Genomic DNA, 69,694 nt, shown 5'->3' on the forward strand with positions numbered 1-69,694 from the left:
CTTCTTGGTCGTCGTCGTCATTCATCCCCGTTGTGTATGTACCGAGCTTCTGGTTAAAGTTGTGTTTTATTACAGGACAACCAATGTTAACGAAGATCGCTGCTTTGCTAGATGAATGCTGTTCAAGCACTCAATTCAGTGGATCCGGTATCGCACGTGCGAATTCATTGAACTATTAGGCGCCGGGATTTTAACTTGTTCTCGACGGATTCAGAAGGTGCATTGAGTATCGTATAGTTTCTGTCCACCTTCCGCCCTTTCGATTTGAAAGCCCTCAAGTAAAAGGACTTCGACACCTTTTGTACTAGCCAACTGTTCAATCACCGATGGCTCTTCCTACCAAAGGCCGCGTCATTCTTGAGACATCTGTTGGAGAGATAGAGGCGAGTAGAGAGGGGAGTTACAGATACAGAAGTGGTCAGTTGATACAGCTTTTCTTTGGACAGATCGAATTATGGTCAAAGGTCTGTTCATCAAGTTCTGGTGCGCGCCGCACTGAAACTTTGGGCAATGTATCAGGAGACTCCTAAGGCGTGCAGGAACTTTGTTGCATTAGCTATGGAAGGCATGAATGACGATTTGCTGCATGATGTTTATTCATGTCTCATGTCGCCTGCCGCTACATCTTCAAGGTTACTATGATGGCGTTATCTTCCACAGAATAGTCCCTGGCTTCCTTGTCCAGACTGGAGACAGGACAGGTACGGGAGGCGGAGGAGAATCATTCTATGGCCATTGGTTCGAGGACGAAATACATCCTAGATTGCGATTTGGCCACCGTGGACTACTCGGTATGGCCAACAACGGCCAGAAGAATTCAAATGATAGCCAGTTCTTCATTACCTTAGGTGGGGATGTCCAAAGACAAAGAAGACCGTGCTAATATTCTGACTTTGGCTTAGATCGTGCGGATGAACTCCAGGGGAAACACACATTATTCGGAAGAGTTGTCGGAAACACGGTATTCAGTATGTGGAAGGTGTTTCCTTCGAACCAGCACTGCTGAAAATTATCTCGTCAAGACGTTCTCAAAATTGGGGAGTGTGGTGAGTGTTCACATTCACGATGGATCTCACAACCTTCTAACCCGGCATTTGGGCAAGCAAAGAGCTTGACAAGAACGAACGACCAATATATCCACCCAAGATAAAATCCATTCGGATCGTTGATAATCCATTTGATGACATCGTGCCCCGCATAACGGCAGCGGAGAAGCGAGTGCAGCGGCTAGCCAGAGAGGAGGCGCAAAAGGAGCGGGAGGAGGCTGCGAGGCGAAAGAGCGCAAAAAGGCGAGCTGATCTATTCTGCACTTCAAATGAGTTCATTTGATCATCATTGTGTCTTGTAATATAGAAACGTAAAGCTGCTTTCATTCGGAGACGCAGCTGAAGATGAGGAATCCACGCCAATAAAGGTGAAGTCCATTAGCCGCCCGGATCGTGCGTCATTAGCATCTCGGATCCACACGCGTTCCCACTCTTATATTTTTGTTTACCGTACAGTAATTGACGACCCAGCGCTTAGAGCAACAACTGCTCAACCAACGGTACCTGAAGTTCCACACCGGAAGAGGGATCAAGGTCTAGGCCCTCAAGTTATCGAAACATCGTCATCTGATGAGAAGTCATCCAACAAGCGCAAAGGAGCCAGATCAGATATCGATATATCTTCTATTCGAGAGAAGCGCGCCACAGAACAAACCTCCGAAAGGTGATGCGTCATTTTCGTTAACATGCTTACCCTTTTTTTTAAAACCTCCTTACAGTGCAGCCCGAAAAGCTGAAATTGCCAAAATAGAAGTCGATATCCGAAATTTATCCCGTAGAAGGAGAGAACATGGGAGTGACTCCGAGGATGATGAACCCAATTCAAAAAGGACCAAATCGGGGCCTTCTCTTCTTCAACAAGAACTGGCAAAATACTCAAGGGGAAAACGGGCTGCTGGAGGAAAAGGAAAAGCAAAGGATGAAAGCGCCCTCCTTGCCGCTCTTGACCGGTTCAAAGCCAGGCTGAAGGATGCGCGTGTCGAGGGACCTTCTTCGAGCAACCGCGTGGGTGAAGACGATACAAAGCCCGAAGAAACGGGTGAGGATGGCGAGGAGGTTGCACTTGAAGTTGATAATGACGCTGGTTGGATGAGCCATCGACTGGAGTTCCCTAAGGATGACGGGGCCGAGACGCGTCGTGCTGAACATGATTATGAGGTCATCGATCCTCGAGCCAAGGCGCGAGAAATACGCGAGGAGGAACAGGAACGAAAGAGGTCACGACGGTCCGAAGTTGGGCGAGCATTTCGGAAAGGGAGATAACTTATATACTTATCGTCTCACGTTTTACGGTGCCTGTAACACAATTTGTCATTCGTCATCTCATTCACTCCATTCCACAAACAAACATCACAAAGACGAAGCCAAATCACCATGACATGGTGAGACCAAGGAATTGGCAATCGACGAGTCAAAAAATCAAAGAGATAAAGCCGCACGATGAGGTGGAATGGAGGGAAAAGTGAAATGCAAGAATGGAAAATGCGAAAGAAATTTACAACGCGGAAACGTGATGGATACCCAATGAACCTATTCGGATTTGGAAAAAAGCCGCACGGACAAGTGCTCTTGGAACACGCGACGAATTGATGGACGGAAGCATATTAGGAATCTAAGCCGAGGAGGGCGGGGGGATGCTGGCGTTGGGATAACACAGAGACATAACAGAGGGTGCCAGTGTCCAGATTAAACATTAGGATGTGACGGGTACATCATCCATGTCACCTCCATTCCCTGTACCCATATCATGTAGATAATCCTGGGACCCCACACCGAAGTATTCACCCAATACCGGTAAGGTCCGTATAATCAGCGAGGCGAGATCGAGAGATGGAAGGATGCGAGAAAGTGGTCAATGGGGGGTGCCGGTATTGAAGGCTTTTGTCCGTCCACATCCTTGAAGGCACGATGGCCGTGCTCGCTTTACTTTGTGCTTCCAGAGGGATGGAAGGCTTAAAAATCACCCAGGGTGAGTAGGAATGGTTGGCTAAACGAAAGCGACGATGACGCACCACTAGTCCGTCTTTCTCCTTCCTTTTGTCCTTCGACGCACCCGATGAAGCCTCCGAAGTCCCTCGAGACAGCGTCATTATCTTCTACCCAATAGCAAGAGTTGACCTCTACCAATCGTCTCGCCAACCCTTGAAGAGCTTGGCAGTTCGGGTCATTAGATAGCATTGGGTCCTGTAGAGTGGATGGTGGTACGATTGGGGCAGCACCGGTGGATGGCTTTGTTGGGCTGGGAGGTATTTTGCTGGTTGATTTTGTGTGAGCGATGCGTTGGCGGTCACTCCTGGAGTCGGGGCAGACAAGTTTTGTTCTGCGGGATTCGTCGAGGGAGGGAATAATTGGCCTTGATCCAATCCTCCCGTGCTCATCGACATGTTGGGTCGACGCCAGATAAGCAGCCCCAGTAGTAGGCTGGGATCCTGCCTACCCCAGTAGGGCTGCTCACGCGGTCCGGAGAGGGGATGGTTCTGGCGTTGACGGTTGAAACCGGGTGGAGACGCATCCTGATTGCAACCTGGAGGATGTTGACTCAACAATTGTCTCCGAGCTCGAGAGATGTCCCAGAACATTACCTACCATCTGAAAAAAGCGCAGATTAGGTGAATGCGCACATCTCGAACAATAGGGGAGCAGCCTCCTCGTCAATTGTGTAGATACGAATGCAATCTATAGGATTGTCGTGAACCGAAAAAAGACAATGGAATTCCTGATGAGCCGAAGCTGGTACGGGCACGAGAACGTATTCTCTATCACCGTCCCCAGTTGAGATGAGTGGGAAGGAGCTGTGGTAACTCCAAAGGCAGCATCTCGGACATGGCAGTGTGCGAGCTCGACCCGGTAGTCGTTGTGGTGGCAGAAGCAGAATGGCGAGGATTGAAGCTGAACCATGTTATATGAAGGAGCAATATATGGTCGGAGTCGAAGGAAAGGTTGTCGGTGATATAAAAGATATCTCGAAGTGCGATCAAGGCGACGCTATTTAGAACAACTAGGAGATGATCGTTGGCACGGTGCGGAACTCCCAGTACAGCCTAGAGCGACCGTCGTTCTGTAAATAATATGAAAGATATGCCAGATGCCGACAGGACTGCTTAACGGCGATGATCTTCCAATTGTTGTTTGCCACAAAAGGACTTCTGGTATGGCCAATAACAGCCGGAGCAATAGCCAATTCCACATTTCCTTAGAGGCGAGGATAAGAAAAGCCACTCTGACTTCGTTTGCCCTTTATCCCGGATCGTGGAGTTTCCAGTAAACTCCAGGCATTATTCGGAAGAGTTATCGGAAACACAATTTCCAGTATGCGGAGGGCGGTTTCTTCAAAGCAGCACAATAGCTGAAAAATTTTCTCAATAAGACGTTCTCAAATATGCTGGGCTTCCATGTGCCTCCAACCTGCCAATCTAGCGTGTGAAGAGTTTGACAAGAGCACGAGCGACCAATATATCTACCTAGGATAAATCCCTGATAATCCATTTGATGGCATGGTTCCCTGCATGATGACAGCCCAAAAGCAAGCGTAGCAGCTGACCAGCGAGGAGCAGGAAGAGGCTGCAAGGCAAAAAGGCCAATTGATCCATTCTGTGCTTCGAACGAAATCCATCATTCTTCCAACTATGCCTCGTAATGTAGGGAAGTGACGCTGCTCTCATTCGGGGTCGCAGCCGAAGAGGAAGAATCCACGCTAATATCCGTCAGCCCCCCCGGATCGTGAGTCCTTAATCTCTCGGATCTACGCACCTTCCCACTCCTAGTATTTCCGTTTACCATATACATGGTGATTGATGACCGAGAGCTTGGAACGGCAACCACCCAGCCAACAATACCTGAAGTTCCACACCGGAAGAAAGATCAAGGTTCAGGCTTGCAAGACATCAAAGCGTCCTCATTTCATGAGAAATCTCCCAAGAAAAAATGCAAAAGAGACCAAGGTAACTGATCGGACATAGATATATCTTCTATTCGAGAGAAGCATGCAACCAGAGAACAAACTTCCGAAAGGTAACGTGTTTTTTTCAAATCCTCATTGACGCGGTTGCCAAAATTTCCAAACTAGAAATCGATATCCGAGATTGACCCCGTAGAAAGGAGAGGACACGGAAGTGGGCTCCGAGGATGGGCCCCAAAAACTGAAAAATGGACGTCCGAATCCTCCCTCCCCAAGAAGCACGACTTTTCTCAAGCAACCCTATGGGCGAAGAAGATGCAAAGCCCCGAAGAAACGAGTCAGTCTGAGGGCGGCGGGGAGACTGCACTTGGCGTTGGGAGTGGCGCTGGTTGAGTGGGCTATTGACTAGAGATGACGAGGCTGAGAGAAAGAAGTGGAAGGGAAGGGGTCAAAACGGTCCGAAGTTGGGCGAGCATTTCGGAAGGGAAAAAAAAATTATCGACTGTTCATGTTCTTACGGTGCCCTGCAACTGCGAATTGTCACACGTCGCCTCATTAAATCCTTCCCACAAAACAAGCATCAAAGACTTAACGATATGCGGAGCCAAATCACGCGCGGTACGATGCGACCAAGAAAATTCAGCAAATCAACAAATCAAAGAGACAAAAGCAACTATTGTATGATAATAAGGTGAAAATAGAGGGCAAGAGTAAAAAAGCGAAAACAGCAAACGCGAAAAAAGACTCACAATGTGTAAAGGTGATAGAGATACAAGAAAACGGATTGGAGTTTAAAAACACAAAAAGCCACACGAACAGTTACTCCTTTCCTCAAACATGCGACGAATTGATGTATAACAGATGGACTAGGGGATATCTGGGAAGGAAAAACCGGGGGATGTCGGGAGGCGCTGGCGCTGGGATAATACAAAGAGACATAAGAGACGGTGCCAGTGTCCAGACCAAAAACATTAGGATGTAACAGGTACATCATCCATGTCACCTCCACTTCCTGCACTCATATCAAGATAATCCTGGAACGGCACATCGAAGAATTCGCTCATACCGGCGAGGTCCGAATAGTCAGTGAAGTAAGTCGACATCGTAAGGTCATCCGTATACGACAAGGGTACCGATCCAGATGGTTGAGAAATGGGGCCAGAATAAGACAATCGTTCTGTGATCGAACCACCCGGCTGGTTGGTGTCGATGGCAGTGTTGATCGTCGCACCGGGTGTATTTGACGTGGCTGCTGTCACGGGCGAGATGGAAGGATGCGAGAAAGTGGTCGATGAAGGTGCGGGCGTTGAGGGCTTTTGTCCGTCCGGGTTCTTAATCATGGGTGAAAGTGCAATAGCTGTGTTTGTCCCATTTTGTGCTTCCGGAGGCATCGAGGGCTGAAAAAAAAAACCATTCAAAGTGAGTCAAAACGGTCAAGTAAACGAGAGCGATGATAACGTACCATTGGTTCATCTTTATCCTTCCCTTTCTCTTTCGACGCACCTGGTGGTGCCGGCGCCGAAGTCCCCGAAGTTTGAGGAGGTGGCATCATGGTCTTCTGCCCAATAGCAGAAGGCGGGATCGATGGCGAAGAGAAACCTCTACCAGCGCTTAACGCACCGATTGAGCCCATCACCCCGCCCATCCTCGGCTTCCCATTTGGTGGGCGATTCAGTGTTGCAACTTGCGACTGGGCATCAGTGCTAAGCGCTTGAGGTGCCTGACGATTCGAATCATTGGCTAGCATGGGATTCCCTGGAGTGGATGATTGTATGGCCGATTGTTGCTGCTGGGGGGCTTGCAGCGGTCCTTGCGGGTGACCCTGCTGGGGTTGTGAAGGATTTTGTTGATTCGGAGATTGGTTTTGTGAGGGTCCCGTAGGCCTCATGAAAGAAGTATTGGCACCAGCTCCTGGATTCGGAGCAGACGGGATTCGTTGCGCCATCGGATGTTGGAGGAATTGGCCTTGACCCGGTCCTCCGTTATTCATCGGCATGTTGTGTCGAGGTTGAGTGTATGCAATGGGTGCCCGAGGTTGAGTGCTGTAGGCTCCAGTGAAAGTAGAATACCCTGGTGCCTGGGGATTGCTAGGACCTTGGCCTGGATTAATCTGAGTGGTTCCAGTGGAGTTGCCTACGCGATCCGAGGAGAGGGAGTTCCGTCGTTGACGTTTCAGGTCAGGTGTATGAGCGTCCTGATTACTATCTTGACCATATTGGCCTGACGGAGACCCAGGTCTTTTCACACCCGCCTGCACATGCCCTGGCGGGATACTAGCACTGGGAGGCTGGGGCGGATGAGGCCCCGAGGAATTCGTTGACCCCCCAGTGGTCGGAGCCACAAACGAAGAAGGGGCACTGGTCACCGGTCGCCCCAAAGGGCGAGTGGGAGGTGTGACCTTCTGCGTCCCAGGCTGACTTTGAACATCCTATTAGTTGAAAATATCGGCGAGTCGGGCCGATAAGTCAATGCTATTGTTGAAACGATTTGCAATCCACTTACGATCTCGGATCCACCTTCACTGAGATCTTTTTTAATAGCTAGACCTAGCATACCCATTGCCGTCTCCCTAGACGTCCCTGCACCTTGTAGCCCTAACCCAGGTGGCGCAAACACGCCACCCGGGCCCGAACCATACTGCCCGAACGTAGGATATGCCGCAGGTTGCGCGCTTTGCGGCTGTGAGTGAGGACGGGAGTGAGGGCGTGACAAGATGGCATCGCGGCTCGGACTGGGTTGGCCCTGCGCCATAGCGATGTTTGGTTGATTAGGTGCGGGCGTAGTTGATGCGGAATGGGGATAAGCCGGGTTCGTCTGGGCCGTCGAGACCTGCTGAGGTGGTCGAGGTGTTGGTGCTTGTGCTTGAGTCGCTCCATATTGTTGAGGGTGTTGCTGGAGTGGCTGCTGGGGCTGCGGTAGTTGGCCAGGTTGACGGACGAGACTTGTCTGGAGGGAAGCAGGTGTCGACGCCGCGTTCACGTTCGACTCGGAGTAGGACCGAGGGTTGGGCTGAGGTGCTTGCTGAGGGTGTTGAGAGGAGTTGGAATTAGGGTTACTTTGCGGTGGAGATTGGTTCGCTGCAGGGATCTGCTGTGAAGATCCAGGGAAGATCCCCCGATTAACAGCTGATTGCTGATAGCTGTGAGTTGGTTGAGGCTGGCCTCCTGATTGCTGGGACTGTTGCTGAGATTGGGAAGCAGGAGGGTGAATCGTGAGACCATTTTGGGCGAATTTGTGGGCATTCGCAATGCTCATTTGAGTGATTTGTGACGGTTGCCCAGGCTGAGGGGCACCAGAATTTTGAGCTGCCGACGACCCCACCCCTGCGATGAGATGAGAAGAGTTTACCTGTACTGGTTGTGCGACGTATGATCTGCCGGGTTGCGGCATCTGTGTATTTCCATTCACAACGCCGCGAGGGGCGAAGTGCATAGATACGGGGAGATTCATTCCTTGCATCTGAGTGGCACCCGGGAAACCAGGTCTACCGGCACCCAGCTGGGGTACTTGAGGTGCCCACTGCGGAGGTGCTTGTTGCTGAGCGTTAATACGCATCTGCACCTCCTGCTGCTGCTGTTGTTGTTGCTCCCCTTTTTTGGCTTGGTGGAACAAGTAGGCATGCGCAGCGTCGGACCCAACGGGTATGGCCGAGGTCGACTGTCTCCGAGCTCGGGAGATGTCCCAGAACACTACCCACCATCTGTAGAAAGCACATATCAGCCAGGATTCAGGTGAATGCACAAATCCCAAACTAACTCGAACAATAATCCCTGAGGTGCATTAATAGGAGGAGTAGCCTCCTCAGGAGGGATTTTCGTGTCATTGTACAACGCCTGCACTGACTCCCTGAAGCCGCGCTTACGACAATAATCAATCATGTAGATGTGCAACCTACGGCATCCAGTACCAGAGGTAATGGTAGTGAACCGAAAAAGGGCCGTGAAGTAAGCTTCCAATGAGCCGGAACGGATACGAGCGCAGAAACGTACTCTCTATCACCTTCCCAGTTGAGCCAGGTGGGAGGGAACTGTGGCGACTCCAAAGCAGGCGTTTGGGACACGGCAGTGCGCGAGCTTGAACTGACGGTTGTCGTTGTGGTGGCAGAGGTGGAGGGTGAGGATTGAGGCTGAGCCATGGTGGAGGAGGAAACAATGGATGGTCAGAGTCGAGCCAAAGGGACCTCGATGGCGTTGATAATGTAAAAGATATCTAGGAGTATGGTCAAGGGGACAATATACGAGGCCAGGAAAGCTTTTTAGAACGACTGGGAGATGGTCGTCGGTGCGGCGTGGACCTCCCAGTGCGGTCTAGGGTGGCAGCACACTTGTTGTCCGCTGGCGACCGGCGGTCTGCAAGTCACAAAAAGATGATAGACCGATCTAAGAAGGATGTGCCAGACGCCGACGGGACTGTTTCAACGGCGATGGCCTAATCGTCGTTGCCACAAGGGAACCACGCTGCTGAGCGAAGTGGATATTCGCAGGGAAGAAGACGAAGCAAGGTCACGGATGCGAATTCAGTCCTCACAGTCAGGACTGCTTATTCAGTCTCTGCAGCCCCACACACACCCTACGGCACCCAATAAGCGTCCACTGAGCACTACAAGGTAGTTTGGGTATCGTACAGGAATAAATGACAAGTGTAGTATATACAGGAATCTAAATGATGTCCAATAGGAATGGCCTCTTTCACACCCACCTCCGCGCTTTTGCGCACCTTGTCAGCAAGCAGAGGGTAGCTCCATGGATGAGAATGATCTAGAAGAATGCGCAAATAAACCCCCAATAACAGTCGAGTATATCACTTGTTCGACATTGCATAACCAGATGTATCCAGAATCTGGAGGTTGACGACTAGTGACTCCTTTCATCTCTGATCGATATGAACTACATACCTTCTTTCCACATATCGCGCACGCACCACGCTTGAACGCGCAACCATGGCCTTCAAGCCCCGTGAGTCAGCCCGTAGATTAAGGGAGCGCTCACGTAATGAGATGAGCTCACAATATTTTGCCTGATTTTGCGTCGTGTTCGACTTGCAGTCCTTACACTTACTTCCATACGGAGTGAAACGTTTCGTACTCGTGCCCGGCCGGCCCTTAACTGCCAGTTTATTCTCCCCTACCGTCCGAGTCGAACTCGAGGGTTGAAAAGGATCCGGTGCCGCAAGCTTCGACAGTTTCTAACAAACATTCCCTTCCGAATTAGCCATCCCCCGGCCTACTACTTACAAGTAAAGGAAGACCCTCGCCTTTTCACATTTGGTGCAAACCATTGCGTTCGATGAGAAGCGTTGTTCGGGCGCGTCGGAATCACCACGGAAGGGTTGCCACGAGTTAGGGCACGTGGACAAAATAATCCCTCGAATCCATTAATGAAGACGATGGCTCGCGGGCGCAAGCGCTACCAGCGGGATGAGGCATGCGCTGCTACCGACCGAACATACCATGTACGCCAAACCCATACACTGGGGAATATGTCCTAATGGGAATATTATCAGAAGTGCGTGCATTCAAAACGTTGCAACCAATCATGAGTACTTGATGAGTACGCAAATTTGTTGCTAGGGCAAAGTAGTATATGTATGTGAAGCGAGGTCCTAAGCGCTGAAGAATGATGGAGGGAGACCCAGTACCCGTAGTCATCGCGAGTGTGAAAAACAGATTCGCAACATGTTGATTGGCAGCTTATGTAACACGGCGTGTGCTGCCGTAAACATTTCAAGTTGTTCCTCCGATCGCGTCATGATCCAGATCCCAGAATGACGCAAAGGGCGCACTCCCGTGGGGACTGAAGCGTCGATCCCATCTCAAAAACATTTGGACAACACGATCATGCGTTTTTTTCGCTTGTTCACATTTCTCCGGTGTGATTTCGACGCGCCAGCTATTCGGTGCCGAGAGAGCAAATTTTTAGTCTAAAGATGAGGGATGGAATTCGCGAACTTGGAAGGGATGTATCGACTCGCGCGAGAGCTTCGCGAACCTCGGTTGATGCCTCTCGAAGCAAAGGACATTATACGGAATTTACATCTGATAACTGTGGGGAAAGCTGCGGCTGCAGGCCTCTCAAAGACGCTGGACTATACTACAGGGTCCGCTCCATGCATATTGCGTGAAGTACTTTGGCACATTCAAACTTCCGCATCTATCTTGGGTAAAAATCCCGGACTTCCCAAACAATTCCACTGCGTCGCCAACGCCCATCTGCTATCCCAAGTCGTGGCGCTTGAACACGCACAAGCTAAACGCAACCTTTCGTGTCTCTTGCCTGCACCATGGGGCTGAGGCTAGGAGCGGGATTTATTTCCAGGAAGCGGGTGTTCGACTTATAAAAAAAACTTAGAATTTGATTCCTCCTGGATTGGCCCAAGTAAAATGGATTTTTTGCAAGGCTGAAGACGAATGGGTAGAGCAGGTAATGTTGTGTTGGCGCTGGTCGCCGCTCCCGGAGGGAGGTGGGATTTCTTCCAATAGGACCTCTAACTCTGTCCTTTCAATGGGCTCAGTGGAGCGGTGTAACTGTACATACTCCGGACAGCTTCGCGAGCAAGATGATCGATTTGAAGAGAATTAAATGTACCATGAATAAAACGAGTGGCCCAACGAGTGGCAGGCTGAACAAAGCAAGAACAAAGGCTGAAGGACGAAACTTTCTTCTTTGTCCGTCATGAAAGATAAGTTTAAAATAAGTTATGATGTAGCCATCACCATTGCGACTGCTGCCTTGCGCCGTTCGTTCACTTGAGGCATGAACTTATGTATGCAATACAAATATTTTTATGCATCCGACCTTCTAAATATGAATACTGAGACGCCGCGGCTTCGACGCCTTTCTCAATTGCGCAGGCGCCTAGTGATAGCCGCACTTTCTGGATCATTCGGTGATCTGAAGTGCAAGCGCTGTATACTTCACTCCTCCTTTCTTCCGCCATCGTGAGCGTCGACTCGCCCCTCGCGGACATTCGCTTCTCTCATTCACCCCGAACAACTGTCCATACATCAATACTGATCAGATGCCTGCACCAACTCCGGACCCCAATCGACCATGCCTCGAAATGGTTCGACTTGGCGTATGCCGTTTTGGAACCAGATGCGCATTTGTTGAGTCGCATTCCTGGGATCGTGCAAAGCTACGGAAAGCAAGCGCATGCCACGCGTTTCGGAATCGCAGAGAATGCCCAAGAGGAAAGGAGTGCAAATTTTTGCACCTTGAACGTGTGTTGATTACTAGACACATCTGATTCAGTGAAACACCTTTGATAAATCCGGTTTTGGCAAAGTTAGTTCCACCCGACCCATGCTGGCAATTCGTAGCTACTGGTCGTTGTTATCGCGGTTCAACCTGCAGGTACTCCCACACCAAGCCCTCAGTGCCAGAACCAGAGCCCGAGAAACGACGCAGCAAGGATAAAGACAAGCGTCCTGACACGAGCAACAAGGAGTCAAGTCGAAAGCCTAAGTATACCCGTAATCCTGAACAGGAGGACGAAGACGCTTCAGACTCCAAGTATCACAGGTGCGCAAGTCATTTTTTGATACGGCGACGCTGGGTAATCGACTTATCTGGGGTTGTGGTTAGGGAGCGTTCCACGCATCGTTGTAACCCCTCCAGCCAGACGTACGTGCACACGCATCCGTGTTCTACACATTGACTACAGCAAGCTTTTGTCCTCACATTTAGAAACAATAAAACCAAAAACAATCACAAATATGCGCCACCTCCCTACACGCCTCCTACCCCTGACCCTCCCCCTCCTCCTCCACCACGTCAGGTCAGCCGGGACTCTAGCATTGGGACTGAAGCATATCAAAGGGGTGATTATAAACAAGCTATAAGATCGTTCACACGTGCATTGGATGGAAAGGATGTCCAGCAGGGTGACCGCATTTCTTTGCTCAGCAATCGGGCACATTCCTATCACAGAGTACGTTGTGGAGTTTTTGTCTGGCAAAATGTCACTCAATCTTTCGATCCTCATGCAGCTTTATGAATTGGAACGCGATAATAAATTCCTCGACACGATCCTGGAAGATTGCCTTGATGTAATCAAACTCGCAGGGTCGACGGGTCATTTCAAGTGGTAAGTCCGTTCTTACTTTCTCCCTTACGGTTCACCTAAATCCCCATCTTTCACACAACAGCACTATACTCGCTTCCAAAGTTCATCTCTATCAACTCCAGTTCGACGAAGCGATGAAGCTAGCCAAATCTGCACACGGAAAGACGGATGGTAATGTTGCCAGGCTCACAGCTGTACTCGATCTCATGGATTGTATCACCTCTGGACGAATCGCCGAACAAAGGAAACTCGACTTGGAAGAGAAACGTCTCAGAGAGGGACGAGAGAAAAACACAGCAGAGGCAAGACGAGTGAAAGCTTTGCTTGCAGTCTTTGCGACGATGACTCCTCATGAGGTAAATAAAAAAATTATGCTTTTGGGGTTATCGAAGATATTCTGAAGATAGAGTCGGTGTTAGATCTTGGAATTGGCACCGACCGCAACCAAGTGTGAGATTAAGCTCGCATACAAGAAAGCGGCCCTCAAATGTACGTTTTTAGCCTTGATTCAGTGCCTCAGTTTACGAATTGGTTCCCCCCTTTCCTCCCTCTGCAAAGATCACCCCGATAAGCCTGGAGGAGGTACGTAGGCTGTCATTATGTCTGAGTAATCGTGCTGATGATCCCCACCCAAGACAAACTGCTGTTCCAGAAGGTATGTTCTGGGGTTCGCTGCTGATGTGAAGTCGCTGACCTAAAGATCAAAAACGTGAAATGAAGGTTTCTGAGGCCTATGAGTCGATCGCGGATTCTTCTTGAACGGCTTCAACTCCTCCCGTAGTTTATTGCCCATCAAATCTTGGTCAAACTCCTTAAGGACTTCTATCGCGCCTCGATTGATGGCGCACATTTGTTTTCTTTTGGTGGGATGCAGTACCTTTCACGAGCGATTAACATTCGCCCGGTCGAAGCGCGCTGTGTTATGTTGTGATGGGATGCATGGGTCACCTGGATATCAGGATGGCAAGGAACATTTTCTTCACTACATTGAGTAACGAACTCTGGGTTTGTACGAAGGGGCAGCAAGCTCTAGCGCTCTACACTTAGGAATATATTATGTTTGGAAATTGGATCGTGGCAGAAGCGCGGCGTGACGACATGACGATATCTCAGGTATGATAGATTGTCCACGCTGAGCGACGCTTGTAGGTTTTGAAGCCAGTGCAGCGCTGCTGATTCCTGTATAGTCAGCAACATGTCGAGGTTGGGACACTCAGCCTGCATGCATGACGCACGGCCACGGTGTGAAAACGGTACCAGTAACATGACTCGACTCTAGGTATGCCAGTTTGTAGGGTATGGCGATTGTCAGGCCCCACAGATGAATTTAAGGTGCATGCCGCCAGTGCCTTAAGCAGGCGTCGGGATCGAACTCCATAAACTTACATACACGTACCCCGTCACTGGACGCGATTGCAACCCTTAGCTTCCTACGGGGGCGTGGAGTGATCGATCGTTTGTTCTTAACCCACCTGGCCTCAACTTGATGGCGAATGCTATTCCAGTGACGATGACCTGGATCCCACTGTGGGAAGTCCCCCCATCAGATCGCGCGTACTGGGTTGTACCATCACTTAATCGGTAATGCCGGGAGTCCCTTTTTGCAAATGCCACAGCTGCTAAGTACCGGGGCTACCTAGTATTCCAACTAATATATCGATACCAAACTATACCGCTGCACGGCCGGTTATAATGTTGCGCGGAAGTCTTTCCCCGCTTGAGTATCCCCCGCTGAGTGCTACGTAACAACAATTATCTTGCAACCAAACGATTGTCACAATGCATTCGGAAAATAATATTAATCATAAATTTGGAGGCAAATGATAACAGTGATGCATGCCTCCCAAAGCTGTCGCGATGGTCAGTGCTGTTCCCCAGTGAGCAGATGTGCTTCGCGAAAAACCTCATCATAACCATATCCAAAGGTATCAATAGCGCCGACTTCCCTCCCTAAAATATACCGCCACTCAAAATGTTGCTGGAAACGGTCCTCATCACAGTCGCAGTCACCCAAGTGAATGGCAGGAGGAAGACCTTCACTTCTGAGCTCGCTGAGGAAGCTGGAAAGCGTCCAGTTGCCAGGAAACCAGCACGTGGAAGAAGGGTTCGGATCCCACGAGTAGAACATAGACCCAATGCGAAACAGAACCACCCCATCCTCCCCTATTAACAAAGCTTCAAAGTCGCCATGGGGGAGCTTTAGAAGATCGAACATTTCAGAGTGGTAAGAAGGGTACGTCCAGGGAACCCAGTAACAAAGTCTCTCAGCCCGACGTCTTGACCAGCCTCTTAGCAGGGACTCTTGCGGCACAGACGAAGGTGATGGGGATTCTATTATTCCCCACTTGTCTGACGATGGAGGAATGAGGAGGTCTGGGTGTGGGCGCCAACCTCCAGGGACTGGCGGCAGAAAGGGCTGGAAAGTACGTCAATATTGGTAATGCTAGTTGAGATGACAACTCAACTTGTAGCTCTTTATCACTTGTGCACCCGTTCAGAATTAGCAATGGTTATAAAGCAGGGTGCACGCTTACATGATGCCAATCGCTGGCGGACATAGGGAGTTATCTGTAGGAAGCTCCAGATATGAACGTAAAGCTAAAATGGGATTCTTCTGTAATTCCCGCGGGATATTCGCTTTTCCGTTGACAAACACTGAGTTCTCCCCTGACAGTCTGAAACACAGTGAGAACCGCGAGAGAACCAACGATGACTATCGCCTACCCAAAATCGACAAGCCATACGTTTCCCTGTGATGTTCCAATTGTCATTATACCAAGAACATCATCAACCGATAAGTATAAGCCACAGTCCCAGCAGTCAGGTCCAGGGAGCTCCCATAACACCTGAGGTTCACCGAGTCGGTCCTTTTCTACCAAGCAGGTGACAATTCTCGGATTGTGAGGGGACTCATTACCAGAGAAGAAGACACAACTCCTGTTGCTGGAAGCAATTGCGAGATTACGAATCCATGGCCATCCCATGCTTAGCCGACCGTGCACCCCCGCATCGGAACTAGTCAGGGCCATTAAGCCAGTGCGATCATCTGCGTTCAGCTGACAGAGCATGAAATTTTGGACCGCATCGCGAGCAATCAGATGAACAGTGGAATGGCCCGAATCTGCTGTGAGCCATGGTTGGATCTGGAAGAGGGTACATTCGGACTTTATGACTTGTTTGGGACGGATGCGGGTAGAAGGCTTATCCAACACGTCAAGTCCATATATGTAGATGGTGGAATATTTGAAGGCAATGATATCAGATTCCGTAAAAACCGCAGTCTGTATACGTTGTGGCTGAAACAATGTCTTAGTTCACGCCATCAGGCAAACTTGCAATGCTTACAGCAATATCATCGACTTTGTAAGTGAGAGTGTACGTCGCACCATCCATTCTGGCAAGCGTTAACACTTCCGGTTCAACTGAAGTAGCAAATAAAATAAGGTCATTGCGTGCAGCAATTGGCTCAGAAGCAGCGTCGTATGTCCTCAGATGAGTGAGTGTGGAATGACCACCTAATGCGCATTCTAGCAGCTGAGAACTATGATTGCTGATATCAAATGTAAGTAACACCACACGGATGGGATCGAACGCGAGTCACCTGTACGAGACAACAAGAATAGGATTATCGACATCAGTTTGAAGAGAATGAACCAGCCCCGAGCATACCCATCCACCAGTAGAATGGAGATCAAGTGGCTGACGACGCTGATCATGGTGGATATCCCAGAGCTCGAACGTTCCCTGCGTAGATGCGAGGAAGAGCCAACGGCCTCCGTATAGAGTGATCCATGATATGGAACTAGCATTGCATTGAATATTCTTAAGACATCGGGGACGCAAAGCCCGTAGGCTACGGTTGCGCAAGAGACGGAAAGTCCGAACAGCGAGGCGCTCCAGAACAGCCCTTGGTGAGGAGCGTAATCCGCTGAGGTGTTGTGGCGTCCACAGACCTGCTTTGACAATGTTCTCATATATCCAGGCAAGCCAGAATGCTTTCGAAAGCGACATCCAATAGAAATGCTTTGAGCCACACTGGAGGTTCATCAAGGCTTCGCAAATAAATGTAAGGTGATCCTGCAGGATTCACCTTTCTCATTGAGAACACATCATCAATGCTTAATAATGCACCAAAGGCGATGAAAATGTCTTCCGGAACCGAATCTGGGTACATTACACTCGAGACTTGTGTGAAGGTTGATGATCTGTTCCAATAGAGGCTGGTAACCTGCCTAGGGTCCTATGCCCAAATCTAATTACATTTGACGCGGGGGTCACGTGATGAATCAATCACGCACCTGATGTCCGATTTTAGGAATTGGCGCATGTGAGAACACCAAGCAAACCTACGGTTTGCCGACCCCCACATCATCATCATACCTCCGAATCTTGATGCCCCCGCCCAATCTCGGTGAGGCACTGTTGGAGAATACAACAATTGGTTCCGTTATTAGCCCAGCCTCTGCTACTTAAAGTTCCGTTATCCGACTGTCAATAACATGATTACATATTGACAGCACAGTTATTCTAATATGGGGTCCGACCCTCATTCTCTTTGTTATACAGCGTAGTCGCCGCTGGCATATAGAGAATTTTTTCACTCCCTCTCCCTCGAATCTCTTGCCATACGAGTCTGAGGTGAGAATTGAAGAAATTGCACGTTGCCTGCCTGGACTTACTGTACTCACACGACCAACAACCGGTCACGCGTCACGCAGGCCTTCCGGTCGGTACTTTTGAAAAGTTTGTCACGCATCACATAGGTTTTGCGGTTGCCATGTCCGGTGTCACGCTGTTTGGGTGGGCTCCCAGTGGCTGTGTAGCTTTCAATTCAATTATCCTAATTTGGTAATGCGCTAACATTAAAAGCGGTACATATCCATCTCTTTTTCTAGGTTTCTTGTACGTCTGATTCGTTTACCCCGTCCCAACCCATCACTATCAACCTCGGTCCCAACCACCACACTAACCCCTCCAATAGATTTGGGGTCATAGTCTTCGGCAGCCATCACATCCAGCTGAAGACCACCATCTACCTCAGCAAGCCCATCAGGTAGCGCTTCTCCATCGAGATGGTCATAAACCTCCTCCAACATTACCTCTACACTGTCTTCAGCAACCTCGGAGAATGGTTGCTCATGAACTAATGCAACAGAACTCAGATGAATTCCCCTATCATCAGTGGGAAACTTGCGTGGAGCGGTTATGGCTTGAGCGAGAGTGGGATCTTGATGTGGAAGATTGTTGAGGATGGCTCGTAGTGAAGGGGATGTGAGGCTAGAATGAGATAGATTGAACTCGCCGGAGCGGCACAATTCAAAAGCCTATGTAATACTTTTTAGATATAACTGCGATGTCAGGCTGAAGGTTGTATTTACCTTTTGGATTCGCTGAGGGTTGTTAATTGAGTGGTATGCATCAACCAGAGTAGCAGGGACACGATCCCTTAGCGTGCCAAGCCTTGTATCAAGTGAAATATCGGATGGGCCAGTACCTTGCTGCAACTGGGAGTGGATGTCGCGCACAATAGTAGTTTGCTGAGATTGCTTTACCGCGAGCTTGAGTAAGCGTTGAATACCGACATCGCAGGGTTGCCAAAGACCCGTGCACCCTCCAGGAACATAGTCAAGGATGATCCAGGGATAATTGTCAAAAATCCAAGTCCGGAACTCAAATGACGCATGAACAGACCAGACATCAAGTTGCCAAATGCATTCTTGAACTGGATCAAGTGACAGACGCCCCTTTTCAGCATTAAAGTATGGAACAAGAATGTTTGTGACGAATGATTTCATTGTGTTTAAATTTGCCCAGTAGTTGTCGGTACCAGAGAGCTCAAAGACAAAGCCAAGTCGATCCGCTTCATCGTGGGAAGGGGAGTTCACAGCAGGAAGACTCGCAGAAGTTTTTCCTTTGAATATTGCCTGGAAGGGTAGAAGAATTCCACTTGCTGAGATAGCTACGTTGAGGGTGAACGCGCGCTTCTCATCTCGGCCAAGAGTGGAAACCTGACGCGAGCCTTTCCTTTCGTATGTCAAATTTGAACTTTGTTGGTAAATGACCTGCGTTTGATCGGAATTCACTCGCAGGTTGCTGGGAATGTAATAGTGGTGAATGGAGTAGGCATGACGGAGGAGTGAGGCGTAAAGCTGATAATCAGCGTTGGCAGGGAGCTTCTGGGCAGCACGTGTTGCCCGTCGTAAGCTCCAGTTCAGTTCTGTTGCGAGAAAGTTCCAGATCCACTGTGAGCTTGCAGCGAAGGCACTCCCATCTCTGTTGACTGTTGTCCTGAATATTTCAGGGCGAGTGTGCTGGATATGTGCAACAATCACTCCACGGATCTGGTGCACATCAAGAGCGGCGCCTGCTTTTCGAATACTCAATAGCGTCTGCTTGATCTCCTCGATCGTCTCTGGGTAAGATGCCTACATTACTTGTGTGAGTTAAAACTGACGTTAATGCCAATTGTTCACTCACTAGTACCCCTTTTCGAGTAATTCCACCACCTGGGCAACTCCCCTTCGCAACCTTTGCCAAGACCACAGCTGACCAACATGGCCACGACCCACTCCGATCTATCCACTTCCCAACTACATCTGCCCTCAACAAACGGAATAACTTCCCAGATCTTCGTTGGCACTCTTTCACTATTTCTGTCGGGCTCATCTTCCAGCCAACTTTCTCCACTGCTTCGCTTATGATCGTCCAGAAAATTGGTTGGAACCAATTTGTCGATGATGCTAACCTATGTACCCTTCGTCTACATGCTCGTATAGTCACAGATGATTGGTATGTTGGTTTCCGCTGCTTTTGTTCCTTTAGCCATCGCTGAATCAATTGTTTCGGTCTCGACATCTCCATGACTGGTGCCATTCGGTCTCGGAGTTTCATGATCTATCAACTCACAAGCGTTAGGTATCTTTCTCTGAATGTAAGTTGTGGATACATACATCAATCCTGTCTACTTTCTCTGCTGCGATCTTGGCCCGGAGTCGCTGCTGTCTTGCAGTGGCCAACTCTCGACGCCTCTGATCTTGCCTCATTGCCTTGAGTTGCATGGCCTGCTGCTTATCTTCACATTTCTCTTGTAATCTTTCAAACCCTGCTGACACTTGTACATGATATTCTTCAGGGGTTACGTGGCTGAAGTACCGGAGCAGTCCAGACTCTTCCAGTTGGGAAGTGTCCTGCTGGTGATTTTTCCCCACCACCTTACGACTGAAAGTTGGAGGCCCAAAACAAGAATCCTTCGAGGCCCTGAATGCAATTTGAGATGATTCCTTTGGTGTCGGCATAATGCAAGGTGCATGCTAGGTGACAAATTGGTATGCATGATTAATTTCTCTTCGGGTTGTTCATTTACTCACAGTCTTTTTGTGATGATCGAGGATAATATTTAGAAAACCGACTCTTAGGGGAGTTGAGTTACCACCCATGTGAAGTCTGTACTGAGTTGGGATGAAATGATGTGCTAATGCATTCAGCGCAAAAAAACCGCAAGACGTAACATCATTCTGGTATGCTATTGGGAGTGAAGCGACTCTGAATGATACTGCTTGCATATTTGATCCCAAATAGGACACATCCAACCACCATTGAATGATTTCCATCGCCTCTGCTGTTGCTCTTGATGCGCTAGTACCAGCTTTGTGAAGAGAGTCTGCAAGAAGAACAACGGACTCTTTCGAGTTGATTACAAAAGGAACCCAATGGTTTTGGTTGACGTGTAGGATTCCACCAAGGTGAGTTGCAGCCCCAGATACAAGTTCATTCCCAAGTTGACGGAGCCCTTTGTATGTGGGAAGATGTTTGTATTTGACCAGGCCTGCATTTCGTTGAGAAGCACTTCCAGCAAGAAGTTGCGAGTCAAGTGGGGATATGAGCCGAACCATCGGGTTGATCATTTCCACTTTGCTTTGTAAAATTTCGATATGGTGAAAAATGTCAGTCGTGACCAGGCATGAGATGGAAAGATAACACATCAAGGCACCAATGGCACTCTGTCCTATGCTTGAAAACCCTTGGATTTCCTCATTCCACCGGCACAAAGTAAGTCTACGTTGAGCTGCCTGTATCACAAATTGCTGACCAGGGTCCTTCTTTATTAAATCTTCTGTCTGTTTAAGCGAGTCCTTCCACAGGTTTTGAAGATCCCACAACTGAAAATGAATCCTCCAAATTTCTAGAATGATTATTGGGATACAACTAGAACCAATCTCGACTGAGGTAAGAGGGTTTTCATCATCCATATCCAACTCTGTGATGAGCCCTTCGACATCAAGTCGGCTAGGGCAATCCAATACACGAACATCATTCTCCGAGAATATTTTTGTAGATGGTGGTTTATGGCTGAGGCACGCATTGGGGCTTTTTGTGTGGACCGGAATGGGAGGAAGTTGGAATGCAATGAATTCCCTGATGGACAGGGTTTCGTGAGGAAAGTAGGGTCCGATGAGAAGAGTAGGAAGATTCTTATATGTGATAGCTTCCCCAGTACAAGCAGCAATGCGGTGGGCAAGCGAAAATCCGTCCATAGTATGAAGCAGAAATGAAACACGAGATTGTTTAAATTCAATTATCATTTTCAAATTTTCTCGGATATAACATCGAAAGTCCATCAACACCCGGGCACTTCCGGGGGGGGCTCTTGTCACGCCCTTCTGGCCTCAACCGGTTGGCTGTCACGCATCGTTCAGGCTTTCCGGTTGGATGTCCGGTGTCACGCTCAAGAACCATGCGGTTGTTGGTCGTGTGAGTACAGTACTCCGTGATATCCAAATGAGGTAAACCAGGTGACTGGACAAATGACATAAAATGGACAAGCCTGGTATCGAACCCAGGACCTCTAGCATGCATCCATACACTACTCGCCCGTTATGCCAGGGGGGGGGTACCCCTTCCCTGATGGTTTGGGAGATCACTTGATCCCTTTCTCCAACACTCGCCCTCAATTTGGGGTGTTAGCCTCCAAATTGATGTACCGTGGCTGTCCACCATGAAGGTCAAGTGGATTTTCTTGATGATACTTCAGCAAGCCGTTAGGCCGGCTGGGCTCATAACCTATAGAAAACCATAGGATGAGGCCGGAATAGGGCCGGGGTCGGACCAGATGAGAGTAGATGTCAGAGTCGGGATTACTGTCAGAGGCTGGATTATTGTCGGAGTCGGAGATTGTGGCAGAGGTCTGTTGGAGCGCGCACGCGCGGATATGCGGGCGGAAATATGCGGCGCGTCCGGAAGCGCTGTTCAAGGTTAGCAGAGTGGGATCGCGGCCTCAGCGACTCAGGTGGAGCGCTGTGCCCTGAGCTTGACGTTTGGGGGAGATCCCATATTTACAAACTGACACTTACAGCGGACTTCAAACCAGACTTGTGGGCGGAGCAGACCTGTAGGAGGAGCGCGGACTCCGCGAGCACGGACTCAGAGGGGGGAAGCCCCCTTTGCAGAAGGAGAGACTCAGACCAGACAGGGGGGGTACTCTAGTTGATTTCAGACTGGGGTCCCCGAAAGTATTTACAAGGTATATAAATAGGCAAGAGGGAATATAGAAAGGCCGGTCAGTCCGGCGCGGTCCGGCGCGGAGATAAGCGGGAATTGTCAAACTAAATAAGGACAAGAGCCCGGGAACTGGAAAGGAGGAACAGATCACTAAACAATAAGTGGCAAGGGTTATCGATGAATAACTGAATGAGATCAATAACCTAGTGCCAATAAAGAGGGGATCAAATGCCAATATTGGCAGGGAAGCAAACAATAAATGGCACTCGGCAAGGAATGAATGATAAGCTGCCAAGTGACAAATGGCCAGAGGGAAAGCGGAGGTCAGCGCGCGGCGCCGATACAAGTCCGCAAATAAGCGGGGTCGGTGCGGTGCCGACACAAGTCCGCAAATAGAGGTTGATCTGCCAGCACTGTCACACAAGGACAGCATGAAGGCCAACAGAGGTACAGAGGTGGGCAGAGGGTGCGGAGTGGGCAGAGGGTGCGGAATGCACGGAAGCGGGGCATGGCTGTGACCACATAGCGGGAAGCAATGAGTGTGGTTCAGATGGAGACAAGGCAGGCGTGACTGAATGCTGGGAGCACCAAGGGCTCAGGAACTGGAGGTAAGGTTGGAATACCGGCAGGGTCTAGGTTCTGATTCTTGGCCAAGTCTCACGCAGTAAGGCAGGGGGCCAGACATGGGGTTGGGGGCTGGTTAGGATGGGTTTCGGGTCGGCGGATTCGCCTATCAGCATTGGTTCGCTGCTGACGGAGCCCCGGGATTTGTCGGTCATGACAGTAGACCACTAAATAGAATTGTCGGCACAAATATATGTAAATACATGTTTTGAGGTTGATCTCCAACACACCCTCTCAAACGAAAGAACATGTAATCATTTAACATGAATCCATGATATAATGAAACCGGTGTGAAGAAATTGACTGAAAAATAATGGAATGAAATTGAATGGGAATGGAGTGGTGAAGGGAATGTGGAAGGGTGAAATCATCCAATGGATGCGTGATCAAGGGTGCTAGTCCAATAATCAATGGTGGTTGGTTGTCTTCCAAATCTGAGTCGATGCCATGCCAGGCAGTCGGTGGAGTGAGCCTTCTCAGCAATCCCGGGTGTCCAACTTGTCCAAAGTGTGCATGAGAATTAACACGATATTTGAAAGGGGGGGACCACCCTCTGAATCCACAGTGTTCCATAGTAAGGCAGTAAGGGAGTGGCCCCAATGGTCTGCTGGTGCCAGGTGCAAGGTGGGATTGGGTTGCTGCCTTTGAGCGCGCGCGCGATTGGACCGTGGGAAAATGGAAAAATGGTGACGTGGCAAGGAGGGAATGGGGAAATTAGGAGTTGCATGCCTGTCTAAGGGCTTACAGCGAGGAGAAAGGGGGGTGGTGCCTATTACTGCCTTCCAGGACTTCGAAAGGGAGGGGGTTTGCCACATACAGACTTAATGAGTGAATGCGTGGACTTAGTGGGTGGTTGCCTACATGGACTTATTGCCTACACGGACTTATTGCCTAGACGGATTCTGCAAGTGATTGCCAACATGGACTTAGGAGGGGGTGGGTATAGTGTGTACTAGAAACCCGAGGAAGGCCGATGGACCTCTTAGCCTGTCCATACACTACTCGCCCGTTATGCCAGGGGGGGGTACCCCTTCCCTGATGGTTTGGGAGATCACTTGATCCCTTTCTCCAACAAGAATTTCCTTCATCGTTTTGAGAATCGCTCTGAATGTATTTATTGGTGCAGTTTCACGCGCCATAGGTACAGTAAAATTAACAAATCTCTTGTATGAGTCTGAGTTTAACGCGCCATAGCCCTTTACATTTTAAAACTGGGCTCATAACCTTTTAAAATGTAAAGGGCTATGGCGCGTTAGACTCAGACTCGTACAAGAGATCTGTTAATTGCACTGGGCGCGTTAAACTGCACCAATAAAGACATTCAGAATGATTCTTTAAATGATGAAGGAAATTCTCACTTGTACAAGAGACCTGAGGGAGAGGGGGTGAATCTTTATACGTGAGTTTGCCAGCGGCGACAACAGAGAGAATGAGGGTTGAACCCCCAAATAATTGCATTGCGACGATACTATGTAGAATAACTGCAGTGCTGTCAATAATCACGTTATTGACAGTCGGATGACGGAACTACTCTCCAAGACGCCCTTTCAGCGTCGCCGTCAATGATTCCCATTCCTTCCCTGAAGGACACCTGATAACCCTTCTCGACAATCAATCCTTGCCAAGAACCCTGTGTTCCATGCTCGAACCAAGCACATTGATGTCCGCCACCATTGGATTCGGTGAAGAACATTGGAACTTCAATACATCCCGCTTGGCGATCAAGTGTCCGACATCTTCATAAGGTTGTTCCCTTGGTTAAGTTCGAAAAGTCTCGAGAGGAGTTGGGTTTGCGTCGAGTCACCCATCACTGAGTTGGTGTGTTGAGAGACGGCAACGGTCGACTCGCCGCCACCGTGCTATGATACCCGACCTTCCGTTGTGACGGCGAGACGTCCTATGAGTCTTGTTCGAGTCTGCACTATTGTCCTATCTTATTCAGCATATTTCCGATCGTTCGTTGCTTTATTCATACGCTTTTCTCCTGTTGCACTCGAACAAACGACGCTTAAAAGCACACTTCCGACGCCCTCATTTCTCTTTGCGCTGTTCGCTTGAGGCTGAGGTTCGTCTCTCACTTTTATGATGGTCACTCTTTCACTTACCTCCTCGCTTCTACATAGTCTCGTTTAGTACTACCTGTCTAGTTCGCATGATGATGCTCCGTGTGATCGACAGTGTTGAACTCTGATCCCCAGCCTTAGCTCAATTACTCCAGAATCTCCTGCGGCCTTGGCCATCACGTTGAGGTCATTCCTTCTATTGAAGCATTCACTTCTCTCTGGCGTGTCCCTCATCCGGTGCCCTACGGGCGAGGACGGGGATCACAAATCGCCCTTTATCATGATGTATGCGCCGCAAATAATACTAGTCTCAATGATAAACCTCGTTGTCCATATAGGTTATGAACCAGATTAGATCCTCTTTTACTGATGGTTCCGGCCCCTTGGCTCAACGGATAGTGACTCGAAGCCTTCTCACAACTTACTACCAAGCTCATCCTTTCCTCTCTTGTCCGAGACCTCAGGGTTCTTATCACCGACTCAGCTTGGCGCCCTAACGGAGGGTATTTTGCATGAAGCTTGGTTTCCGACTGCCAACGCCACACCTTATAGGAGACATCGAAACGACTTTCATTCCCAATTACAATCAGGCACGCATGTCAATTATCCCCTGCCATATAATAGCAGCTTGAATAGCTAGCACGGGCGCCCTGAATAGCCGTACAGTTGATTGGACTAGGTGGCAATTGTAAGACATATGGATGCAAAGTAGATACGGAACAAAATGCCTGAAGGTAGATGTTGTTACACGAAAATTGTAGCAAGGACGGGAACAATATGCTTCAAAGTTGGGCATGCAGCCTCGAAACGCAAAATGCCTAGTGGTCATCACACCCAAAGGATTTAAGCCATTTGAAGAGAGATGTCGTCCCAGCTTGTTCCTTCTTCTCTTCATCAATATAGTGGACGTAAAGTGTACCATGTTTCGAGGATAATTCGAGATGATCCCCGTTCCAATCGGATGGAGAATTGAATGCAGACATAGAAGCTGTAAACCCCCCAGCTCGATGAATACGATGGTCGCGTCGAAAGAACAGAAAAGGACGAACTCACGTTGATTCGGAGAAGTAGTTCTCCAATCACCAATGAAACTATTTCCCTTTCCCTTTTCATTGTAGAACGACGTGACTTTAGGAAGGAGGGAAGGGGAGAAGATTATTTTCCCCTTGTGTTCAACCAATCCGTGAAAATCTCTGGGGATATACACTCGAACTTTTCCATGTTTTGAGTACGCATTTAGATGGAATGGCTGCGACGAGGGCCGTAGCTTAAATAAGGAAATTTTATTGATAAGAGGCTGACCATACCCAAGAGGACGAATAATGCAACGTACCAGGTGAACTTGAACCAGACTGTGACGCGATCCAACTTGGAGCGCTGCTCGCTGGCTGATATCACCCTCGGATGATGGGTCAAGTTTCACATTCACATCGACAGTGCCATGGCGAGAAAACACATCCAAGTTCTTTCTTTTCTTGCTTTTCCCTTTCTTAGAACGAGCAAGGAGGGCGGGAGGAGGCTGGAGAGAGGTATCGATAGTCCAACTGTCTTTGATTCCACTGTGCTTCTGATGGATGGTGAGGAAGTTCGTGGGTGGTGTCACGAAAGATGAGGATAGGGTAGCAATGATAGTTTCTGCGTCGGACGACGAACTAGCCAGAGTCTGACTCTGCGATCCCTCTGAGAAATATACCTTTTGTGGGACTGTGGCGGTGGGGGCCGTAGACTCAAGGCCGTATGGGGGAGGAGACAGCTACAGCGTTCAATAGGTCAATAGCTAGACTCAGCGCGCGAGACGGTACAATGACCAACGTTTTGGTGCGCATCAACTTCGGTGGACGAAGCCTCGTCTTTCTCGTTCAAGAGGAACATTATTGAGGGTATGGAGTATCTGGGTGCGTGTGTGACAAAAGTATTTATGGAGTTAGCCTTTGGTGCGGCGCAGCAACTAGGAGGCAGTTCATGGTCCATTCAGTCCCAATTCGGCTTAGTTCAACTTCGAGCCGTTCAGCTGGCTCATTGCTCATTCAAGGGCATTCTTAAGTAACAGCTGCGCTCAATTGCGTAGACGCGCACCAGCCGCATTAATTGAGAACTCGGCCTCAGGGTTGAATTGCTGTGCTCACCCGATAAGCACAGCCACAGCCACTACCAGTAAGTAGCACTCGAAGTGCCGCCCATTCTAGGCAGGTGACCAGCCTCTCCTTTAGCGGGAAGAGACGCCGATCCTCAAAGGGGGAACAGTCATCTTGTTTGCCTTGGTTTCACCTTCCGCGCTGTGCGGATGTCGCCGTCGTGATAGCAATTTCCCTCTCGGCGTTGTTCATGTAGTTCAATTCCTTGAGAACTTGCCGATTCGAGCATTCGCCCATCATGGATGACTGATGAGGATGATCCAATCGTGAGAGAGCGCAGGAAGCCGTAAACCGGATCTTCTTCCCTGTCTCCTATCGACTGCAAACCCATCTTACAAAGACGGGCATGGCTGGGCTGACTTTGGCGTCGACGGTGAAACTTTCTTCAGGTCAGCAGTGCCAGTGAGCGAAATGAGAAGCTTCATCGAGGTGGTTGTGTGTAGGCTTCAAGCTTCCTTTGCTTGGGTTTGGAGTTTTTCAGAATGGAGGGGCCACATGTGTCAGCTCGACTCTGGAGGCGTTGAAAGCTGGGTACCGGTGAGACTGCTGGTTTATCACTCATAGATCCTGTAATCATACGCTGCGTCATAGACATATTGACTCAGCCGTATATTACGCGAATGAACGTGAGGTTGGCGAAGCCATTCGACTCTCCGGTATCAATCGGGAGGAGATTTTCGTCAGTACGTATAGGGGGTCAACGTAAGGTCACCGATGAAACTTGTTTGACGGACGATCTAGCTACGAAGATCCCAATCAATCAACAAGGCTATGAAAGCGCTTTGAAGCTCGTAGACCGATCCTTGGAGAATTTTGGCTTCAGTATGTTCTCAACACAGTACTCCGTGGCCTCATCGGCTGCTGACTTTCGGTTTTCGACTCCAAAGCCTACATCGATCTATATCTAATCCATGCTCCTCTACCTGGGAGTGAAAAGCGCCTTGCTACGTACAAGGCCTTACTTGACGCCCAGAAAGCCGGAAAAATACGTTCTGTGGGTGTCTCGAACTAGTGAGTCCATTGAAAGTGTTGAGATTGGTTACCGATGTGCTTCTCCTATTTCTAAAGTGGTGTACACCATCTTGAAGAGATCCAGAAGGAAGGTCTGCCGGCCCCCACGGTGAATCAGATTGAGGTGTGCCTCATGACATTGATATCTTACATGTGAACCGCCTCGATAACTGATATTTTTTCGCGTATAGGTCCACCCCTTTTGCCAGCAGAAGCCCATCGTCGAGTACTGCAATGAACGCGGAATAGTTGTCGAAGCTTACAGTCCTCTCGTACGCGGCAGAGCCTCCGATCCTACTGTACTCCGTATCGCCAGCGAAGTCGATCGAAGCCCTTTCCAAGTATACCTTCGCTGGTCCCTGCAACGAGGGTGGGTATCCATTTGTAGCCTCTGCTCAACAGCAATATTGTGTGGGTGATACGATAACGTGCTGAAAATTTCTCCAACTACCTTAGATTCGTCCCGTTACCCAAGTCTGCGACGCCATCACGCATCAAGTCCAACGCAGAGGTATACGATTTCGAACTCAGCGAGGCTCAAGTGTCCGCGTTGGACGCTCTCGATCAAGGATCCAAAGGAGCGTTATTGTGGAATCCCGTTGATGCTCCTTGATCGGCATGATGTTCCTGCGAGTCACGGTTCTTGCCATCTGTATAGGGCTCGTTTCTAAGTTCGGAGGTTTGCGTTGATTCTGTGAGGCTCCAGATCTTGACCGGCTTCGCTGCCTCGTGTTCCATGCGTAATAGAATGATCAATGATCAATGGCAGATTTTCAGTTTTAAGTTGCCAAACTCGCTAATTGATGCAGCTTCGCAAACCGACCTCCGAAATCGGCCCTGATGTAGATGCCATTTTCGATCGCCTTGGAGGTAATAAAGATATGGAGTTGCCCCACCATCATTATTTAGGCTCCAAGCTCCAGAGCCAAAGTTCAACCGTGGGTCAGATCGATCGCACAAGATCGCCCACAGGCTGAACCCTCAACGTCATTTTCACACATGAGTGTTTCAAAACGAAAAAGAACATTCTGGATTCGAATTCGTGGGGAACAGAAACAGAGCAAAAGTAACGCTAACATTCGGGAATATTAATACTAGTCTAAAGGGGGAATTGGTGACAGTCTGGTTCTCATAACATCATCGATCGGGGTGAGTCGGAGGGAAATGCTGTAGCAGAGATGAGAAATACCGAGATCCGAAAGTTCAGTGGCATAATGTTCTCGTCAAAATAATGGCTGGGTATGCCCTAAAAGGACACGAGCAACGAGAGATGATGAGAACGGGTGGTTGATCCTGATGGCGATGAGATCCGAACACCCACCAAAATAACCAAATACCTCAGCCAATTAAACAATACTGTTTAGCTAAGAGACTGGGGCCTCTTCACCGAACATTACGGGACCAATTTTCGATTCGCCTCTGCGAAGATATGTAGCGCTCGACATCCTTGGAGTTCCCAACGATTAGCTTTCCGTTATACATGACGCCATTGGAAGGAACTGTTTTGGATCGTTGGGGGGTCGAACGAACAGGAGCGGAGGTTGGCTGGGTCGACCGGCGCACGGGGGCAGGTGCGGCACCGCGGGAGATATTGTAACTATAACCCTTGGTAGGAGATGTGGGAGTATAAATTCGTGGAGAGCCGTGACCTGTTTGGACTCTGATCTGGGGTTGATAGGTCCTTGGTGGGCTTTGGCTTTGATGGCGCTCGTGTGTACGGTAGTCGTATGAGGTGCGAGGGACGGACTTGGATCGGGAAGAACTGCTACGAGGATCTGAATTGGAACGCCGGGGTGGAGGCGGTAGAGTGCCGGGTTCGGGTTTGAGGATGCTGATACTGTTCTTTACTTTTGTCCATAGCGAGGCAGCTCGTTGGTGGCCTGGACGGGCAGGTTGCTGAAAAAAGATGACGTTGAGGATATATATTCCAAGAAAATGGTAAGAATTCAACTCACAGGATCACTCCAATCGATGTCCAACATGTCTTCAAGAAGGAGAAGGGGGAAAGGAGTAAAAGAGAGTGAAGAGGACGAGAAAGAAGAAAAGGTGAACGTGGGCGTTAGAGGGAATGGTACTCGCAAGTGATAAAGGGTTATTATACCTTTCGAGGGTTTTTATCCGTTTTGGGCTTTATGATTTTATAATTGAGGCCGAATGGTAAAAAGCCTCAAGGCGGGCGCCTTCCCGTTCGCGTTAATACCGTGTTTGAACAGCCTTATTGAAGAACGAGGAGAACGCGTGTTCGGGAGATTGATCTTGTAGTAAAATGCTGTGGAGTTCAGTCAGAGGTTGCCGAAGATCTGTTACGACCACGAGTTCGTTGGTAAGCAACAAGACTGGAGCGGGCCAGAACATGCAGCAGCCAGCTTCAAGCGACAAGGCACAGGCTGGGACAAGTGGTGTCTAGTGGTGTTTGGAATATATCGCCTTGGGAACCACCAAAAAAAAAAACGTGTTTCGGGCGGGGCCACAACATACTAATCCAGTCCTTTGATGCTCGGCTGAGCATAGGAAAGCGGGCAAGCTGACGAGAGGGGTTTGTGGAGTATGCGCGCGGTTCATGAGGGTTTACGGTAGCGGCGATCGCAAAGATCCTAAATATTGTGCGTTGATTGTTCTTCGGCGAAGATCCATCGGCTCCGGATGCAAGTCGCCTACAAATTACAATGCAAACAGGCTTGCTTGATGTCGACAAACGCTTGACAAGCGACGATCGGTTACGGCCCAGTTAGGCGCGCTATGGCGCTCTCGTGTGCTACGTAGTCCTTCTACATTTTTCTGGGCCATGATAGAAGGTACTCCTTCGCTGGCGTCCTTCACATTCAGCATCCCCCCGGTTAGATTGCCGGTTCACCGCAGACTCGTACCCAGTCGGAGGAGCTCCGTGGACGCGCAAAATAATAGCTTTTTTACGCAATGTAAATAAACGTTCTCACACTGGTACTCGACTGCTTCCGATGCTAGTCACGTTCCGTACCCAATACAAAAGATCACATGGTACGGAGTTAAACAAATATCCGATCACCTACTCCGAAACTTAGCCCGCGACACTTCGCTCCTCCGACTGGGGCAAAATGTAGGTGGCGATGCATCGGAAACACCCGACTCTCACGCTAAGCCTGAATGAGTTGTACATAGAGGTTGCGCAATGTAATTGTTAGTGTTGACACATGCGGTCATTGTACCCAACCCAACCCATAGAGACTTGGGAGCACCTTGAGGGTTGTGAAATCGACAACCCGGGCATGTGCGGAAATTGACTCTTCATATAATACTTCTGTAGCAATTTGCAGTTGGTGCTTTGTAGTGAAGCGGTACAAGCGTGAGCTGGGGCTATGTAGCCTTTTTGGCTGCGGGTGTTCGATTCCCACTCAGTAAACCTTTTTTTTTGGTCTCAGGAATAATTGTAACATCCCATTTACACTAAGGAGTAAAGAAGGAAAAAAAAAAGGTTTACTGAGTGGGAATCGAACACCCGCAGCCAAAAAGGCTACATAGCCCCAGCTCACGCTTGTACCGCTTCACTACAAAGCACCAACTGCAAATTGCTACAGAAGTATTATATGAAGAGTCAATTTCCGCACATGCCCGGGTTGTCGATTTCACAACCCTCAAGGTGCTCCCAAGTCTCTATGGGTTGGGTTGGGTACAATGACCGCATGTGTCAACACTAACAATTACATTGCGCAACCTCTATGTACAACTCATTCAGGCTTAGCGTGAGAGTCGGGTGTTTCCGATGCATCGCCACCTACATTTTGCCCCAGTCGGAGGAGCGAAGTGTCGCGGGCTAAGTTTCGGAGTAGGTGATCGGATATTTGTTTAACTCCGTACCATGTGATCTTTTGTATTGGGTACGGAACGTGACTAGCATCGGAAGCAGTCGAGTACCAGTGTGAGAACGTTTATTTACATTGCGTAAAAAAGCTATTATTTTGCGCGTCCACGGAGCTCCTCCGACTGGGTACGAGTCTGGGTTCACCGGCATTATTTGCAACATTCCGGAACTGTCGCCGGAACCACCTGATCAATAGAAAAGCGTCGGAGTTGGGCCTGATTCCACTGCCCGCGATGCTTCCAGCACATTCCATTCCCTCGCAGATCTCGCCACACAATCTCAATCTGGCATCACTGATGCGAGCACGTTCCGCATCACACGACGCCGAATCAGTTCCGGAACGTCATGTGATTTCAATGAATTCATTGACAAACGCACACGTCCCCGCGCTGTGTTTGCGTTTTGCGATCAAGTACCCCAACAAAACCTTTTGATGCATGGGCGGCCTCCTGTAACTTACGGGCGTCTTGGAAGGAAGCGCGCCAATGAGGCGTCAACTCGACGCCAATCACACGCGCCATCAAGCGAGGCGGACAATCATAATCATGCCGCTGGCATGTCACCGCTGACGCCAAAAAAGGTGGTTCCTGAGACGAGGGTCTATGTCGAGATCCTCACCCCAAGTCCTCCGAGCGCAAAGAAGCAGGTGTCTAACACAAGTCCCTCGTCCCCCTATGATGTTCCGAGGCACGCATACAAGCCACTACGCCCAGCCCACGAAGACAGCAGCAGTGATGACCCTCTTAGACTCATGCCTTCCCCAAAGAAGAGGAGGCGAGCTGATTCTCGTTCTGGACCTGAAACATCTCCATTGCACAGCGTGACGCACAAGACTAAGCGTCCTAAATCAATTCCCGAGCGCGATCCCTCCTGTGAGTCAATTAGCTGGTCATGTATTCATGGCTATCGAATAAACTAAATTACATCCAAGCTATTTCCCCTTTCCGCAGAAGCCCTTCACCATTTGGGCCGTCGAATACAACGTTCACTGCGATGCCGACATCTCCTAGCGCCCTAGAACCCCTATCGAACCCGCCACCTGCCATTAAAGGGTCTAAACAAGAGGATACATACGATAGGCGAACACCGGAGCCTAAATCTAAATCTATTCCCTCTGCATCATCATCAAATGCAGTTGCCTTACCTGGCTCCCCATCCAGAGTTAAAGATCTTTCACGATTATTCGAAAGTATCGATATCCCTGTTCATGGAATCTCACACTCGCCAGCCCGAAGTGGGGTGTCGGGCCCTGCACCCGGAACCCCGGCCAAGCACAGGATGCTGCGTCGCGCAGTGACACTATCTGAAGCCGTGCCATCCCCAGTCACTTCCATGAATTCGCCCGGGCGTCCGAGCACACATCCTTCCCTTAATTCAAGCCCTTCACGCCCGCTTGGTCTTCCCGGGACCGTCTCCTTACCGAATATTTCACTCCGCATAGATGAGAATCCCACTCTCCCGTCCATCCGGCCTTCTGTACCACCCTCGAACGACACTGGGTCTGCCTCTGCTGAGGCTCTTCCGCCACCAACTCGACCTAGCGTCCGAACCTACTCAGCCTCCCGATCATTTCTTGCTCCTATCCGTCTCTCATCTAATACAAACGATGAAGAAAATCAACCTCAATCCCAGCCACAACCCTTCACGCTAGATCCCGAATCCCAAGAGCTTTTCCACGAGTCGTATGCTGAGATGCGGAAACGGCTGCGTGTAGATGCTTCTTCGGATGATGGGATCGACGAGGGTTTGATGGGTCCTCTGGACCTGAAAAGTATAAGCGAGTTGAGAGACAAAGGCGAGAACAGGCGGTTCTTAGATGAAATGGGATACTTGCTGGAGGGGATGAATCCAGAAATGACCGTTTCCGTCAAGCGACTAAGGTAAGAGATTGCTGTGAATCTGATCCTGGCTACTAACACTATCCTTCACCAGTGTTATCAAGCTTCTAGATAATATGTGCTCCCTAGAATTTGTTCGGAGGGCTGCCTCAGCTGACGCCATCGGATCAGCATGGACTATATTGCGAAAATCGAACGATGCAGGGGACAAGGTACGAGCATCCTAAGATTACCTTTTCCACTCAGTAATGACTCTTTTCTAGATATTAGATGTATGTCTCGTCATTTTCGCTGCGTTAGTGGCCAGAGAAGCAAGACCTACGGACCTCCTTGCTTCAGAATCGGACGTTGGCGAACATTTGGGGATGGTCGTGCAGTGGCCCCACGACGTCGATCCATTTGGTTTCTTTGTGGGGAATGGACGATCTGAGGATGCCAGACTGCTGAAGATCGGGAAGCCCGAACGGGTGCTGGTCAGTCGTCTGTCAGACCCCTCCTTCGAGAACTTTAGTGCTTAAGCGCTTCTTCATCCTAAAGATCCAGCAATTACGCTCCTTCGTTAGGAAAGGGAAACTCCTCTCGGAGGATAGTTATGTGAGTGCTGTTGCCACTGAGTTTGGTTGGCCCGATGCTGAGGCATTTGTTTCTCCCCCCCCCCAGATCACGATCCGACAACTAGCGTCCCAGGCCCTGTTCAAAATGCGATCCCATCATGTGGCCGTCTTCCCATATATAATAGCTTCGCTGAAACTCGAGCTACCTCTGTTGACTTCGCGGGTCGACGGTTATACGAAGGGTCTCGAACTTCTCCCATCCACTTCGTTTAACACTCCTAGCCTAGAGCACGTGGACAATTGCCTGTGCGTTTTGGAAAGCAAGCTCCTGGAATTTCAGAGTGTTTCGGAAACGGAAATTATTCAATCCGACTTGTTATCGGTGCAAAAGGAATTTGTCGAAGGTCTCCCAGCGACGTTGCTAGTGTGCCAGATTCTCAGTCTGGAAGAGAGGGAAGATTTTTTTGATGGTGTGTAATGATCGACTCCTTAGTTTGTGCCAAGGACTAACGTCTGAGTGATAGGTACACACCTGATGATCAGCTGCTTAAGAACCTTGGTGAATTTTATGGAATTGGGATTTAACTGGCGGACACCGATCTTGTCGAACAATCTTACTGTTCCTGCATGTTTGCGCATCATTTCGTCTTATGCGGCGAAATCGACGGCTGTTGGACAAGATGATGATGCAGCGAACAAGCTTGACATTCTTTGCATGGCGCTGGCGCTGATCACTAGTCTAGTACAAGGAGGGGGTAATGGTCCAGAGCTCATTTCTTCTTCATGTGAGTAGGTCGCGATTCATTATCCGTTATTTTCACTGAAGAAGTTGTATCATCAAAGTGGTCGACCCTGAATGTGCCCTGGCTCGGTCATGTCTACGAGGTTGTCGGTGTCGCGCCAGGATCAGTGGGTTGCAATGCGTCGTTAACCTGTATGTCGACCAGACAAAGGAAAGCGCCGAACTGGTGAGTGGGTCCTTTCGTAATCCCCGAAGCAATTCAGCTCAGTCGATATGGCACATTCCAGGGCAGTGCCGAAGCCAACTTCTTGAAAGGTCACTTGGCTGTCCTACTTGCCCTTCTTTGCTCAAATGACGGCACGGGCTCATTCGAGAAGATCATCGATCTCCTCCCTGGTGGATCGCGACCCTCGAAGCTTCAATCTTGGATCGATGCTGTCACTGAATTTACGTTCCTCTATGCGGACCTCACCACACGATTTGCGAAAGCTATTCAAGCTTCTCACTTGGAGCATACGCCGGAAGAGGGAGTTGACACCGAGGACGATGAACAGCCATCATCCTCATCCAAGCTGGACCAGGCGACCTATTCTACTAATAGTCTGTTGCGAATGCAGCGGGAGTCGCAAGGTCAGATGAAAGGTGTTGAGCTTGCGCGTAGTGTCCTTCATACATTACAGCAGTTTCAGATGGCGACTTGATAAATCTTTGATGAATCTTCGAGTGTATTATTGTTTGTACCAGCCGTTTTTCTGCTTTTCTGTCACATGCATCAAAATCTGGATTCAAACGTGGAGTTGCACCGTAATAGAGGGCCAACGGCCTTACGTTTTCCTTATAGACTTTCTCAGGATCCAAGAGCAGTTAGAAATTCTGGCCACATCGTACCCTCACGCACAAGGCAACCTGGTACCACCAAGTCATCATCTTTAGTTATTTCCTGTGAAGAAGAACGCATCTAGTAAACGCCTGACCTTGTTTTGTGATTACCACAAGTACCAGGCTACTTAATTTTGTTATGATCAAACTGAATGGCTGAGCTTAATTAAGCTCCCATGAGGTGGCCATTTGCCACTGATTGCACTTTCCCACGAATCTGATTTCCTTTGTAAACAGATCGTCTGAGCAGCCTGAAGCTCTGCAGGTCAAATATCCAGAATAAAACAAACAAACAAACAAGCTTCGCAAGCCCCTTGCACACCGCAGTATCATACGCCTAACCCTTCTACTAAAGTTCAAGGTTCGTTTCAGCTGGATCTCTCACACGCTTTCTATGGTCCTTCAATCCCACTACATTCTTATTTGCTGCTTCACACAATCCATTCGGTCGTTACGCCCTCAGCGATTTCCCTAATGCTTCCTTCTGAACTCGCCTGGAACATCCTTCAATTCTCGCGTGGGTCATATGCATGTTGTGAGGGCATTAGCTGCTCATGGCTTCACACTTGTATTCCGGAGTTATGAAGCTGCTGTTCTCGGCTGGGGCGCCATTATTGGAATCTGTAAGCTTCCTTTGACAGGGCTCACACAGAAAGGCAAGCATTGAGCCGCTATCGTCTCGCACTGTATAGAATGGACGGTGACTGTAAGACCGAGTAGGACGGGCGGGTGTAGAACCGGCCCAACATCCGAAGTGTGGGTCTGGCTCAGCAGATACAAGGGTGGTGGGCGAAAGGGAGGGCAAGCCAACGAGAGAAATATGATCAATGAGAGTGTGCAACAGTTGGTTCGTCTTGAACGATCCAATTCTGATGCTCCCATCCATTGAACCCCAGCAAACTTGTTGGGAATGCTACGATCTTTCATTCCGAACACTTGTGTATTCCACCCTCCTCCGTTTTTCCCTGCTGCCCATGCTTGACCCGTCCCCTACCCTCCGTTTCGTCCCACTGCCCGAGCTCGACACGTCCCCTGCCCATTTGCGTATCGCATCCACTGTCCACGTTCCTCGACCGTCCGCACCCTCCGTATGCCTCGCCAGCGATTCCTTCTTCAAGCTCTTATGACGCAACACTCTCGCCAGCGGTTCCTTCTCCTCGGAAGGTTGCCGTAGAGGGTTAAAATCCAAGTCCTTCATCGCACCGCCAGGGACCCCTTGGATCCACGTCCTGTATAGGTCATACATATCAGCGAGTTTCTTGTTCTTTAGTAGCAATGCCGCAAGCTCCTGGGATTTCAGGTGCCAAAGTACTTTCCCACTCCGGTAGATCACAATCGTACATGACTTGTAAACACAGGAAGATTGTCGAAAGGAGTGGTGTGGACAGTGAAATCTGATGGTGCCGCACGTTCGCGTATTGCGTCCTGGATCAAAAGTGCTATATGATCCATTGCATTGTCAATCGGAAGCAGCTCGTATTTGAACACGTCGGTCTTCTATATCCAAACTTAGATGTTACAACCTGATATACAACTGACCGCTTATATTGAATGATGGAAATTTCCCTCTTTTTGCGCTTCCCAATGTTTTTCCCTTCTTATCCACTGCATTTTTATATGCGTCAAGTATCACTTGCTCTGGCACCAGAACGAAGTAACCCACAGTGGGAAGTAACCCCGGCAGATGGTGTAGGGTTGCCCCGGTACCAGCCCTGCTAGGTAGCCCCATTACCATTTGACGGGGCCAACCATCAGATTTCGAGTGCCGGGACCTCCTATCAGATATGCGCAGTCTGACGGGGCCATCCTGACGGGGTACCCCGGAAATACTGACAGGGTTCCCTGGAAGTTATTGATAGGTAACCCCGCCTGTTTTAATAGTAAATCATAATATATTCATTTGGTATATAGTAATACACGCATACACTGGCGCTTGTCGTTGTGAGTGTCGGAGAAAATAATACCCCAAGGCTATACTGAGGGTGCAGAGAAAACCTCGCGCTAAACCTCGCGCTTGAACACACCTTTGCAGGGACAACCCCTCGGGGTCTGTGGGGCCGGCGTAGGTCCCAAGAGCAAGTCGGTTTCGAAGATAGGATGACAATAATCAGTGGGGTAAATATGGCAGGTAGATCGCAAAGCAAATGATGAGGTGAATGGTGGGGTGAACGGTGGGGTGAACGGTGGGGAACACATAGTTTGCTCATCCGTGAAACCCGACCCGCGGGGTTCCAGCACTCTTTGTACCTCACCAATGGGAGTTCGCCTTTTAGCCGCGGAGGAAGCTATTGTCTTCCAATTCCGGTCACTTTTGGGAAGTTTGATTGTTTCCTGGAGTAGAAAGTTAGCAAGGAAATGGGAAGGGGAGGAAAGTTAAGAGCGTAGTAGTAGGCACACTTTGTGGTTAGGCACCAGTGCAGGCTCTGCAACAGCGCATTGGGCAATGCCATGATAACACATCTGGTCTGCGTCCTTCCATGTCGGTTGGCCCAAAATCTTGGCATCAATGAGTGAAGAACACGTCAAAACGCGTGGGAACGCGTCCAATTGTACAAGCCTGAATATTGGAATGGAAGCACTGGCATGCGTGCACGGTGCAACAGAGCATGGGCCCACAGTGTCGGACTCAAGAATTGAAGGGACGAAATAGCAGACACAGATTTGGCTCCCACCAAAGGGTGCAATGCAGGCTTGATTGCCAAGATCGGATGAGCTGATTGCGCAAGATCGCTCAACCTGGATTGGCAATAGTAAGCATTGAAGCACGTATTAGGATGCAGAAAACAGAGGGCCAGCCAAGAAAAACATGGCTGCGCATATTACGGATATCCAGCGTCGATTGGATGAGTGTGGGGGGAACACAGAGATAAGAGAGATGACAGGTGAGATGAAGTTCCAAAGTAAATGGCAACTCCCGAACCGACGAAAGGAACCCAAAACCAACATTAGCACCCCGCGCTTCCACTCTTCCCAATGGTCTCCTCGCTCCCAACAATCACATGCCTACGGTAGCCCTGGTACTCCACTCGACTGAGCAGCTGCCGCATTTCGAAGAAAATGATAAGTATTTTAATGTGATGGTAAAACCCAGTACAATCTGACGGGGAACTTCCCACACCTGGACGGACTTGAAAAGGGAGGACGTGGAACTCAGCGAGGATGAGAATGAGGGATTGGAATCCTCTAAGTTAATGTGCGAAATTCTCTTTTGGTATCAATATGTACGTCAGAATCCAGATGCTAGGTAGCCCTGGTACTACACACGACTGAGCATTTCCAAAAAGCTGATAGGGACTCCCGGCATTTTCGATTAGGTGATGGTACAACCCAGTACAATCTGATGGGGGGACTTCCCACAGTGAACCCCTGTCCAACATCCCACGCACGGCAGCTCCCACTGTCATAGTGGTGTCAACCAAACTTAAACCAACAATAACCTAGAGCAACCTACATGGAAATATGTTGTAACGAGTATTTAGACGCAAAGTCTTATATTGCATGTCCCAATGCCATTCCAGTGATTTTATCTGCCAAGTAATATACACTTTATACACCATCAAATAACCACCTACCAGTGTTAGATTTTTCGACTGTGCCAGGGGCACACAATGAGTAAATTCAACAATCCGGTCTCTTGTGCAGTTTTCAATCATGCACCGTCCTTTGTTAGGATCTACATCTTCAACACGATTCTTTGTGTGTCTTGAAAGCCCTGAAGTGTGTGATTGTAATTGAGTGGGTGTTGTATCGATTGTGCCATGGAACACCGAGATCTCCCCATATTCGCTACCGGACTGGTCATCTTCTGTAAGTACGGTCTTTGTGGATGCCTCTTCAACGTCGCCCGTGTAAGTTACTCATTCCGACGGTAGGTCACGTTGTGTACGTATTACATAAGTCACCGTCCGTATGGGGTTACAGTAGGCAGGATTCCAGCCTCTACTAGGGTTACAGCTTAACCATTCCCCTATTCATCTTGACATCGCACCGATATCCCTGAACCGATACCTCTCATTATCTCTGCCGCCGCTATGGTGCCGGCAATAAGGATGTCGGACTGTCATTGCAACATCATGACCTGTGATAAGGGTTTAACTAGGAGTCTTCCCTGGCCAGCATCCATTGTGGGGGCATGCCCTTTACCATCTCTGCCATAATTGGCGAGCCCGTGAAGACCATGGCGGATTATTCTAGTGGGATGGACCTCACCCGCCACTGAGAGGATCAAGTGCAAAGATCTATCAGGAAAAATACCGAGTTCGATTAATCCCAATAGTAACTCCGTCCTATGGACTTCACCTATGTTACGTACGTTCCCGCTATGTTTTGAGACTTTCATTCAAGTCGGGCCCCTTCCCTTGGACAACACGATGCCCCTGTAATTGTGTCACGAGTGCCTTTGGCCCATCTGGCCTGTTCTTGGCCGTCGAGTTTGGCTAGAGGCTTCCATTTAGGTCCTCCCTTCCTCGTCTTTCCATGTGGTTGCGTCTAGAAAGTCTAATGTTGGAGAGCGTGGAAGACTAAGATGACAAAGCGGATCGCCATTTGGTACCACCTCGTTCAAAACGACGGTTTTTTTTTTACCCACGCGTAGTTCGAACCGATAGAGCAGACAGGGTGAGATAGAGTAAAATGAACAGCGTGTGGAGTTGAAAAACAGGAGGTTTTTATACTCTCCTTGTACTTGTTCGAAGCACTCTGACGCACGTTGCCATAAGCCGAGGGATTCACGACTCCTGTATACTGGTCAGACTAATCATAATAAAATAGAATATGCGCAGTGACGAAACGACACTCGGGAAGAGGAAAGTGTATGGGGGGGGATCTTTGAATGCTCCGAATTTTACACATGTAGCAAGCAAATAAGGCCCAAATTTCACTGTATACGACTCATAGACTAAGTCATTTTCCAGCCGGACTCGAACAGTCAAGAACAGGTAAGCCTCCACAAGGGGAAATGGTGAAAATGTACGTACTCACACAGAGACGCGGCAAAGGCATTCAGTTGTACAATTCCCATTCATTGCGGGCTCCTAGACGTTCTCAAGAATATATTCAGGTGTTCCAGGCGGCTTGAAGTAGTCGCAGGGGTCTGGATTGGCATCATCAGTCTTCTTCGTTGAACTGACCTGAATTGAAATAACGTACCTGCCACTTTGCTTGCTGTCCTCCAGCCACGATTTCCAGTTGAGACTGCGGCCAAGTGTCCAGGCTGGTGTGTACGATGTCTCCGATGCGTGACAGTATCAGGAGATCCTTATCCGGTGCCTCGAATTTGGCTCGTTGACCTTTCGAAACCCCACATTTCCTGACTGCGGCTGGACTCTGGCGCGATGATACTTATACGAGGTAATGACCACGACTCGCCGTGATGTTACATTTATATTTATTGCAAATCCTTCCCGTACAGGTGTAACTGAACGCAAAATTCATTGTTTAGCCTGAGCTCCTTGCCTGCGGAAGATATTATCAAGAGATTCGAGTGTTGCATTAATGAGTGCAGCAGCACCGAGAGATCTAGGCGTCAAATTGCAAGCTACGTTGTCGATTACACTAATGAGAAGGGAAATGAGCGATAACGCGCGGATAGCGGATGACAAGTAACGTAAAGGGCATACTTTGCGTGGCCTATACGGAGGTCAGGTTCGATGCAACCCTCTCCGACGCGCTGGGAGATATTGAAGGTTGATAAAATGGATGAAACCGTGATGAAGATGACAGCGTCTGCAAAGTGCGAACCGACGCATTTCCTAAAAGGAATGGCTCAATGCATGGATAAGTTGCAACAAAGCATAGAATAAATACCTTCTCCCAAACCCAAAGCTAATCTCCCTTGGATTCAGAGCTGGAGTTTTACCCAAGTGGCGTTCAGGTCTAAATTCTTCAGGATCAGGGTAATAATTTTCATCCCTGCTCATCCCCCTTCGAACATGCAATGTCGTCAGGAATGCCCTAAACGTTCATCAAGGCGCGGGCTGGTGAACAGACTGACCACTGATTTGCCATAATGAACGAGTCCTCTGGGATGAAATAACCTAGGTCGAGGCATCAATACCTTACGTTAGCGTCAAGAAGGGGAAATCATACCCTCAAAAACATCATCGTGAATTGGCGCGTGACCCGGGCCCATTGGGGTTGCTAACAAACGTTACAACATGTGAAGGATAACTAGCCTAGTGAAACAATACCTACCTGGGTGCCATCTATATACCTCCTTGATCAAGGCCTCGAGGTAGGGGAGCCGGCTTTGAGTGCGGGGAGCGAAGAAAATAGCATCAGCGGAGGCGTTTCCCGAGCACGTGGCTCCCACCCACTCATCAAATGTTGGTAAACGTAGGACTTCATTCCTAGCCGAGGTCCCCAGTACTGAGTCCAATTCCTCCTGTGCTTTTCGCTGTACTGCAGGAAAGAGCATCATGGAGATAAGGAATGCGTTGATCACCGTGGCCGTCGATTCGATCCCAGCAGCATAGAAAGTGCCGACGGCGTTTTTAACAGAATCCGGACTCTTCCCAGACGATAAGAGTCTATTCACAAGGCACGACGATTCGGTTCTCTAACAATAGGCATCAGAAATGCATCTAGCCGAAAAACATGCTTTTCTAACATACCTTCCTTTCCTGAGACGTTGCGTACTCAAAGGGTCGATTCATAAGCTCCGCGCGAGCGGCGCGCCAATACTACGCAGAAGTTGTACGGTATCAGCATGTATCATAGACGATGCAATGGAAAATCACTTTGGCTTCCTTCTTGAACCCAGCGAATGGGAAAAAACTGGGAATATGAGCGAGGAAAGGGAAGAAGTCAACGAGATATCGGCCAAACAAGCCGGAAGTGATTGCTTGAACCAATTTTTCGGCGTCCTTCAAATACTGGAGAACGCATGAGTAAAGAAACTAGAAACTACTCACACTTACTTACCGGATCTTCGGGGGATATGACCGTTATTCCGTATGTCGTCTTGAGGATCATTGCGCCAATGCGACTTGAAACGGATTATTTGGAAAGGACCTAGTGAAGAACACTGGAAACTCACAAACGAAGACTTTCGGTCACTTCATGCGGATTATTAAGAGCATCGGCAAGTATGTGGAGTGCTGACTCCTGGAGTTCAGTATGAAATTCAGCCATCGCACCTTTGGCGATCACTTGGCGAAGTAGCCCCCGGTGCTCCCTCCAAAGGGCTCCATAAGGGGCAAGGGCAAAGCTTTCTGAGAAACCCATCCTACGGGCCCATTGGGAAAGATGAGACGGGCCCTGGGAGTCAACGCTGGCGCTCACAATTCCCCAAACATAGCCATCGTAGGACGATTCGAATAGATCGCCGCGTCCTTCTCAAGCATGTGCTTGGCTACGTCGTAGCTGTTAAGAACAACCATCTGACGGCCAAAGAGGTTGAAACGAATAATGTTCCCTGCAGGTTCATCCAGACCATTGATTGGTACACCTGAGGGTGACGGCTGTGGATCAATATTGCATACCGTAAGTGTTCCGCATTTCGAATAATTTCTTCCAAGGAAGTGATTCTTTCGGGTGCGGGCGAAGGAGGGGGTAAGCAACAAGGCCACCGGCCACTGGGCCAGGGGGATATGGGAAGCCCTTGGAGCGACGTCTCAGACGACGAGCATGAGCAAGCCTCCAAACAGCTAAAACCAATAAGAGAAGCCACATAATTGTCGAGAACATATTATGGACTGCCGCTAGATAGCTTGGAAGTGGAGAAATTGAGGAGTGGAGTGGATCCATGAGGATGCCTCAAATTATATCGAGAGTGAGAGCGGGCTCGGAGAACACTGAGGTGCTGCTGGATTTACTGGCGACCCTATCTTTGGCCTCTGTTCAGGTTGAAGAGACAAGTTTCTTCCGCCTGTTTCACGTTTGTTAGTTCAAGGGTTGCCCGTTAACAAGCTGGTTCTTCAACTTGAACAGAGTCTTAAGCGACAACCATCGGAGATTCGGCGAAAGCAACTGACTGATAGGGCTTGCGTACCCATCATGATGTTAACCATGGCCGTTCATAGCCGTGATAAAAGGTAATGTGCAACTTCCACCAGCAAACGAGTAAAGTTAATTCAGTACAAACACTTTGTGCACTGTACTGCGTCGCAGATGGAAACACTAGCACCCGCTGAGACAATATGAGCACCGTAAAGAAGCCGTTTCAAACACAAAATGAGTATTTCTCAAGAGACCTAGACCGCTAAGACAAAACTGTCGGCACAAACATGTGTAAATACATGTTTCGGATTCAGTTCTCCTCGCGACGAATAGTTCTAGTGGAGAGGAATTCCGCTGGTGGGTAAGCATGTACACGTCATATGGGCTGTTCGCATATTCATACGTTGGTACTGTACATGTCAATTCGCCCCGCCGTTTTTGGACACTGGGTACGTTCTCATCCTTCCTCCATCCTCAGCTAGCTAGATGGGGTATGACACAATATCCCAACTGGCTGCTATTCACAAAAGATTAATAATCTGGTAATTTCACCCAAAATCCCGGTGTCTACACGCAAAATGCCAAAATGTCACCATTCAAGGATGAATCACTGATTCCAAGTCCTGACCGATCATCGATCGGCATGCACAGAATGAATAACGCGCGACGAATAACGATGTGACCTCTTGATTCTTGTGTTGTCATACTCGCAACTGGGACGCGCCAGCCGAGCCGAACCGCGGGTATTCGTTTTGTCCTCGACCGCTAAACATTATTTTATACGAGAATAGGCGTACGCATCGCTTGGGTGCACTCCCTGAACATTTTGAAGCGCGAGTCGCAGCATGAGAAGTCCATATCTCGCTCTCAACGTGGACCCAGTGTCTTGGATTCTGAGCGCTTTGAATAACGATCTGCCAGTGGCTGAAAAGGTTGTTGGAGAGACGTGATCTATGCGTACCAATTGCACTCCTAGGTCCGCTTGGACTCGATTATAATCGAAGTTGACCTCTCGCATATATATAAGTGGAAAGTCACAATGTCCAGGAGTAATAGGAAATGAGATATTTCGTTGGGTAGAAGAACAGTCCATGTTATGAAAATTGTTCCAAGTCAGTTTCTTCGTCCTTGAAACGGTGAATTACAAGTATTAAGCCTAGGCAGGACTGGCCCCCCGGCGGAGTGTCGCTCATGGAACCATCCTCCCGGAGCAACTGTCCTGGAATAAGTAGGCTTGGAAACCTCGGGATCCATGTTTGACCGCTTGGCTTCGAGACCCCTTGGTGCTTAGATTACTCTCAATGGCGATCGCCTTCGCAGTCCTCTTCATTGTCGTTGAGCCAAGGAACCCATCCAACCCCTCTGGCTTCTACCGGGATTTCCAACATCTTTGTTGTACAATGCAATTTCGCCGTGATTTTTTCTTCTCGTTATGGTTCCAGAGTGTCCAGTTAGCCTCACTCGGAAGCTGGCAGGCTGGTAATCAAAGCCTGGCAGCCGTCGCCACTGGTCACTTCGGTGGGAGTGCATGAGTCGCTTCGCACCAGAGATAGGATTGAGAGTGATCGGAAGGCATGAAGCATAGGGTGAACGATTCGAAGGAACAGGAGGGTTGTCAAAGGAGAATCGAGAGCCCCAGACGTCCGTCGCATCGATGTAAAGCGAAACGTGCTCAAGACGAGGGCATGCCTCTGCGATCGATCGTATGATTTCCAGCGTTAGGCCCGGATTTATATGGGGATAAAGCCTAAAACTTCAAGGCTGGGCAACCGTGACAAAGACGGCATTGTCAATCGTCTGAACGCCGTCAGCGCAGACCACGTCGGAAGTGATGTACTTGAGCCTTGTAACACGTCCTCCGGCCTTAGCATCGGATAGTCCGCACCCTCCGTTATCCGGTAAAGCTCTTGGACTTCTTCCAGCCGCCTCTTGATAATTGCTTTGTGTTCATCCGGGGGTGGTAGAACACACCCCTCTGCTACTTGGTCGCTTCGTGGAACCTGTGAAACGCTGAGAAAATAGTAACGAGACTGGGCAGGCAAATATTGATTGACTCACTTTTTCCGTTAAGCCTGTATGAGCCCCTGGCAATTATCACAGAGCGGCTCTCTCCACGATCCATCCTGAAAAGCTCTACGTTAATGTTTAGTACAGCATGATAAGGAGAACGAGCCTGCATCAGAGGGTTTTGCAGAAAATTGCGTAGATGGACAAACATGGAACTCGTGAGACGTTTCCTGGGATGAGGGGCCCTTAAATTTCTCGAGTCTTCAATGGCGATCATGAATAGGGAATGTTGGAAATCAACCTCGAGCATGTATTTACAGGTGTTTGTGTCGACAATTATCTCTTACATAAGCGACTCGCGAGCCGTGCTTGCAGCGCGAAATGGTGACATGTTATTCGAGGATGCTGACCGGGGACTTTTGTGTGTGTGTGTGTTTTTTTCCAACAGATGCGCAGAATGGTATTGCAAATCGGCAACTCTGATGCGCCACGCGGGGGCCAGACAACTTGTTCATCCTCCTCAGTCTTGCTGCTTTCTGCTAAACATGCTGCAGGGCGCTTGCAATGACTTAAAAGGACGGCGTCATCTGGCCCCACAGGCCCAGGGATAGTCGCACTGATGTTTAATCCAGCGCAATCTGTAGAGCACGAGTATTTCCATCTACATAGTAGTTCGGTTTCTTTACCTTATTCGTGTCCCACACCACACAGGCCTGGACGCCACAGCACCTCAGCGGATTTCGCGTCTCACCAAGAGCCGTTTTGGAGCGCCTCGCTGTTTGGACTTTCCGTCTCTTGCGCAATCGTGACCTGCGGACTTTATGTCCCCGATGTTTTAAGAACATTCAAATTCCATATCATAGCTCACTCTATACGGAGGCCATTGGCTCTTCCTCGCATCTACGCAGGGAACGTTAGAGCTCCGGGATATCCACCATGATCAGCATCGTCAGCCACTTGATCTCCATTCTACTGGCGGAGGAGCTGGTTCATTCTCTTCAAACTGATGTCGATTACCCTATTCGTGTTGTCTCGCACAGGTCGCTCGCGTTCCCCATCCATATGGTGTTACTTACATTTGACACCAACAATCATAGGCCTAGAATGCGCATTAGGTGGTCATTCGACGCTCACTCATCTGAGGGCATATGACGCTGCTTCTGAGCCACTTGCTGCACGTAATGACCCCATCTTATTTGCTACTTCGGTTCAACCGGAAGTGTTAACGCTTGCGAGAATGGTGCAACACACACTCTCACTTCCAAAGTCGATGATGTTGCCACAAGCATTGCAAGTTTGCCTGATGGCGTGAACTGAGAGCCACGACTTTCATCTTATACGTATGTACTTGCTACGGTTCGAAGTCGGTGCACGGTAGTTGCCGGGAGATGGCCTCACTTGGGTGGGAGCGTCATTTCAACGCATCTCTCCCTGTCTGCTCTTTTAAAATTAGTCCGAGCGGCATCCAGGCTTAGAAACGACCTACATCCATGTCTGAACGACTTCGCATCGGGGACCCATTGGTTCGAACTACGCGTGGGTAAAAAAACCGTCGTTTTGAACGAGCTGGTACCAAATGGCGATCCGTTTTGTCATGTTAGTCTTTTCACGCTCTCCGACATCAATCTTTCTGCACTAGACGTCCTCAAGGATATTTTCAGGCATTCCAAGTGGGTCTCAGGGGTCTGAGTTGGCATCATCGGTCTTCTCGTGTCGAACTTGACTAAATTAGATTGGAATCACCTGTCTAATCAGTTGGACCCAACAGCATCAGCAAACCGTCAAGGTTGCATGATTGAGACCTTTGGTATCATGACTGAGTCCAAGCTCCGCACTGGAGATAGAATTGAGAGTGACTCATAGGTGCCCAAAATTGCTATGTGAGGGAAATAGGAATCCATGCACAGTGCCGATCTTATTCTGGTTGTCTGTTTTGGCAAGGCACAGGGTTTGAAGCACTTGAAGCGAGACACTTTTGGGCCATCGCTCCTGAATGAACATAACCGTGTAGGATTGTCATTGGATTGCGATACATGACTACATGATTAATGACAATAACGAGTCGTGAAACGATGATAAAAGTTCATTGTTGTTCGGTCACAATATGGCAATCCATATATGTGGGTCTAGTCTCCAGGGGCACGCACTATGTACCTCCTTCAAGTGTTGATTGTACAGATGTTTGGATGTTTACGATTCTTCGTCAGGGTTGTCCGATAACTGTCCTGAGCTATTTTTGGGTTCACGATCGAGAGAAATCTCAGGAATCTGCCCCAAGATGATCAGCAAAATCGAAGGAGTGCAGGGAACCAAAGGCTGTTCGTGTATTTTAGAAAGGAAAAAAAAAAGCAACTCACTCCAAGCCTAACCAAGAACGAGATAAACGCGCAGATAGCCGCATACCGGAAAACCGCTCGTAAACTCGTCGCATACGCTTCTCGTGCAGATCGTTGCAGTTCAGGCGGTAAAGAAGCGACGAGACTAACAGAATGTCGAATCCTCTGCACGATCTATATTGAAAAACAGCATGGTGGTCAATAAAGAGTTCCATCTTGCGTCTGGCTGGCGTTGCTTTGTTACTGACCTCTTCCGCATCAGGTCCATGGATTCGAGCGCGAAGTTCAGCAAGGAGTTTAGTTTGGAGTATGGCAGAAGAGGCTGCAACGGCAATTGCTTGTCCTTTTCCAACCAGGTGGGTGCAAGGTAAAAAAAAAAAAGGCCGGTTTCTACTCACCGGCACCACGAAATAACTGACTAAACCCTGTTGCAACGGCAATATGTTGAACTGCAAAGGGAGAACGAGATCCGGAATCATATGAGCTGCTTTGCTTTTTTTTTCCTGACAACTTAGCACCGGGGAATGGCGCACCAACCTTCGACGGCTGCTAGAAGCGCAACTGAAAGAGTGATATTGTGAGACTAATCAATGCGTGTGTTTTTCGCGCGCGAGCGCGGCATCCTCACGAAACGACAGAAACTTTACCTGTACTATTAATGAGGAGCCCGATCAGCGGAGAAATCGATCAGCGAGGATCAGGAAATATGAAGACATACGTTGTCTGCAGTACAACTGCGTTCCCAAATCCTAGCGGGATCTAAAATCCAAGAAGTAAGGCGGGTAGTTGCGTAAATCATTGCACTTTTCGAAACCAACACACTATATTAAACCATTGGGCCCAAGAGGAGGAGTTCATTTGAAGGTTTGCGATGAGGAATGCAGTAATGGTGGGACATATCCTGTCAGGTTGACAAGACGGGGGAGGAGGGGAAGGTTAGCAAGGCCCTAAAGGACGAATCTGAGAAAAGGAAAAAAGAAAAAAAAACCAACCCGAAAATAACATTGAGAACTTTATACTTCCCGGTTTTCTTGATCATCCAGCTAATTGGCCGGCCAAAAGATTAGGTCTTATTTCGGTACCAATTATAGAGAAGATGTACCCAGCGAACAGCGAACCGAGGGCCATAGCGGCAGCAGTGGGGAACAAATGACCACCTAAGACGCCCCGAATGTGATTTCTTTCGCGTTAGCGGACAACCTTTCGTTTACCAACTTACCAGCTTCCGAAGTTGAGGTCAACTGAACGCTCTGGAACCATAACGGGAAGAAGTAAATAATGGTGAAATTGCATTGCGCAACGAGGACGTTGGAAATCCCGACGAGCAAGGGGATACGTTGCCTCAGAAGCCAAAGGGGAAGGATGGGTTCTTTGGCGACGCAGAGCTCGACGACGACAAATAGGACTGAAAAGGCGATCGCCACTGAGAGTGATGTGAGTACCAAGGGGTCACGAAGCTACCAGGTTTTCAAGATATAAATTCCAAAAAGATTTCTCCCAGCCCAAGGTTACACGCACTGGTGTATCGCCATTGAAATGAAGCGACAGAAAGCCAAGAAACGATCCCACCTGATTGCATTGTTAGCAAAACGTTTTTACGTCTACGGATGAGAAGGTTTTCATACTCCAACGAGAAGACACAAGCATCCTGCATAATCGACGCGCCGAAGAGCATCCCATGCATTCCGTCCCTCCCCTGGGGCTACGTAGTTGAGGGAAGACGATGTCAAGAAAGAAGACAGCGCAAAAAAGGGGAGTTGAAGTAAGAATGCCCATCTCCATCCCAACCTGCGGAAGAATAAAAATGACACTTGAAAAGCGAGTACCGTGTGAGTTTACTTACGCATCGCTGATCCAGCCTCCCAGGGGACCGCCCATTCCCATACCAAGCCCATCTACCGCGATGAAATGTTAGATAATAGAGATTTGTCGGAGGGAAGGGATGTGGGACTAACTGAAAATTGCTGCTACTCCACTTGCGAGGCCGCGCTCCCGCACGCTATACATATCCGCGACTATAACACTGAATCCGATATGGTAGGTGAGCAACGCGGCATGGTATCACCATAGTTCGGCTACACACTAGCTACTAGTAAACAATCCCCCTCCGCCCAATCCGGAAAACTATTTGCAATCAAGTTTAATTAGAAAAAATTGATTTCCCCATGCTCCTTACAAAACGAGCTGCAATCAAGAATTCCATATTTCTGGAAAGACCACAAGCCAAAATTCCAACAGCGGTAAAAACAAGAGCGGTCTGATTAGCCCCCCTTCGGCCCAGTGCGTTGGAGAGTCTCCCGTAAAGTGGAGTGAAGGAGCAAACAGCGAGTAGGTATCCAGTACCGAGCCATCCTGCTTGGTGAGATGATTTGAATTCGCTAGAGATGGAACCGAGTAATGTTGCAACGAGCGTCACTTTGGGGAAAGATGGGTGAGAGAGACATCATCCTCGATCCCGAAGAGGGCCCGAGAGAGAGCTTACTGTTTACAGACTAGGGGGATAGCACGATCGTGAATTAATTCAACAGTGGGCGCTTGTACTCACGATTAGAAAAGTGGCCAACCATACTCCAGAAAGTATGGTCCATCGTGCCCTTTTGCTCAGTTCCAAGGGTCCAACCTGATGCTTGAGGGGTTTATCGAGTGAGCCGTTTTCTAATGGTGTGATGGAGACACTGTTGTATTCTTGCAATACGTCGGCCCGTCCGTCTAAAAGAGGTGTGCCTTCGGTTCTTGCACGCTGGAAGTCAGCCATCCAAGAGCTACTGAACTAGTCGAATGGGTGGTACAGTAGGATGTTGTGTCTATGAGCGACAAAAACGTCGTCCTGCTGAGGCAGATCGGGGCCGTGTCACTTCTGCAATTAATAGCCGCCTATGTAATCACTGTGTAACCTAAAATCCGAATTTTTGCATCCTTACGTAACGTGTATATGTCAAGTTCGGCTGAGATCGGCATCCGTCCGTACTCCAAAGTTCTGGTCGCCGTGGTGATTACAAACTCGTCATGACTGGAAGAACAATCCGCGGTTCAACGTGCAGCGTCCTGACAGTAGTAGTGACGAGGGGAAGCGGCCGTGGTTGGAACTTCATGGACGCGGCGAGCTTTGCCTGTAATGTCTTGAAGGCTAGCGCTCGCACGCTCTATTGATCGTGATAACGGCCAGAATGCCGGAGGACCCGGTTATTTAATTCCAAATCGAGCTCGGGTGCTCAACGATTGGTCGGGGGTGCAAGCCAAGACAGGACTATGAGCATCAGGACGGGAAGGCCGTTTGCGTCGAGTGTCATACTTGAACAACTCCAAGTTCTGCTGCCACATATATCATTCGGGGGGGACACATGCTCATACTCATATGTGTTCAGGTTGCAGGGACCCAATCAGTACAGGGTGGCCAACATGCAACATATTGAGTGGACTTTTCGCCACTTGATCACATTGTGTTATGTACACTAAGGGAAAAACTTCGGGAATTCAACGCAAGCCACACCTTGCGCTTTAACAGCGCTTGCGTGATGCTCGATCAATGAACCTAATAGCAAGTCGGCTCTTCACCGTTGTGTACCAGCTACTAAGTACAGATGCACGGGACCGCTTTCGCTCCGCAGCCTTCATCATATTACACTACCTCTCTGTACTCTGCGGCAAACTAGTTGCCATTGATCTCTCGCTCATCGACGGGGACGGCCTTACTTCCCTCACCTTTTTGTGTTAACGGTCCTTCATACTGGGCAGCTGCGGCATGTCTACTGTACTCTGATCTGGTGGCTACTCCCAAGCTTCAATCTCAACGCGATGACAAAGTCGTACCTGTCCCTTTTGCTGTGGCACAGCAGGTAGTCTAAGCCCTTGTTTCTACGCCGGCCCCGACATCGGTATACCTCATCGCTATAACTGTCTCAGCCTTCTGTGCGAAGCGAATTACCTCTCATGTCAACCCATCTTTTGTGAGGGCGGTTTACGTACACGCAACATGGTGGGTCCTCACAAGGTGATGTTCAGGAGTTTAAGGAAAAAAATGTTACATAGTTCTCGGCAAGCAGCTCCGCAGGGGAGATCAAACGATGGCGACTAGTATACTATTCCTTTTTTCAAAAAAAAAAGACCACAAGACCACGGAACCGATATTCAAAGGGCTGCCCCCCCGCACAAGCTCCGGGAATATGCCCAACAATTACTTGCCAGAGCGTTCATCACGTCAATGTCGGACCCGTGTCCGTCAGGCACGCACTAATCACTCTTGGCATTGTGTATGTGCGGTGATGAAGCGGTATTAGTAACAATCGCGATCAAATCCGATGTCAAAACCTTCGGCCCACCACGACTACCACACAAGGACAACCAGGCTGAACAACTTAACGCCGCCACCGGGCCACTTGGTGGTTGACGACCCTGCAACCAACTTCTCTCTCGTTGCTTGGTTGTTGTTCTTGCGAGAGTATAAATGCGAGGCCAATGGGGGGTTGGTGGCATAAACACACCAAGGATAACGCGTAAACCCCTCCTTCGTCCTTTTCGCGCGCAACCCTTTCTCTACAATATTAAGCAAATGGACTCCTTCACCACTTTCGCTACTGCTCTGACCAACGCTTCTTCTTGGACGTCTTTCATCATCTCATCATCCGAGCCTGTATGCTCTGCTTCCTCGCAAGTAGAGCTTGAGGACATCAAGGATGAGGATAGGAGCGGTGGAGGATCTGGCGGTTGTGTTATTGCATGATTAAGGTCCTCACACAATGTATCACACCTGGTTCGTTGCTCGTACCTCTTTTTGACCCGCATGCTTCTTACGCCATCCACTATTAGCTTCTCTGCGGCCTCGTGCTAGTTCCAGCTGAAGAACTTCGATGTAGCTGCACAACATCACCTATCTCGCTAGCCTCCCTCATCTCTAATCCCTTTCTTCCAACTCACTATTCCCCCCCCCAACGCTCTCTGCGCCACCAACAACATTACTCTATATGCCTCCTCTCTTTACCTGTATTGTATCACCCTTCGTTCCCAAACGCGAAACAACTGGCCCGATATTATCCATCAGCTGCCATTTTTTTATCATTATATTCATTAAGAGCGTGTTCAATCCCGCTTGTTTTTTCTTTCTTTCTTTCTTTCTTTTCTTTCGCAGACGTATCGGATAGTGCTGGTGATCCGTGGATTATGGGGACTTGTATCGAATCACAGTACTGTATTGTGCACTACGATATATTTTTTGTTGGAATATCAACGCTCATCAACAACAACCGAGCTGCAGCGTGGATTGGGGAGTTTTTATTTTAACTTAATATCGTCGTGGCTAACAACGACTATACCTTTTTGTTTCAGAGTCGCGGTACCACGCGCTCCCAATTTACTTTGTCTTATATCGCCAGTTGTCACTGGCAATCGCTTTAAGCGATATTGGCTCCAGTCGTATAAGTAACAAGTTACGCTGGACGCCGTAATTTTTCTCCCTCCCTCAGTTCTCCATTTCTTTCCTATCTGTGTTTGCGCATAACTCATTGTATTTTCATGTTATAGTTACGCGCGATAGGTAAAAATCTTAATACTAGTTCTCCATTTCGAGACTGAGTTACGCGCGATAGCTCCTATTTCATTATTTTTTTTTGTATTTCATTCATGTTCTCTCCATGAGCGTTAGGTGACAACGGATGCGGATGGTAAATAAGTGCCCCATGCGAAGAAGTTGTAGCATTAATTGCGTTCTGGCTCAAGATTCAAAAGTATCTTATTACGTTGAATAGGTCACGTGTTGAAATTATCCTGTCCTGAGTTATTTCCCGCTTCGATACTGCACTAGAAAGGCTGCTTCGCAGCCATGACCTTGCTTTCCGATCACATGAACACTGCTAGGCTCACAAGCTCAAGATGATATGGTTTGGCATTTGGTTCCTGATTCAAGGGGTGTTGATTCAGCCATTGCTGAACCCTGGGTTGGAGGGGAGGGTGGCAGGCTGCACAACTGCTGTATTTTCGGACACCATTACATATGCTACATCTATGAATCTAACTAAGAGAATTGACGCTTGTAATTTCTTCCATGGTAATTTGTCTGGTACAATACATTAAGTGGAAGATTATGTGCCAATTCCTAAAATCAAGTACAGGATTCAAAAAATCGACTCCCCTTTACTTTTGAGTTGGCCAAATTCAATTGTTCAAGCAAGCTATTAGAGCGGAAATGACCGAATTTATTGTGTGTGAAATAATATTGGGGCATGTGATCAAAATGTCAGAATTCCCACAAAATCAGCGTCAGAATTCTCACGAATTGTGACCATGCAAGTGACCTTGGAAGCAAGGTAACATGGACTGTCTCGCATTCATCCCTGGTCAGCGCATTTAGATCCATGGACTGACAGCGCACGCACATCAACGTATAACATACGTACGACGCCATTCTAGCAAAATGACACAACAAACACAAAAAAAAGGATTGAATGCTCAACACTCTTTGATCCAAGAAGAAAAAAAAGGTTTTCACAAGCGCGTGACTACCATTGCACGCCTAAGGACGCATCGGTCTTAGCCATGCCTCTGCAGCTTCGAACTGTTCTGCTAGATCTCCGTGTACCCACCCAGGTTCCGAAGCCAGGCTACGAATAGCGATGAGGGCCTGGACCAGATCGGCCAGAAAAAAAGCATTAGTCAGACGGATCAATGGCAAACAAAAAAAGAAGCAGAGGGCCATATCACTGAAAAATAACTCACAGCGTCCCAGAATCGGAAACCTCTCTCAACTTCAGCCCGCGGATTCTTGATTCCTTCGAACGTCTCATCGCAAATTTCCAGGGCAGCTTCCTTTGCATCCGCCACTCCTTCAGGATCCGAACCGTCGATCTTCCCACCATAAATCGCTACGAGCGCATCGAGGTAGACTTTGGCTAAGATACCGAATCCGGTGTTGACATCGGCTTGGAAGGGTAAAGACAAAGAAATGTCGAGAAGATCATCGCGTGATCGTCTGGCATGTCGTTGGAGGAGCATGTTCATCGCTGTAAGCTCGACAAGGGAACGCAAAGCTCGTGATAGTGAACGGAGGAAGGAATTGAAGACCAGAAGCTCCCGCGATAATGGCCCACTCCAGGGTTGTGGCTAGACCGACCGCGTCAGTGTGTGTATGAAGGGTGACGCATGAGCACACGAACCTTGAATGCCAGCGGAACAATGCTAAGCACACGCATGATGAGTAGCATGCAGCGTTTCTCTTCATCTGCAGGGAGAGCCTGAGAAAACCTTTCAACGTCCCAAGTAATGAGTGCCACTCACCCGTCCCGAAGCTTGGGCCTCCAGAATATGCTCGCCCAGACCACAAGTTGTTGTGCAGTACGCCGGCACGAACCAGTTCAAGGAAGAGGTATAGAGAATCTTGGAATTTGTCATTGACTTTGCATTGTTGTAAGGCTGCATGCATCGCGCGAGCTAAGGACGAGTGCGTATGTGAGTGAATCAAAAATCTGGGAAACGAGTCCGAATCAGTGACAACTGGGTTATGCTCGTCACTTCGGTTTTACATTACCCTCGCAACTCCAGGAAACGCCAAATAACATTAGCGACGACCTCATCCTTTTTTTCTAACACTATATTTGCATGTGGCTTCGTCCGGGTGCGGTGAGCCAGTTTCTCAGTGGCCGTCGCCCCAAGGCAAAGAGCAAAGTCTATCGTTGAAGACTGAGCGGAGTCCCCCTCCTCAGCTTGAGCACATCCACATGACGATTGTCGTAAAGAACTTACGTTTTGTCGTCGCAGCTCTTCCTCAATGATTGCATTTAGAACATTCCATCCCGAGACGCGCTCCACGAGCTGCTGCGTAGCTTGCCCATTATGTACTATGCCCTTCCCGTTACCATACTGTTGAGTCTCAAACCAGAAGTACGCTTGTACGCGTTTCGTTGACCAAAACTGATGTAACACACTACTGATGAGGGCCAGCGCAGTCGCTCTGGGACCCGTAGCGCCTTCGGTGATGACCTCCCTCACGAACCGCTTAAACTCAGTAGTCTCGCCGTTATCAAGGGGTGGATTCTCTACAACTTGTCCTGACGTGAGCCAAATGAGGGGCTGTGGGCTCACGAGGCCTCGAGAAAGGTAGAAATACACTTCATCTGGTAAGCGATGTGTGAAAATGTCTTCGAGGTTTTGAGGAATGTCCGCTGCAGTTGTATTGTGATGGCCTGGATGACCTTGTGGCTGTGGAGACATCGCCAATGGGAGGGGTTGCACGACGCCATCATTTGACATGATGAGAGAAAACTTAACCATAGAGCGGGTCCGTGCGAATTGGTCGACATATTGGGTCTGTCGGACGCCGGGGTGCTCGCTTTGTGCGCTGACGGCACTGTACCCTGATCTGTAGTATTTGACCATTTCAATAACGGGTCTGAGCGCCTGCTCATGGATGATTGGGGGGAAAGTTTGAGAATGGTCGAAGCCGGAAAGGATGCCGACGTCCAAAAACTGCTCCTCGCTGAGGGCAGTTTCGTTGAGCAAGCTCCGCTTGTTGACATATGTGAATGAAGGGTTTGGGGAGTTGAGGTCGAGGGAAGTGATCAATTTGTCGAGTGCCGGGTACAGCAGCGCATCGCTAGCAGCGAACACAGCGTTAATGTAGCTTTTCTGATGGCGTTGTAAGTAGATGAGCTGTACAACGCTTTATTAGTCCTCTGCGCAATAGGAGCAGCTATTCTGAAACGTACCTGGGCCCAGGCAACATATGGAGCAACAATGAAGTCCACGTTGCGTTGTTTGAAAATGCGAAGAACGGAACGCCAGAGGTCCCATTGAACGATATTGCTTCGAGTCTCGAAGAGTTTGGTGGCTTGGTCGGTTTGACCATGTTCATAACAATCCCAAGCATCCTTACGATCTTTGCATGAATCAGCATGCCCGTGAGGATTGGGCTTCTGCTTCTTGTTTGGAAGCAATCCAGGAAAGACGAACACAGGTTTGATGCGCAGCTTTTCGAGCGTTCTGAGGTCTGATTCAATTTTAGCTGTGAGTGAGAGGGGAAGACCACCAGTAGCAGCTAGCAAAGGTTCGCGAGTCTCCGGCGATTCAAGCAGAAGACGAAGGTAATGAGAGGCGTCTATGCCAAGGCGGCTGTCCGAGAGGACATTGAGGGATAGCTCATGATATTGCTTGTGCTCCGACAGGTATTCTGAAGCATCGTAAGATCAAATATAAGCGCTCAAACGCGACGCTGACAGTGGGCTTCTCTCTCAACTCACGGTCGAGATGTTTGATTGGCATTTCCTCAAAGATTTCTGTTTACAGCGAGTCGAGTGACCTGGAACTAACCAGACCGGACTTAACGGAGATTAGCCATAAAGGACGAACGAGAAAGCTTGCAACGAGGTGGGTGGCTGGTCGAGAGCAGCGAGCACGACGTGGGTATTAGACGTTAGTCCCAAGCAGGGTTGTCAGAGATAGCACTTGACAAATAGCACAGTGTTGAGAGCGGTCCAAATACCTCTTGAGCGTCAGAACTCAAACACGGTGCGCCAATCCCCGTGCCCAAACTCCGAAGCTGCATCCATCCACTACAAACCACTCAGCCCGCCGTTCGAGACTCCCCCACCGCCTCTGTGCACATCGGACACGCCTCCGACTCCAACCATTATCTCTGCGCCGACTCTCCCGGCCGGGCATTTGCCTGCTTTCCTCTCAAAACAAGTTTTAGGTCCCAATCCGTCGAGCCCGTCCGCGATGCCCTGGCCCGGTCCACCAATGCACCCTCCCCAAGGCCCTGCTCTCGTCCTCTACCCCAATAATGATTCTTTCCTTCCCAAGACTATTTCTCTAATCCCTAGCGGAACGCGTGTAAAGATCGGGCGACAAACAAACCAAAAGACAGTACCTGGCCAGACGAATGGATATTTCGACTCAAAGGTCCTTAGTAGACAGCATGCTGAAGTCTGGGAAGAAGGTGGGAAGGTAGTGTATTGACATTCTCCTCTCATTCACGAGAGATAGTGACACTACTCTCAACGTCATTCATACCCCTTCTACTTAGATATTTATCAAAGATGTGAAGTCAAGCAACGGGACGTTCGTCAATAATGAGCGCCTCAGCGTTGAAGGTGTAGAGTCGGACCCATGGGAGCTCAAGTCAGAGGATCGTGTAGTGCGTTGCTTCTTTACTCTTTCAGCATTCATCAGCAATATTTTGTTTGTTTAGGAATTTGGCATAGACATCGTTGGAGAAGATAACAAGACCATTATCCATCACAAAGTGGCTGCAACTGTATACTGCGTCATCACCCCCGACGACTGGGCAATGCTACCTATCCACCATTCTCAACATCCTGGTCTTGGCAACAACTTCCATCTCGGCCCTCAACAACGACGACCTTCCATACAGCAACTCCCGAGCCCTGGAGGGCTGGGTGGGATGGGTGGCCCTGGTTTGGGTCTGGCTGGCCGTGCTGGAAAGAGCGGGCTGTCCTTCGACCACATCCTCAACCGTCTGCAGTCCGAACTGCAAAAGAGCCGGGAAGCTGGCTCTGACTTGTCAGGCCTTACTGGAACTATGAATGAGATAAATGAATCCTTTCAAGGCGGTAGCCATGTAAGTACCTGTGACCCTGTCCGCATCATGGATTTCTTGTGATAAATTTGCATTTTAGCCTCCCACTAACCTTCATCAATCAATTCCTCCCGTCCGCCCCCCTCCAACCGAATCGCAACCTCCGCCCGTTGATTCCAATGTCTCATTATCCTCCCTCCACACTCAACTCGCCCAGACACAGTCTAACCTCGCCTCCCACGTCGAAAAACTGCATTCGCTTGAGAGCGTCATCGCTGACCACCAACAAATGAAGCTCGAGGTTCAGCACATGCGGGAGCTCATGGAACAGCGGCAGCGTGACATGGAATCGTTGGTGCCATCTTTCCACTCTTCGAAAGTCAACCACCATGTGCACGTTGATGACGACGATGATCGCCGTAGCATCCTCACACTGGTGCCAGAATCTTCTGGATCTGGTGCCCTAGTGTCCTCCACTGCCGATCGCGATCATGATGACGATGAACGTGGCCGTTCAGAAGCCATTCGGCCTCGTACCCCTGAACCCCACGGCCTTGACGAGGATGAGGATGACGCCCACGATGGTCTGCACCGCTTTGACAACCCCGTTACACGACATTCCCCTACCCCTAACTTCAATGCTGGATACCCAGGCCAAGCACCACATACCCCCGACGACCTTCGGTCCCAAAATGCCCAGCTCGCCTCACGGCTTGAGGCCCTCACAAGTCAACTTGACACCGCTCTCTCTCTCTCCCAATCCCTTCAGCAGCAGGCCGAGGCCGCCCAATTTAATCTCGAACGACTGCAGGCCCGTGTCGAATCGTTGGAGGCCGTTATCGAAGCCAAAAACGAGCAGGAACGACAGCAGCAACCACCCCAACCCGAGCCCGAGCCCCCATGCGTTCCAGTTGAGGAGACCAAGGAGGAGACTCCGGCCGTTGGACTCGATGTCTGGGAGGCATGGACCCAGCGTGTTGAGGGACAATGGAAGGTGGAACGTGAGGAATGGGATAACGAGCGTCTTCGTCTCAAGGAGGCCGCTCGTGAATGGGAAGCACGGATGTGTGCTATGGAGTCGCGCGAGGAGGAGCGTGTCAAGGAGGGAAAAAGCATTCTCGATGCTATCAAGCTTGAGAGGGAGGCCGAATTGAAAGCGTGGTCCTCGTCGGGGAGTGATATAGCCGTCGTGGATCAACCCAACTACCAGAAGAGGCCGTTAGTCAATGGGATGTTGAAGCACCTTACAAAAAAGCGAAGTGGGAGTTCGTCGAGTTCGTCCTCGAAAGTTCGCAAAAGGAAAGTGAAGCGTCCTATCCCAGTTGCTACCCCACCGCGCTCGCCTGACTTAAACGGTGAGATACACTCAGTTGAACACTCTTCGGAAGAAGGTTCGGGCTCGCGATCAAATTCTCCTGCACCTCCTGGTAATCTTAAACCGTTTCCGTCGGAGGTTCGAATGAACGGGCACGCTAAGTTTGGGTCGTTCCCAATCAGTCCCGCACCCAGCGTACGTAATACAGGGCCACGATCAGCTTCAGCCGGTAGCGAAATTGACACTGGAGAAGAAGGGCATCGGCAACACGACATCACACCAGGCTCGGGTCCACCTCCAACAATAGTCAAGGTTAATAGCACGTCTTCGAAGCAGTTGGGAAATAATGTAATTATTTATCCTACTTCTGTTTCGTTCTAACAGTGCTCAATACACATGCTTCCGTCCTTTTCCTTTTCGCTCCGATTATAGCCGTTACCGCTCGTGTCAGCCGCGGGCGTTGTCTTTATCGGGGTCGCTGCATGGGTGGTTGCAAATCGAATGAAAGATTAACGCGAAGGGTATTTACATGACCGGATGCATTTCGCTGTTCCCTTTCGTCCACTTTCGACCTCATGGCAATCGCATGTCATTTTCCAAAAATCACTTATTCGCTTCTTATGACATGCGAGCTCCTCTTCGCTATCGTAGCTTTCTTTTGCATGCGTTAACTTCCGCACTCATCACGACCCTGTTGACCATTTCGTTGGTTACTATTACGCCTTCCCTTTAAGACTTTTTCCTCTGTTCCGAATCCTACTATGTTACGACACTATGTATTTTCTTATCGCATCCTCGACCTTGCAATTCACTTTTAATAGCCTAATTCCCCTCCCCCTCCATATCGGGTTTGAATGGAGAGATTTTTTGAGTGCGTTGCCGTCGTTGTTCGATGTAGCTCTGATGTATTGAGTGGTGATGATTTGCTGACGAAAGCGCCAAATGTCAGTCCAAATAACCGCTCCGAAAACATCCTGGCTCAGCGGCGAGTTCAAGCGCACGTATCGTCGAGTGTCCATAGGAATACATTTCCACATCAAGAAACAACTATTTAGGCAGTAACACATCAAGTAACCGTCATTGATCATTCGCCATCACACACCAACGGGTGAGTCGAAACTTCACGAATGCATGCGATGGCCAACGACAAGCAGGAGAGTCCACCATAGATCAACTGCATCAGCTCGATTTCTGACCAGGCCGGACACACTACCTTGGGTCTATGTATTTCTCCCCGGCCACCCCAACGTCGTCCGAGGCTTAGAACCCACATCATTTGCAATCCTGCAATTCTCTCCACGGAGGCGGAGGTTGATAGCTGAGACCATAGCAACCGGCCTTCTTCCAACACCAACGAGAGACTGACCGAGTTAGACAGCGCCGTATTATCGCGGTCATCCGTCGATGACGAGTCTCCGTGCACTATGGAGGCTGCCAGCGACTTGGGTTTCTCGGAGGTGCAAAGAATTGTGTGCATGGTAAGGCCTGAGTCCAAGGATGCGAGTCTCGTCGTTCACATACAGAATGTTTAGTGGTAAAAGGGTCATATCAGCTGTCTAGTTGGTTTGGAACCTGAGCCTAACTACGCCGCGCCTTCACATCAAGTGGGACCAACAGATTGTAACTTGAACGTGGCTCAACAGGGATCGACAATATAAATTCAGCGCACGAGCGTGGCCTTAAGGTCACGATCACCCAATAAACGAAGTGGCCTATCAAACAAACCAGCGGGCACCGAGATCCATGGGAACTGGCCGACACGTGCACAGCCAGTAACTGAAAGAACCACAGCATGAACAAGCGACCAAGTAGTGGCGAATGAAACATAAAACACGGCGCGACACACGATGAGGTTCCGAGAACGCGAAGAATGACCCGACCACGGGACACTCTGCGTGGCCTCAAACGGGTGCTGGTTTCACCAGAGAATGAGCGCAGTGGACACTCACTGGAGCTACTAGAGGCTTTAGAGGACCATAGACGATTGATCCCTAGAAGGGAAGGGAAGCAGGCGAGAATACATCACTAAAGTCATCAACGAATAACAGTCCTTGTTCATTGGGAGCGTGAGAAGATGGACTTTCGAATTGAGGGTTTTCGACAGACTCCTCCCAGTCGCTCACCGAATTCTCCGAGGTTTAGCCGCAACTAAACCTCGGAGAAATCGGTGAGCGACTGGGGAGGAGTCTGGGTTGTCCTCTGATAGTTATCAAGCTGAATGGTAAAGCAAAAGCGAACTCATCAGCAGAAATAGAGACGTGCTTATTGCCAGGGAGTATCAAATGATGAAAGCAGTAGGTGCTAATGCCCAGCGTCTCCGTCGTCATAGGGAATGCTCAGGTCCATTTGGTGGTCACTGGGTTTTCGACAACGGTGCTCAAGCTGGACTGGGTAATGGAAGGTGGGGAACCGGCACAACCGTTAATGAGGGGAAGAAAATCGTAGAGCGATTGTAAGGAGTGTCATCTCGGACCCTCCAAGACACGCAGTCACCAAAGCAAGACCGCCGGTTCGCATTGTTGTTGATGACTCGCTCGAGATCGAAGATGGAGAGTGAATAGATGGCCGAGCCCGGGAATTACTGGGCCTTGACGAGCAACTTCTGGTAGTAGTCAGCACTGCAGGATCTAAGTATGCTGGAGTATGCTGGGAGGCGGTGTTAAACTGAATGCCTTTCTAGATGTGGAAGCGGCTGTTGTCAATTGGTGCCTTCTGCATTGCTCAGGTTTCCGTAAAGAATTATATCCTATCCATAAACTAGAGCAGCGCCGTGGTTTAAGTGTCGTAGAACTCCAGCTTCCAATGTCGTGGCATTCTCTGCGCGCCTTCATCCTGCATAAAGAAGTCTGATGATTCAATTCAAATCCTTTGGCGGGGAACCGCCCCACTTAGCATTGCACCGTCGTTGAAGATGGCCACCACCAAACCATTCTAAATCACTAGCGAACGATAAGAGTCCATATAACATGGAACAAGAAGGAATAGCGAGCGGATGCGATCAGCGACTCAGCCAATGTGGGTTCAGCCATGACGCAGTCGGCAGAACAAGCGAAGCTTGACACATATCTCCATACCAGACAACACGCACTCTGCAGCATAGTTCGCTGCGCGCGACCTACTCCAGGAAACGCAACGAGTATGCCGAAAACAACATGGAAGAAGTATGTATTATGAAGAAGCCCTCCATTCCATCGCCCTATGTCCGTCGTCATTCAGGGGTTATACAAAGACGTTCCTAACATGCTCATTTCCTACCAAGAGTAAGTAGCTGCTTCATCGCGTTTCTGCTGCACCACACTGAATGGAACTCGTTGATTCGCTCGTCTGCCTAACGTTCCATCCGTCGCACATGCATGACTACATTACGCATACCTGTTTCAGGCGCTTTTGCCATTCTCAACCTCTTATATGGGTGCGGTCCTCTGCAATCCAACAGTGTACTATAGCATTAATTTCGCGACTGCCCTTACAGTGTTCGCTTGGGATCCAAGCAAGTCAGCATCTCTTGACTGCCAGTAGCCTTATACTCAGGAGCTCAGGAAGTGCTGTTCTCACAGCCTTCTTTTAGGCTCGTCCTCCAGTCACCCCTTTGGGCTCTCCTCCCTTCACAACCAGCAGCGCCTGGCGGATGTGGTGAGCGTAAGGCTCAGAACCTACGAGTCTGTTGATGTTGACATATGGAACCGTGTAGTCGGGATCTACACAGGACACTCGCTGCGGGGCTGTGAGATGCTTTGCGGATCCGGTGGTCCCCATTTGTTCAAAGCGCGCACAAGGTACAGGCAGGTCTATACATAGCCATGTATCCAGACCTGATCGAAAGTGCCAACGTCATCGTGTGGACGAACTCAACGAATAACTATGGTACCTTGCGGGTTCGATGTGCAATGTACAACTGGCTAACTTGTGACTTCACTTCTGCCATTTCGGGTTACTTTTCGGCTAGCATTCGGGGGAAATGCGATGCGCGAGTCCCAGGACTGAGCAAGGCTCGCGGGCATTTGATGATCGGAAACTGCGAGGTGGCATCTGCCATCTGGTGAGGACTTACGAGTTGCACCCAACAGTGATCGCTTGGTCCTTGAGTTCCTCTGACGGTTCTGGAGAAACTGAAGAGTGGATCCATTGTTTCTGCTTTATCCAGGCGCAAAGTTCAACGCGCGCATCAGTTTGAAGTATGAGGATAAGGTGTTTAATATCCGAGAACCCACGAACAAGGTTCCCCACGGTATGCTTCTCATTGTTTCTTTAGAGAAGCTTGAGGATCACTTGACGCATTCTTGGGACCTTAAACAGGTTAGAACCTCTTGACTGCTAGTAGTCCCATCGGATCCAGCAGTCTTCATTCGGTCAAGGCACATACAACGGAAAGGTCTTTACGTGGCTGCAGATTCAGGGCTAATCGAAAGTGGCAATACCATTGCATGAATGAGCTCAATAAGTGATTCTAGCGGTCCGCTATGCAATGTACCTGGCCAACTGGTAGCCTTGCTCCTGCGACCCCGGATTACTTTGTGGTAGGCTAAGATTCGAAAACGAAATGCGATGTACGAGGTCCAGGACTAAGCAAGGGTTCGTCGGCCTCGATGATTGGAAGGTTGCCAGGTGGCCTCAGCTCTCGGGCGAAGATTCGCCTGGTTTCATTCAACTGGTACTCCCTGGTGGTCGAGTTTTCTTTGACAGTTCCTGAGAACCGATAAGGAGGGAATTCATTAACTTTGCCTCCTTGCTAGCGCATGTTCAATACGCGCATCTGTTCTGAGTGAATGAGGATACGGCGTTTGATTTCCGAGATTACGGGCCTGCATGATGTGATTCTCATACCTTCTCATTTCGGTTCGTCCAGAAAGCTTGGAGGTTTATTCGACGGCAACTGCCTGGCGAGAAGTTGTATTCAATATGAGATCCCCTGCTGCTCGTGTCCTCCGGCAATTCTGGGGAACTAATAGAGGGAATCAACCGTTTCTATTTCCATGCCGGCGCAACTTCCACGCGCGCATCCGCGTCCACAGTATGTATAAAGCATATACTTGGTTTACGTCTGATAGGCCCGTAATCCCCACTCCGATGACAACCACTCTCATCACATTCATTCTTGCCTACGGTGTTCATGCAGTGCCTATCCTCCCTCATAACATCAGTCTCTCGCTATATGTGTCTGATGCTTGTAATGACCTACGCAATTGCCAAACTATGTGGAGCATCATCTATACCTGTCTCCTTACCATTGTTGCGTGCATCTGGACGGCAGTGCACCCAAACATACGAAATCCCAATGATCGTAGTACCCTGGTGTCTGGATCGTCTCGCGGTTACTTGATGATCCTAGCACTGGTTACACCGGAAATCCTTCTAGGGGGAGCGTTGGGGGATTTCTTGGAGGCTCAGAGAATAACAGGAAAATGCGAGATGATCAAAGGTGTGCCCTGAATTCAAGGGGAAATACACATGACAACCTCTACTTTTTACAAGGATGGACGATGACGCATTCATTCTTTGTCATCATGAACGGTTTCTTTGACCCATCCAAAGGAGCAGCAGTAGTTCCCAAAAGGAGCGAAAATCCTTTGGATGTCCTCGGGAAATACCCCGGCATAATTGAGAAGGAGAATGGCGCTAGGAAGGTTATAGTAACAAAGGAGGAAATTCTTGACAGAAGCAAAGGGGACTGGTTTGCAAAATTCATCGTTATCCTTCAACTACTATGGTTTATCATTCATTACATCGGACGATGGGCGGGCCATTTACACAGATCGCAACTCGAGACAATGACGTTGGCGTATGCGACACTAAGTGTCATCGATTACATGCTGTGGTGGCATAAACCTACTCTCATCCGATTCCCGATCCGCGTGACGGAAGATTCCAACCGTTCTGATCCTCCGAATTCCAAGGACCTCGATGCCGATCAGCCAGCGCCCAGTCTGGAGAATGGGGCAGTTCTGAATCCCACTCTAGCGGAGATCGTTGGATATGGTCCTATTTGGGCTGGTGTGGCCACTGGGATCATCTTTGGTGGAATCCATTGCTTTGCATGGTCATTTTCCTTTCCGACACGTGCAGAGATGATTCTGTGGCGAATTTCAGCGATACATATGATAGCGTCCCCTATTCTGTCCATGTCGAGACGCAGAACCAGTTCCCGCCGTGTTGAAGATTGGTATCGTTTTGCTGTGGCTGAGATTCTTGGTGTAGGCATAGTGTCTGGCGATCACTCCGCTGATTCTCGCTCCGCCATAGTTTTAATATTCGAGGCACTCATGGAAATTACTTACGCCGCTGCCCGGATTATCTTGTTCTCACTTCTTTGCGTTCACCTCCTCCTGATCTATACCGGACCCCGTCTTGGACCTCATTTCTCCCGCATCTCGGATAGATATGTGCACATTTGTGCTTCTGATTTTAATCTACTGTGGAAGCAGTTGTGCTACCGTTGACAGGACTGGCATGGCGATCTATGGGGGTGGGGACTTGAATGACATCTAAGAGATTGACAGAGTCAGACGAAGCGTGTTATTGCAGTTGTTTGTCGATGACGAACCCCCTTCACAAAAGCAGCTGCCAGCGTCCTGCACAAAGCATGGTGTGTATGGGGAGGATCGACTTCAATCGTTCATGTCCACAGCACCCGGTCGAAAACGGTCGACACCAGGTGTCTGGTAAATTTGAAACTTAAGCCCAACTGGACAAGATACAGTTCATGGCTTGAACGAGGCTCGGCGGGGATCCAAAGGAAAAAGGATGGCAGAGTACGCATGCGGTGGCAAATAATGCACGATGGCTGGCGCTCTGTGCATGGCCCCAGGTTGACCAGGAGCATTTGCACCCCAAAGTGAATCCAGCATGTAAGTAGATTTCAAGGCCACGATCGCCTGATAAACCAAGAGGCCTATCAGACGTGCAGCAGACACCGGGTGGCGGCCATGCGAAACGGTCAACATATGCACCGCCAATAAGTGCAAGAACACCCCATGAACAACTTGCGACCAAGCAATAGCGAATGAGCGGGTTGCGTTAAATAAAACACGACAAGGCGCACGGTGAAGTTCCGGAAGTGAAGAGCCAGGGATAAAGTCTCATGGATGACCCGACCACAAAACGCCGCGTGGCCTCAAACGGGTGCTGGCTCCAATAGGAACGAGGATGGCCTCAGCGTACGCTACGATCCCAAGAATTCTAATACGGGGTTATAGTATGAATAAACTCAACAAATGGTCATGCCACTGTGCGGGCCCGCTGTGGAATGTGCCCTGACTGACTTGTTAGCTTCGTTCCGGCAACCGGGGGTTGGGCTAGGATCACGCGGGCTTCGGGACTGACCGGGGCTGACTTGACCTCGATGGTTCAGGAGCTGTGAGAGGGTATTCACTGTCTGACGAGGATTGCGACTCGCATTCAACAGGGATTCCCGAGTTTTCTCTGAAAGGTCCCAAGAAGAGGGAATTCATTATGTAGCCTTGGCCCCATGGTGTTCAACACGTGCATCCGAATGAAAATGCGGTAATTCATTTCCGAGACTACGCAGTTGCGGATCTGCGTGATGTGCTTCTCGTTTTCGGTTTGTTCAGGAGGTTTACTATAAAGTGTGAATCAATTATTTCTGATCACATACAAGCTCGCACAAGTTCAGCAAGCATAGCAAAAAATAAATGGTGAGTGCCCACCATTTTTCTAAATAGTCAATCAGCTAGGCCTTCCATCCAAACCGCGCGCGCGGTGTTTTATTTTATTTTATTTTTATAATAACGCGTTTAGGATCGATGTCCCCCTTTTCTCTGCGTGCTTATGTAAGAGCTCACCATGCGTGCCCTTCACGCGGAATTTGGCTGTTTTTTTTTTTGGGGGAGACTGCTTCACTGCGTCATCGAAGAACTGTGAATGAGCTAGATGTAATTCGGAGCCCCAAACATGGCTAACAAAACAACATACGTAAGGAAACTAGTCCACAGTATAAAGCTGCCTACACGTACGTACTCAGTCCATGTTTGATGTGCCTATACCCGCACTCCGCACGATGGCAACCACTCTTATCACCACCTTTCTTCTTGCTCACAGTGTTTTTTCAGCGCCTATCTTCCCTCGCAATGCCACTAGTTTCCCACCAAATGTATCTGATGCTTGCAACGATCTCCGAAATTGCCGAACGATGTGGGGCATCGTCTATAGCTGTCTCCTTACCGTCTTTGCCTGCATTTGGACAGCAGTGCACCCAAACGTGCCAAAGCACTATTATGGTGCCTGGTCGTTTAGATCACCCCGTGTCGGCTTCACGCTGCTTTCACTGCTTTCACCAGAGATCATTCTGGTATTTGCATGGAGGGATTTCTTAAAATCCTGGGAAATATCAAAGAAATGCAGGAATGTTGAAGGTGTGCCTTGAATTTAAGGAGAATGCAAAAATCAGGCTCTGACTTGCACTTGTAACAAGGGTGGACCTTTACACATTCATACTTTGTCGCCATGCATGGTTTCTTTGATCCATCGGCGGAAAGTGCGCTGGGTTACCGGGACGACCTGCAGCGATACCCCGGGATAATTGAGAAGTCTGGGAATGCTAGAAAGGCCGCAATAACAAAGGAGGAGATTCTTGACAGAAGCAAAGGGGATCCGTTTGCTAAATCCATCATTGTCCTTCAATTACTATGGTTTATCGCTCAATATGTCGGACGATGGGCAAGCCATTTACACAGATCACAACTCGAGACAATGACGCTGGCGTATGCGGCACTAAGTGTTGTTGTTTATGTGTTGTGGTGGCATAAACCCGTTAACATTCGATTCCCAATCCATGTGGCCAGAGAGTCCAATCCTGATCCTCCGACCTCCGGGACCAATGTTGATCAACCGACACCTAAAACGGAGACTGATGTAGATCTGATATCCCCCGTGACAAGGATCGGGGACGTGGAATTTGATCTCATATTTATAGTCACTGGGATGATCTTTGGGGGAATCCATTGCCTTGCATGGTCATTTCGCTTTCCAACACATGTAGAGATGCTTCTATGGCGGGTTTCAGCGATAATTATTACAGTCTTCCCTGGCTTTTTTATGTTCAGTGTACGGGTTGGTGGTAGTGAATGGCCGCCTGGTCTTGCGACCGCATTCATTGGGTTTGTTTACGCCACCGCGCGGGTTATCTTGTTTGTTCTTACCTTCACTTCTTTGCAATCGCCTCTACCTGATCTATACCAAACCCCATCTTGGTCATCATTCCTCCCGCATTTTGGATAGGTGTATGTACATGCAACCCTAATCCCATCGTCATCGAATGAAGGAACAGCTGCCAGCGTCCTAGGCTTTTTTTCAGCATAAGGTATCGTCCGCATAGCAAGAAATGTGAGTCCAAAAATGCGACTTCAACTCCCAACCCGGGTGGAAAGGGA

At 49.1% G+C, this 69,694-nt stretch overlaps 9 protein-coding genes across 9 annotated transcripts; 3 read left to right on the forward strand and 6 right to left on the reverse strand.

Moving 5' to 3' along the window:
* Positions 1–27,674: 27,674 nt before the first annotated feature.
* On the forward strand, positions 27,675–28,952 carry EI90DRAFT_3137316 (Aldo/keto reductase; the record flags this gene model as incomplete). The annotated part of the gene is made up of 8 exons (XM_039064844.1): positions 27,675–27,717; positions 27,772–27,865; positions 27,920–28,011; positions 28,070–28,150; positions 28,216–28,339; positions 28,397–28,463; positions 28,531–28,709; positions 28,796–28,952. 8 exons carry the CDS (start codon positions 27,675–27,677, stop codon positions 28,950–28,952), a joined length of 837 nt encoding a protein of 278 aa, XP_038908050.1.
* Positions 28,953–29,722: 770 nt separating this feature from the next.
* On the reverse strand, positions 29,723–30,321 carry EI90DRAFT_3022965 (uncharacterized protein; the record flags this gene model as incomplete). The annotated part of the gene is made up of 2 exons (XM_039057838.1): positions 29,723–30,235; positions 30,295–30,321. The coding sequence occupies 2 exons, from the start codon at positions 30,319–30,321 to the stop codon at positions 29,723–29,725; spliced, it is 540 nt and encodes a 179-aa protein (XP_038908051.1).
* A 2,531-nt stretch (positions 30,322–32,852) lies between these two features.
* On the forward strand, positions 32,853–36,145 carry EI90DRAFT_658901 (uncharacterized protein). The gene is made up of 9 exons (XM_039067921.1): positions 32,853–33,049; positions 33,128–34,057; positions 34,110–34,227; positions 34,279–34,488; positions 34,553–34,609; positions 34,676–35,039; positions 35,094–35,354; positions 35,413–35,537; positions 35,599–36,145. Exons 2-9 carry the CDS (start codon positions 33,171–33,173, stop codon positions 36,010–36,012), a joined length of 2,436 nt encoding a protein of 811 aa, XP_038908052.1. The 5' UTR covers positions 32,853–33,049; positions 33,128–33,170; the 3' UTR covers positions 36,013–36,145.
* A 501-nt stretch (positions 36,146–36,646) lies between these two features.
* EI90DRAFT_659007 (uncharacterized protein) lies at positions 36,647–37,677 on the reverse strand. The gene is made up of 2 exons (XM_039067922.1): positions 37,202–37,677; positions 36,647–37,155 (listed from the first exon to the last, which is right to left on the reverse strand). Exons 1-2 carry the CDS (start codon positions 37,434–37,436, stop codon positions 36,770–36,772), a joined length of 621 nt encoding a protein of 206 aa, XP_038908053.1. The 5' UTR covers positions 37,437–37,677; the 3' UTR covers positions 36,647–36,769.
* On the reverse strand, positions 37,172–39,700 carry EI90DRAFT_3093363 (uncharacterized protein). Its single transcript, XM_039062475.1, has 4 exons — positions 39,642–39,700; positions 39,555–39,587; positions 37,737–37,849; positions 37,172–37,687 (listed from the first exon to the last, which is right to left on the reverse strand). Exons 1-4 carry the CDS (start codon positions 39,688–39,690, stop codon positions 37,520–37,522), a joined length of 363 nt encoding a protein of 120 aa, XP_038908054.1. The 5' UTR covers positions 39,691–39,700; the 3' UTR covers positions 37,172–37,519.
* A 1,919-nt stretch (positions 39,701–41,619) lies between these two features.
* Positions 41,620–44,402, reverse strand: EI90DRAFT_3159930 (cytochrome P450; the record flags this gene model as incomplete). Its single annotated transcript, XM_039066257.1, has 14 exons — positions 44,164–44,402; positions 43,672–44,110; positions 43,472–43,604; positions 43,227–43,415; positions 43,112–43,175; positions 42,928–43,062; positions 42,802–42,870; positions 42,505–42,746; positions 42,383–42,435; positions 42,278–42,328; positions 42,183–42,225; positions 41,996–42,112; positions 41,809–41,940; positions 41,620–41,743 (listed from the first exon to the last, which is right to left on the reverse strand). Exons 2-14 carry the CDS (start codon positions 43,934–43,936, stop codon positions 41,620–41,622), a joined length of 1,617 nt encoding a protein of 538 aa, XP_038908055.1. The 5' UTR covers positions 43,937–44,110; positions 44,164–44,402.
* A 915-nt stretch (positions 44,403–45,317) lies between these two features.
* EI90DRAFT_3294719 (uncharacterized protein) lies at positions 45,318–47,424 on the reverse strand (the record flags this gene model as incomplete). Its single annotated transcript, XM_039067448.1, has 8 exons — positions 45,318–45,497; positions 45,590–45,819; positions 45,966–46,128; positions 46,187–46,200; positions 46,546–46,773; positions 47,212–47,234; positions 47,270–47,307; positions 47,389–47,424. 8 exons carry the CDS (start codon positions 47,422–47,424, stop codon positions 45,318–45,320), a joined length of 912 nt encoding a protein of 303 aa, XP_038908056.1.
* Positions 47,425–48,325: 901 nt separating this feature from the next.
* On the reverse strand, positions 48,326–51,226 carry EI90DRAFT_3137321 (MFS general substrate transporter; the record flags this gene model as incomplete). The annotated part of the gene is made up of 19 exons (XM_039064845.1): positions 48,326–48,403; positions 48,493–48,645; positions 48,720–48,814; positions 48,870–48,920; positions 49,009–49,054; positions 49,114–49,123; positions 49,190–49,230; positions 49,294–49,372; positions 49,464–49,514; positions 49,574–49,628; positions 49,691–49,928; positions 49,990–50,040; positions 50,097–50,259; positions 50,315–50,366; positions 50,427–50,494; positions 50,555–50,595; positions 50,648–50,886; positions 50,954–50,963; positions 51,017–51,226. 19 exons carry the CDS (start codon positions 51,224–51,226, stop codon positions 48,326–48,328), a joined length of 1,731 nt encoding a protein of 576 aa, XP_038908057.1.
* Positions 51,227–68,322: 17,096 nt separating this feature from the next.
* EI90DRAFT_2951357 (uncharacterized protein) lies at positions 68,323–69,542 on the forward strand (the record flags this gene model as incomplete). The annotated part of the gene is made up of 2 exons (XM_039055407.1): positions 68,323–68,677; positions 68,737–69,542. 2 exons carry the CDS (start codon positions 68,323–68,325, stop codon positions 69,540–69,542), a joined length of 1,161 nt encoding a protein of 386 aa, XP_038908058.1.
* Between the last annotated feature and the right edge of the window lie 152 nt (positions 69,543–69,694).

Source organism: Cantharellus anzutake, assembly GCF_015039405.1.
Source record: "Cantharellus anzutake strain C23 chromosome Unknown EI90scaffold_186, whole genome shotgun sequence".
Classification (NCBI taxonomy): Eukaryota; Fungi; Basidiomycota; class Agaricomycetes; order Cantharellales; family Hydnaceae; genus Cantharellus; species Cantharellus anzutake.

Bases quoted from the DNA above. Each gene is read 5' to 3' on its own strand.
- EI90DRAFT_658901 (XM_039067921.1), top strand. From the start codon at position 33,171: ATGCCGACATCTCCTAGCGCCCTAGAACCCCTATCGAACCCGCCACCT. The intron at 34,228-34,278 runs GTACGAGCATCC...ACTCTTTTCTAG, and splicing joins CGAACGATGCAGGGGACAAG to ATATTAGATGTATGTCTCGT. The intron at 34,610-34,675 runs GTGAGTGCTGTT...CCCCCCCCCCAG, and splicing joins TCCTCTCGGAGGATAGTTAT to ATCACGATCCGACAACTAGC.
- EI90DRAFT_659007 (XM_039067922.1), bottom strand. From the start codon at position 37,436: ATGTATGACCTATACAGGACGTGGATCCAAGGGGTCCCTGGCGGTGCG. The intron at 37,156-37,201 runs GTGGGACGAAAC...CATGGGCAGCAG, and splicing joins GGACGTGTCGAGCTCGGGCA to GGAAAAACGGAGGAGGGTGG.
- EI90DRAFT_3093363 (XM_039062475.1), bottom strand. From the start codon at position 39,690: ATGCAATATAAGACTTTGCGTCTAAATACTCGTTACAACATATTTCCA. The intron at 39,588-39,641 runs GTAGGTTGCTCT...CCACTATGACAG, and splicing joins TCGTTACAACATATTTCCAT to TGGGAGCTGCCGTGCGTGGG. The intron at 37,850-39,554 runs GTTCACTGTGGG...TTCCCACTGTGG, and splicing joins GCGTGGGATGTTGGACAGGG to GTTACTTCGTTCTGGTGCCA.